The sequence below is a fragment of the Urocitellus parryii genome, chromosome 4, assembly GCF_045843805.1.
Source record: "Urocitellus parryii isolate mUroPar1 chromosome 4, mUroPar1.hap1, whole genome shotgun sequence".
Lineage (NCBI taxonomy): Eukaryota > Metazoa > Chordata > Mammalia > Rodentia > Sciuridae > Urocitellus > Urocitellus parryii.
Window position 1 is genome coordinate 7198846 of NC_135534.1, and position 67616 is coordinate 7266461.

The 67616-nt window shown below is 49.4% G+C and overlaps 6 protein-coding genes and 1 long non-coding RNA gene across 11 annotated transcripts in view; 3 read left to right on the forward strand and 4 right to left on the reverse strand.

Annotated features, from left to right (window-relative positions):
- The first annotated feature begins 933 nt into the window (after window positions 1-933).
- Catsper1 (cation channel sperm associated 1) lies at window positions 934-9164 on the forward strand. Its single transcript, XM_077796885.1, has 13 exons — window positions 934-1407; window positions 1455-1698; window positions 2683-2895; window positions 3537-3650; window positions 3782-3935; window positions 4343-4434; window positions 4551-4694; window positions 4841-4904; window positions 5035-5107; window positions 5210-5270; window positions 6988-7063; window positions 8913-9027; window positions 9138-9164. Exons 1-13 carry the CDS (start codon window positions 934-936, stop codon window positions 9162-9164), a joined length of 1851 nt encoding a protein of 616 aa, XP_077653011.1.
- Window positions 9165-12237: 3073 nt separating this feature from the next.
- Window positions 12238-14381, reverse strand: Cst6 (cystatin E/M). The gene is made up of 3 exons (XM_026396587.2): window positions 13803-14381; window positions 12766-12891; window positions 12238-12414 (listed from the first exon to the last, which is right to left on the reverse strand). The coding sequence occupies exons 1-3, from the start codon at window positions 14040-14042 to the stop codon at window positions 12331-12333; spliced, it is 450 nt and encodes a 149-aa protein (XP_026252372.1). The 5' UTR covers window positions 14043-14381; the 3' UTR covers window positions 12238-12330.
- Window positions 14382-15619: 1238 nt separating this feature from the next.
- Window positions 15620-18990, forward strand: LOC144254390 (uncharacterized). Its single transcript, XR_013343484.1, has 3 exons — window positions 15620-15723; window positions 16968-17136; window positions 18827-18990. It is a non-coding gene; the product is annotated as an uncharacterized LOC144254390 (long non-coding RNA).
- Window positions 18991-24091: 5101 nt separating this feature from the next.
- Window positions 24092-25873, reverse strand: LOC113188257 (barrier-to-autointegration factor). Of its 5 annotated transcripts, none has more exons than XM_077797959.1 (3): window positions 25774-25873; window positions 24966-25104; window positions 24092-24602 (listed from the first exon to the last, which is right to left on the reverse strand). In XM_077797959.1, the coding sequence occupies exons 2-3, from the start codon at window positions 25086-25088 to the stop codon at window positions 24456-24458; spliced, it is 270 nt and encodes an 89-aa protein (XP_077654085.1). In that variant the 5' UTR covers window positions 25089-25104; window positions 25774-25873; the 3' UTR covers window positions 24092-24455. The 5 variants fall into 5 exon arrangements, with proteins under 5 accessions (XP_077654085.1, XP_077654088.1, XP_077654084.1 ...); XM_077797962.1 differs by having other exon boundaries at window positions 25768-25851; XM_077797958.1 differs by lacking the exon at window positions 25774-25873 and adding an exon at window positions 25425-25575.
- Window positions 25874-25966: 93 nt separating this feature from the next.
- Window positions 25967-29161, forward strand: Eif1ad (eukaryotic translation initiation factor 1A domain containing). Its single transcript, XM_026396493.2, has 6 exons — window positions 25967-26434; window positions 27345-27518; window positions 27656-27764; window positions 27859-27967; window positions 28136-28180; window positions 28844-29161. Exons 2-6 carry the CDS (start codon window positions 27432-27434, stop codon window positions 28986-28988), a joined length of 495 nt encoding a protein of 164 aa, XP_026252278.1. The 5' UTR covers window positions 25967-26434; window positions 27345-27431; the 3' UTR covers window positions 28989-29161.
- Window positions 29162-50002: 20841 nt separating this feature from the next.
- On the reverse strand, window positions 50003-59702 carry Sart1 (spliceosome associated factor 1, recruiter of U4/U6.U5 tri-snRNP). The gene is made up of 20 exons (XM_026396540.2): window positions 58888-59702; window positions 57461-57518; window positions 56918-56973; window positions 56277-56403; window positions 56056-56161; window positions 55735-55812; window positions 55524-55623; window positions 55295-55437; window positions 54979-55185; window positions 53676-53800; window positions 53462-53598; window positions 53245-53378; window positions 52195-52368; window positions 51973-52083; window positions 51692-51779; window positions 51202-51292; window positions 50977-51112; window positions 50367-50456; window positions 50167-50288; window positions 50003-50086 (listed from the first exon to the last, which is right to left on the reverse strand). The coding sequence occupies exons 1-20, from the start codon at window positions 59198-59200 to the stop codon at window positions 50068-50070; spliced, it is 2415 nt and encodes an 804-aa protein (XP_026252325.2). The 5' UTR covers window positions 59201-59702; the 3' UTR covers window positions 50003-50067.
- Window positions 59703-60472: 770 nt separating this feature from the next.
- Window positions 60473-67616, reverse strand: part of Tsga10ip (testis specific 10 interacting protein) — a 10595-nt gene continuing 3451 nt past the window's right edge. Inside the window, exons 5-8 of the mRNA XM_026396589.2 lie at window positions 64675-64845; window positions 61413-61512; window positions 61077-61201; window positions 60473-60599 (exon numbers count right to left, since the gene is read on the reverse strand). Of these exons, the coding sequence (XP_026252374.2) occupies window positions 60473-60599; window positions 61077-61201; window positions 61413-61512; window positions 64675-64845 (523 nt within the window). The remainder of the gene's footprint in view (window positions 60600-61076; window positions 61202-61412; window positions 61513-64674; window positions 64846-67616) is intronic.

Genomic DNA, 67616 nt, shown 5'->3' on the forward strand with positions numbered 1-67616 from the left:
TTAATTAATTAATTAATTTGGTTTAATTTGTTATACTAGTATAAGGTTTACATAACTTTTTTTGATCCTGTAAGTAGGTGCTATTATTCCCATTTTACAGAGGAAGAAGTTGAGACATAAGAAAATTAAGCAATAGGCCCAATGTTCCACACCTATTTATAGGGGAGTCAGTCCTAACCCCAGAGCCAACTGATCTATAAGTGGGATGAGAACTACACCACCTGGCCTCATGAAGTTCTTCATGGCAACAGTTGGTCTAAAATGAGTGATAGAACAATGGTGTTACCTGGACTTTTTTGGTGCTACTGGCCAGCTAGATCACCTTGGATCTGTTTCCTTATTTTACATTGAAGATGCTAGACATAATAATTCTTGATTCTGAACAATAGTTCAGGGAGAGGCTTTTGCAAATGAGGTCCAAACCTGCTAATGACATCACAGAGAGGAGAGTTCCAAGAGAAGAGTCAGGCCTTCCTGGAAGCCCAGTGCCACAGTTGACATTAAGCTCAGCTTAGGAGAGAAGAGAAATCCGGGGAGGGAACTGTTGGTTCCAACTCTTTAGCTCTCTTCATTCTCCCATTCCCAGCACAGTTATGGATCAATCCTCAGTGACTGAAAGGATTCAAAATGACTTGGATACCGTATCTCGCCCCCACTCATCATCCCCATACCACCGGCCAGGCCCTAGTGGAGCCCACCATCATGAGACCCATCACCACAGGGGGCCCCACCATCACAGTGGGCTCCGTCATCATGGTGGACCTCACTACCAAGACTCTGAAAATCCCTACTCCTATCCTTTCCACCACCGTGACGAGGCCCACTACCGTGGCAGGGCTCACCACTATTCATCCCCTGGTAAGGGTCTCCCCCATGGCACTGTCCATCCTCAACATTCTTCTGGTGAGGACCACTTAAATGATGAGCATCACTATGGTAGTAGGATGCCTCGTGGTGGTGGCTCCCACATTTCTGGAACCCACCACCGAGGTGGAACCCACTCCCACGGGGAGTCCCACCAGCATACTGATTCCTTCCACCGTGGCGGGCCCCACCACCGTAGCAAGCATCACCATTCTGGTGGGCACCATGGTGAGACCCATCACCTTGGAGAAAATTTATCCCAGTATTCCTCTGCTGCGTTTTACCACCAAGGCGAGCCTCCCCATCATCCCCAAGGTGAGCCTCCCCACCATCCCCAAGGCAAGCCTCCCCACCATCCCCATGGTGGGCCCTACCAACATGGTGAAGACTACCACCATGATGAGGCCCGTCTACATGAACCCCACCACTACAGCAGGCCCTACCATCCTGATTCCCACCACCACCGAAGACATCCTCCTCATGGAGAGAGCTCCTCTTACCGTTCCTCTGAGGGGTCCGGCTTCCGTGGTGTGCATCATCATGGTAGTCACCACCACAGGGAGCACCCTGGTGAGCACCACCCCGGGGAGAACAAGTTGAGCGGACCAGCAACCACAGAGTCCCGCAAGTCCCGCAGCTTGCTGGGCAGCTCCCCGTCTTATACGGCATCCCACTCACCTGGCATAACTCACACCAGAAGCTGGGGGCACAGCGTGACTCAGTCCCATGTCACATTTTACTCATCCCCCTCTCGGAGGTCCAGCAAGGTTCACCCCCGCAGCTCCAAAGACACACAGAGCTGGAGTGAAGATGAGCACTTCCAGAAGCGCAAACGTGAGTCTCTTCTGGTCCTCCCCACCCCAGACCCCACCACACAGCCCAGATTCAGCTGGGTCTGACCTTGCACACATCAGGAAGCTTGCCATTCACCTGCACCCATTTGTGCCCGCTAGTTCCCCTTCTCACTGTTCACCATCCGCTCTTTCATTCCCTGCGTTGTGCACCTCTGCAGGCCACGAGGTGTTTCTTCACTTGGTCACTGCTTTGCTCACAGATTTACTTCTCAGATGTTGAACCTCTATTGACTTGCTTAGGTCCTGGGAGAATAAAAAAGAAGGATCCAGCATGGCTCCTGCTCTCAAGGGGAATCTCAGACTGAGGGGGTCACTGAGGCCATCAGAGGCTATCCAGTACTAGGAGCCTGTTGTCTTCCATATCAGAACCTGTACCTCGGTGGCTTCTGTGTGTCTACTTTCCCCCTACTAACTATGAGCCGCTGAGGGTGGAGACTGGGAACTAGTGCCTGCATGAGGGCCCTGTTGGAGGGTAGGGAGGGACCTTATCTGGTAACTCACAAACTCCCAGATTTGGTTCCTAGTCGTTCAGTAAATATGGCGATAGTCTTACAACAAACAAGCGAAGAGGGATGAGTAACTTACTGGATGGGGGCAAGATAGGCATCCAGGAGGAAGGGAAATTTAAGGATCTCAAAGGGAGAGGGAGGCTCAGCAAGAGGATGAGGTGAGGAGAGTGAGGGTTTCCATGCATAAGCTGCCATGTGGGCAAAGAAAGACGTGAAGATTTAGTGGCAGGAACCCTCAGAATCCACTCAAGCCACTCCAAATCCCAAACGGGCTGGCCCCTGGTGTGACAGGAGTCAGGACTTTGGTCAAGACCAGCACAGGACTAGCCTAGAGTGCTGTCGGTGAATGGCAGCAGGCCAACAGGCAGGGTTGATAATGACCCCCAACCAGTCTGGGAGGGGGCATGAGATCCCCACACCCCCTACAGAGATGTAACTTTCTGGCTTCCTTACAGTGGGCCGATCCCCGCGGGCCCACAAGAAGATGCACACTACGGACCTCTTCCAGTGGTTGTGGGATAAATTAAGCTACCTCATTTGGGGCTTCCGGACACTGATCTGGAGGCTGACCCAGTCCCTGGCCTTTGAAACCTTCATCTTCCTCGTCGTCTGCCTCAACACCGTCATGCTTGTAGCCCAGACCTTTGCTGAGGTCGAGATCCGGGGTGGTAAGAACCCAGGGGCCCTGTACCTGTGGAGGAGGTCACCAGGTAGCCACAAGGTGGCGCATCTGCTCTAAATGGGCCTCATCCAGGTCCAGGAAATTTATATAATTTAGTTCACTTGATCCTCTATCCTTTGAATTCAGTGACATTGGGGTGTTAGAGACAGGCTAAGACAGATACTGCAGAGGTCAGCTGCAAACCCACTGAACAGGAGGCTGTGCTGTTCACAGATGTAGCCACCAGGTGGCACATCTGCTCTAAATATGCTGCTGTGGGTGGACAGGGTGTGGGGAGCCCTGGGAGCAGGAAGTTAAAAGCAGCCTGTGGGAAGCCTGGGGAGGCTGGCCCCGAAAATTACCTGGAGCAGTGAGAAGGAAAGGACCCGCCACATGGTCATTGTCCATCTCTATTCTAAGCACTCGTGAAATGCATTTAATGCCCACGACAATTCTGTCCAGCAGACTGTTATTATCCCCATTTTGCCCACAAAATGAAGGTACAGTGTGGTTAAGTCGCACAGCCATTTAGGGCAGACCCAGGGAGAGCATGGGTATTTGGGCTTGCAGGAGGCCGCTGTGGACAGAGGGAGAGGGAGGAGGCCGGAGGCTGGGGACCGTGCTGATGAGCCCCTGGTGTCCCCACAGAGTGGTACTTCCTAGTCTTGGACTGCATTTTCCTCTGCATCTACGTCATGGAAGCCCTGCTCAAGATCATTGCTCTGGGCCTGGCATACTTTTTTGACTTCTGGAACAATCTGGGTGGGTGGAGAAGGGGCTTCGGCCGGTGGCAAGGCAGCACTGAACTGCCTGGGGGAGGCTAAGGAGGAAGGAGGAGCAGTGAGGCGTTGGCCCAGGGAGGCCACTGCCACTCAGACACCGTCTACCCTCAGACTTCTTCATCATGCTCATGGCCGTGCTGGACTTCGTGCTCATGCAGGTCAACTCCCTCTCCTTCTCCTTCTACAACCACAGCCTCTTCCGGATCCTCAAGGTCTTCAAGAGCATGCGGGCCCTGAGGGCCATTCGAGTACTGCGGAGGCTCAGGTCTGATTGTAGGGACTCTAAAGGAAGAGGGGACACAGGCCTGGGTTCCCAAGGAATCCACTGTGGGGCTGAGAATGTGGCTCAGAGGCAGAGTGTTGCCTGGCAGGCACCAAACCCAGGGTTGAATTTCCAGTCCTACAAAAACAACATCAGAAAACAAACCAAGGAATCCACTGTGACCTGCTCAAATGATGGGGCAAGGGCGGCTGCAGACCCCAGCCTGCTTCCAATAAGCCTCCTCCGGGAGCCATCCCTGGGAGCCACCTCTTCATTTCCAGGGAAGCAACAGGATTCCCCCAAGTCACCAGCAAATCAGGGACCCTGTGCTTTCAGTACCAGCTCTGGCTACTGCCACTGACCTCCTCCCACCCCCACTGATTCACCTCCCTCTCCATCTCTGCCCACAGCGTCCTGAACAGCCTCCAGGAAGTGACAGGAACCCTGGGCCACTCCTTGCCATCTATCGCGGCCATCCTTACACTCATGTTTACCTGCCTCTGTATCCTGTGCCTGCGGCTGGGACAGTGCGTGGAGGGGACAGGGCGGCAGGGGTGAAAGCAGGAGGAAGGGCACAGGGGCAGGAAATAGGAGCCTGGTTTGGTCCTAAACAACCAGTCCTCTTCTCTGTGGTCCTGCGGGCACTATTCCACAAATCGGACCCCATGCGCTTCCAGAACATCTTCACCACCATCTTCACCCTCTTCACTCTGCTCACCCTGGATGACTGGTCCCTCATCTACATGGACAGCAGGGCCCGGGGTAGGCAGAGGGCAGGAGATGGGCACACAGACCTTGAGGGCTCAGCTACCCCACCTGTGATTCGGGGCTTCTGAAGCCTGTGGTAGGGGTGCAGCAAGGGTGGGAGGAGACTGCTTGATTGACACTCCTGTCTCCCCCTCCCGCAGGCGCCTGGTATATCATCCCCATTCTCATGATTTACATCATCATCCAATACTTCATCTTCCTCAAGTGAGGACCCTGCTCTGCTGCCCAGCCTCACTCCCAAGCTCTCCCAGGAGTCCCCACCCCAGCCCCTCACCCTGGTCATGCCTCTCTTCTGGTGTTCCCCTTGAAAGCACCTCGCTGTCCCCCTCCTCAGCCTGGTGATCGCTGTCCTGGTGGATAACTTCCAGATGGCACTGCTCAGAGGCCTGGAGAAAGTAAAACAGGAGGTGCCACATGGGGCAGATGTCCTGGGAAACATGACGGGGGGCCAGGGTGCTCCAGGGATGGGGGAAGGGGACTCCAGCAGGACTGAGACCTCCTCTCTTCAGAAGGCCGCCCAAATCCATGAGAATCTGCTGGAAGACTCACTGACAGAGCTCAGGCAAACAGGTACTACCTAGCTGCCCAGACCCTGTGCCACCCCGGGGGCATAGGCAGTCTCTATCCACCCTACCTCCTTCCACAGCCGGATCAGAATCACCCTCAATTTTACAGTTTTAGAACCTAATGACATGGAAGGACTTTTGGAGTTTGGTACATTGATTCAAAGACCTCTAGGACAATCTTCTAAAGCAAATTGCATCTATTGTCCATTCTAGGAAGACCCACTTGGAAAACAAATAATAAGCCAAAGTATGATTCACCAAACTCCCATTCCTATTAATAACTTAGGAAGTTCATGAAAGTCACTCTTCCATGGACGGTTTCAACTGCCTTTGTGGGTTTCATTAAGGTTGTATATACTTGTCTGGAGTCTCTTGACCCAGACTGAGCCTACGAAAATAAGTTTCCCTATGTGTTCATTTTTCACACCTCACTTCCTGGATGTATTGATTTTGAGCCCGATGGTTTTCTTCCTGCTGAAAGATCCTCAGAAGTTGATGATGATGATGATGATGATGATTTCTCTTTTTATATCGGAGATCGAACCCGGGGTGCTTTACCAACTGAGCCACATCCCCAGCCATTTTTTGTATTTTATTTTGAGACACGGTCTCCCTAAGTTCCTTAGGGCTTTGCTAAGTTGCTGAGACTGGCCTCAAACTTGTGATCCTCCTCAGAACTTTGAAATCCAAGCTCTAGAATCCCACTCTTAGGATCATTCACAGGGCCACCTCGAGTGGTTTAATTAAAAAGAAGGAAAGAGAGAGAGAGAAGAGAAGAATAGAAGAGAAATTTATTGGCTCCAATGACTTAGCAAGTTGAGGGTTCATGGGCTTTCGAGAATGGTTTGATCTAGCCAGGTGCAGTGGTGCATGCCTGTAATCCCAGCTACTTCAGAGATTGAAGCAGGAGGGTCACAAGTTCAAGGCCAACTTCAGCAATCTAGTGAGGCCCTAAGCAATTTAATGAGATCCTGTGTCAAAATAAAAAAGGGCTGTGGATGTGGCTGCATGGCAAAGTCCTGGGTCAAATTCCTAGTACCAAAAAAAAAAGAAAGAAAGAAAGAAAAAAAAGAATGTCTTAATCCAGGGTACAAATGATGATCAGAATCTGGTCTTCTATATTTGCTCTGTGGGCATCTGTGTGGGTTTGTTTTTAGAGTGAGTTTTCCCTTGTGATAGCAAAAGGGTCACCAACAAGTATAGTGCCAAGTCCTTACAGTTTAGCCAACCATACCTCTACCAGCAGAAAAGTGATGGTCTTCTGCAAATTCCAACAAAATCCCAGAAATGAGCATGCTTAGTCCCAGTAGAATCATTGCCTAGTTTTGAACCAATCACGTAGCCTGTAACTGGCCGGGCTGCCCTCACGTGTCCTTGGAGCTAACCTCCAGCAAGACAACACGGGCCACACAGGGGTGGGGTGGCTCCACAAGGAAAGTGGAACACTTACCAGAGCTGGGGGTGTAGCTCAGTGGTAGAGCACTTGCTCAGCACGTGAGAGGCCCTGAGTTCTAACCCCAGCACCACAAACACACATAAGAGGGAATGGAGCGGGATGGGGACGTGCTTTGTGCCTGGAGAAGCAAACTCTTTGGGCATCAGGGATGGAAACACCTTGGGCCCTCTCTGTGAACCTCATGACACTGGCGTTCCTCCTCCCTGCAGATCCAGGCATCTTCCTACTCACCCACCCCACCCTGCCCCACTTTCTCTTCTTCCAGAGCCTGAGGAGACAGTGAGCAAGACCACCCTGTGGAATCAGTTCATCGACCGAAAGTTTGGGGCCATGACTGACAAGTGAGAAGATGAGAAGGGAGGGTGGCCTCAGGTCAAGTGAGGCAGTCTTGGGGCTGGCAGTAGGACTGGAGGGAAAGGGACATTGCCACCTCTGTGCAAGGGAGTGGAACGGGGTTGGGATGTGGAGACCAGGAGTGGCCCCTGGCTGCCTGCACCATGGGACCTTCCTGTAGCAGGGATTCTGCTCCTCTCTTCACTTAAGCACCATTTGGACCCTTGTCAGGGCCAGGCCCACTGAGGGCTCCAGGGACCCAACTCCATTCCTGTCCCTGAAGGCCTCGCCTCTAAGGACTTGTGCTGGGCCCTGGAGGCTGAGCAGACTTCAGCTGGGAGAAGGGATTGTGGGCAGAACAGCTTGGGTAAAGGTCTGCAGCCAGATGATTGATCCTCATCCTGTCCATCTGAGTGACTAGCTGGGCCAGGCCAGCTGAGGACTTGTGACTGGGGACTCTTGCTTGGAAATGGGGTCCTTGGCATAGACTCCTGCTTCCTGGCTCTCAGACCTGGATGTCCTGAGACCCCTCTGTCTGAAAGCCAGGTGCTGCCCTCCCCTGTCCAGCCTCTGGGCTCCTCTCATCCAAGAGAAAATCCAAGCTTCATGGCCTGCATCCAGGGCCCTGTCTGACCAGTCCTCTGCTAACCTCATATCATTGCAGCCACCAACCCCCAACTGGCAAAACCTTGTTTGCCCACACTCTTTCCCAAGCATGGCACATACTTCTCTACCCATAGGCCTTTGCCTGCCCTGTTCTCTGCCTGGAATGTTCTCTGGATGCTGGTGTCAGGCTCAGTTGATCAGGAGTTGGGAGAGTTCAGTTCCAATCCTGGCTCCAGTTGTCTCTTGGGGCGCTCTCCTGTTCATCCTTCATGTTCTAGCACCTGACCACTCTGGTCTGGGCTCTTAGCACCCGGAGACACTTTCCTTGGGGATCTCATCCCCACAGGGCCCCTCCCCCAAGAGTGGTTCTTGGTGTAACCTTGGCTTTTCCCCCCTCCTCTGTTCCCCCTTTGATGTTGCTTTGACACTTCTCAAATGCACCTCAACTAACCCACCCCACCCCCTGCAGCAGCTTCCCCTGAAGCCTGCCCTGAGCCCCACAGTTATTGAGATTCAGAGCTCTCTCTGAATGTTCTTGAGATTCAGAGCTCCAGGAGCCCTGCTCCAACCTGGCATACTCCCAACTGTCTTCCAAACTCAGTTCAGTGACAGTCCCTCACCTCTAAGGACAGTCCCTCCTGAAGCCTTTCTAGACCCCCAGCATGGGGGGAGGTTCCCCTCCCTGTGCCCTCAGCACCCCATGTTTACACTTAACCAGAGCAGGTCAGTGTTCTGGCTCTGGGGGCAGAGTCTGTTTCTTATTCATCTATGTCCTTGGAGCATCTTACAGTGTTGGCTGTATTTGATGGATAGATTGGTAAGATCCAGTGGGGTGATGAATGGGGTAGAAGGGCTGGTGGGTGAATGGGGGAAGGGGTGGGTGTTTAGGTGGATGGCTTCCCGCACAGTATGGTCATGGTGTAGGTGGATGGGTGATCTAGGGAGGACCAAGTGAGGGAAGGGTGGGGTAGATGAATGTGGGTGGGTTGTTAAGTGGGTCTATGGAGAGGCTTGGGTTAGATAAGGGAGCATCAGATGGGTAGGTGAGCAATTTAATTCTGGAATTCTCCATGGTGCAGGCAGACATGGGGGCTTTTCTAGGTACTGAAAAAGAAACAAAATAGAAAGGAGGTCTTGGGTGATATAAGTTTTGGGGGAAACTGGCAAGAAGAGCCATGTGGGAGCTCTGGGGGCCCAGAAAGAATAGAGGCAGGCCAGCGGAGCCCAGCCCCCCACACCTTGTCCCTTCAGGCAGCGGGAGCTCCAGTTCCAATTCCTGCAGCTGGTGGCTGGGGTGGAATATCAGCAGCAGAAGTTCCGTTCCCAGGCGTCTGTCATTGATGAGATTGTTGACACAGCATTTGAGGTGAGCCAAACAGGACAGGAAATGGGGGACCTAGGGATCTTGCCAGAAGTGGCCCCAGAGTAGTTAGCAGTCACACAAGGCACTGGCTCCTTCATGCTCCCATCCCACAGGCTGGAGAGGAGGACTTCAAGAAGTGACCCTGGAGAGTGCCACCAGATACAGACCTAAGCCTCTGGCAAGCTGCCCACCTGGAGTTGGGTTTTGGGACAAGTCCCCAACTTTGCTACCTTGGTTGTCTGGTCCCTGCAGGAATTGGGCCCCAACAGAATTTTTAAATCCCAGATGATTTTGTGTCTTCTATGGCTGTGCAAAACACAGGGCAAGGGAACTTGTGTGGTGCCCCTGGGGGTGGGATGAAGGGTGTTGTTGGCTATCCTCTCAGCCCAGCAGCGCATTGGCAACAGCCAGAAGAGTGATGCAGAAAGTGGCTTAGGCCCAGGGACTGGTGGTGCTGGTAAGGGACAGAGGGAGCAGTAGCCCACTTAGGGGAGGAAGGCCCATCTGGCCCATAGGTCAGCATTATCGAGGCCTGGGGGGACCAGTGGGCTCCAGGAATGGGGCTAAGACCCCAGAAATTCATGAGCATCCAGTATAAGGACATCAACCTTGGGGATATTGGGTCTGAGGTCATTGTCATCCACCCTGCCCCCTGCCTGGGTTTAGACTACAGAGCCTCAGTAAGGAGGGTGGAGGAGGCTGCTCAAGTCCTTCTGGCCTCAGGGGAGGTACAGGCAGTAGGTAAGTGGGATGGTCCAGCTGCATTGGGAGATTCCCCTATTTATAGCCTGAGTCTGGACAGGGGCTGTGGCCATGGCTGGGCTAGCCTGTGCTAGATACTGCAGACCTAGCACTAAATCAAGTTCAAGCCAAGTCTGAACCTTGGGGGTCCCCACCCAGTATTGGGGTCTTCCACTATCTACAACCATCTCAGCCTTAGTGGAGGCCAGTCCAGGGTGCAGCAGTTTTGATAACCACCTCTGCCTCTGGGCTGGACCAGACAGTGGTGGAGCCCCCGTGCCTTAGGACAGAAGCAGCTTCTCCTTCCTAGCCTAGCTGAGACACAGGCTGGCCCAACGTCCAGGAATGGACTGTGCAGAGGAAATGCCATCTAGGTTTGGGCACAAATTCCAGGGATGGAGAAGCCACTAGGCAGTCATCCCTGGGATTTGCCTCACCCCAAGGTCTCACGCATTCATTCATCAAGCATTTTCTGCCACCTACCCTGCATTGGTCCTGTGTTGGAGCCTCCTGCTTGGTGTCACATGGAGCACTTCCAAGCCAGCCACACACACACTAGCTGTCTGGGCTGTCATAGCCAGCAGGGTCCAGCAGGAGCAGGGCTGGAAGTCATTCCTCATGTCCCTGTTAAACCCTCAGCTACTCATGTTAGGTGGAACTCAGCATCTATTTTGTAACTCTCCATCTTCATCCTTGTGTAGTCCCCTGTGACTGAGCAGCAGGCAAGGAGCTGGCACTGAAGCTCATAACATCCCACCACTAGGTGGGGCCCAGGCAGGAATAGGTGGGGTATAGGGACTTATTTGGAAAGAAGGGCGTGTGGGCAGCAGAGAAGGAATGCCAGAGTCCTCTCCATGCCATCTCTGGGCTTGATCACTGCTGACAACCAGAACCCCCAAGGCACCAGCTTACTGCCCCTTGTCCTGGGTGTGGGTGCAAATTGGTGCATCAAAGAGAGACTCCCAGGTGGGAATGCAGGACTCTGGCTAGTGTCTGGGGTCTGTGCGCCCATCTCTAGGCTATCTTGGGGTGCTGCTTCTGTGTTTGCTTTGCTTCTGGGTTGCTAGGTTGTGTTGCTGGGTAGTTGGTTGCTAGGTGGGCGTGGTGTTTTTTTTCAGGGCATGTATATGGTGTCTGGGAACATCTGAGTGTGTCCTGTGGGTTTATGGGTGTGAATATCTGTAGAGTTGAGGGTTGTAGGTGTGAGTGTGTGTGTCTGAGTATGCACTTCAGCCACAAATTCAACTATGCAAGAAATGTTGCAACCCTATTTTCTTTAAGTGACATTCAGTCAGAACTATTCCTCATGTGGGCAGCAGGTATGCACTTGCTCCCTCTGGGGCTCCATGTCCAGTGCCATGTCGTGTTCCTGGTGACAAAAACACTCAGGATCACTCCAGGGGAACTGGGCTGCGCGAAATAACCACACAAGAGCAGAGATACCTTTTTCTTTGGGAGTCCTGTGACGGCTCCTCTGACCTTAAGGGTCCACAGAAAGACAGCCAGCATGTTCTGACCCCTTTTATTGAGGAGAAGCCATTCAAATGAGGCCAGGGGTCAGGTTTCAAGGGGCTGAGTCTAACTTCATGATGTCTGCTGTCAGCAGGTTGACTGACATCTAGGAGGGCCACACCCAAAGGCAGAGCAAGAGAAGGGGACACACAAAGGGCATTTCCATGGAACATTCTATTCCAAACAGGGCAAGAGAGTAATATCACAAAGGAACAGGTGAGCGTAGCTCGATCCCTGGGGTTGCAGGAAGGCACACCTATGCATGAAGACACATTCTGCTACTTCAAGGATCAGGGCAGCTGTCTAGGGCCATTGTGAATGTGGCCAGATCACTACGAAAGTGACCAACAGAGCCTCTACCAATCACGGGAAGGAAAATGCTGGTCACTCAGCATGATGCCCCAAGTGCCTTCCAGGGGTCTTGCCAAGGGAACCTGGGGGGTCCTGCTAGTGAGAATGTAAGAGGCAATGTCCTGGCCTCATGGCTCTTGGCCAGCAGTGGCTGTGTAAGACAACTTTGGGCCAACACACATGAACATTAGTGGGCCGGAAGCTCAGTGTCCAGGACCCAATGGGCTGGGCACCCCACATGCATGCCTGAGCTTCTCCCAAGTGCTAAGAGGAGCAGGGCATGGGCTCCCCTTCTAAATGCTCACAGATACTGTCCCTGGCTAGTCTTGGGATACAATCCCTCTTCTGTGACTTTGTCTCCTGTCTGTTACCTGAGGCTACTGGGAGTCTGTGATTGGGGTCCTCAGAATTTGTTTCCTCATGTCTGTGATGCTGGAACGTTGGAGATCCCCAGATTCAAGGGCTGAGCCCTGAACTGTCAGTGCTGTCTGGGCTGGGATAGCACCCCCTGGAATACCATGGGTGGCCCGTCAGCTGGGGAATGGTTGGAGACATCAGTAGCTGGGTGGGAAGTGGGGAGTGGAGCACACAGAAGAAACCAATGCAAGAAACAGTGCCAGTGATTTATTGCAGAAGATGTGGCGATGGCTCTGAGGTGCCCTCCACCATGTGTCCCTTCATCCGCTCCCGCCTGGGGGCTGATTACACTTGCACACAGTTGTGTTTGAGAAGCTGAGAAGAGTTCTTCCAAGGGACTTCGAGGATCTCAAAGTCACAGCGCAGTTTCTGTTGAGAGCCAAGGCACAGGGAGGGGTGAGCCCAGCCCAGGGGTCAGCCTCCTCCCAGGAGCCAGCTCTCTGCCTGCCTTGTCACTCTGGGGCCACAGAGGGGCAATCACTGGCCCCAGCGACACACAGTCTGATGATGGGACTAGATCCTAGGTCTTTCCAGCAAATCCCCCACACCCAGGAAAGCTTCAGCCTCTCCTCTTGCACCTCATACTGGCCTGAAGCTGAGTCACCCAAAAACAGGGCAAGTTCAGCTAGGTCTCTGCCCAGCCAGCCAGACCAGCTCAGGTGGGACAAGCCCAGGGCCTCAGGTTCTGTGCAGGATGCGGGCTTGGGGCAGTGCTGTTACCTCCTGCTGCACCCCTGTGGCCAGGGGGCAGGTGGTGAGGTCCACATGGTCTCCAGAGACCCTGGTTTTCCGGCACGCTGTACTCTCCATCTCCACTGTCAGGTAGTACTTGATGCCAGCCACCAGCTGGGGAGGAGCCAGGTAGGTGAAGGGTGCCAGGGAAACAGGCCTGGATATACCCCTCCCTCCCTCCATTGTGCCCCACTGTCCCAAGCACATAAAGGGCTCTGAGCTGGGGACCCAGACCTGGAGTGGGTAAGGGGCTCTGGTGGGTCCTGGGGCAGGGGGAAGGGGGAAGAGGCCGGGTCCCTTCAGGAGGCTGAGACCCACCTGGGCACACCTTCCCAAAGCTGGGGCCATCACCAGGGAGAGGCTATTGTCCTGTCCCCTCTGCCTCCCCTTTGCCCCCATCTAGGAGGGACCAGGGGGATTCTAGTGAAGGGAACTCTGCATTTACAGGATTGGATCCTGAAACTTGGTTCATGGTGGACTTTTCATTTTGAGAAGCCAGGTATGGCGGCGCACGCCTATAATCCTAGTGGCTTGGGAGGCTGAGGCAGGAGAACCGTGGGTTCAAAATCAGCCTCAGCAAAAGCGAGGCACTAAGCAATTCAGTGGGACCCTGTCTCTAATTAAAATCCAAAACAGGACTGGGGATGTGGCTCAGTGGTTGAGTGTCCCTGAGTTCAACCCCCATTACCAAAAGAAAAGAAAGCACTGTATAGTGGGCAGAGGTGCAGCTCAGTGCTTAAGCACTTAACATGCCCAAAGCCCTGGGTTAGATCCCCAGTGTCACAAAAAATAAATGAACATTTAAGAAAGTATTGTGGGCTAGGGCTGTAGCTCAGTGATAGAGTACTTGCCTTGCATGTACTATGTGGGTTTGATCCTCAGCACCACATAAAAATAAAGATATTGCACAAACTACAACTAAAAAAATTTTTTTAAGTATCGTATGCAATATTGCTTTCTGCCTTGGCATCCCCTTCACTGCTAGGCAGTGACTAGCCCTGGCGGGGTTCACTTGCCCAGCTCACCTGGCTCTGCGCCTTGATGACGTTCGTGTCGCGGAAGTAGTAGAGGCTATTGCTGCCCATGTTGTAGCTGGCCACAGCTGCCTGCGCCGCCCTCTGCACCTGCGGGTCGTTGGGAGCCAGGTCCTGGCGTTCTCCAGTCCTGCGGCCCCGCAGATCAGCGCGGGCGTCAGGGGACAGCGCCAGGAGGCAGAGCGCGATCAGAGCCAGGCCCATCGCCAGCGGGAGGTGAGAACGTGCCATGGCTGCAGTGTCAGTGCCAAGCCGAGGCCTGTGCTGCTTTTACGGGCTCCCTGGCCCCGCCCGGCCCCGCCTGCCGCCAGTCGCCCCCGGATCCCGGCATGGTGCCTTCCCCACCCCCAGGTCCTGCAGGCTGGGCCGAGGGGTCAGAGAACCCCTGTGTGCCACAATGCTGCGTTGCCCAGCCCTCCAGCAAGGGAGAGCACAGCCACAAACCCCAGCACTAAGTGCCACTGTAGGAAGAGTTCACAGAAAGTCTGTCCAGTCTGATCTACCAACAGCTATGTTTGAGCTCTTACTGTCCCACCATTTCTGGGCTGTGTGACCTTGGAGAGGTTACTTAACCTCTCACTGTTTCTGTTTCCTCTTCTGGAAAGTGAGTATTGTGAGGATTCAATGAACTGATACAAGTAAATTGGAAGAGGCCAGATGTTCAACAAACAGCAGGTAAGTAGGTGACATTACTGCCCTGAGCCAGTGTCATTTAACTCACAATCAGCACCAAGAGGGAATTATAGTGTTTCCACTTTGCAGAGGAGGAAATAACATGGAAGGGAGAACTGATTTGACTATAGACAGCAGTTGATCACCAGTAAATGGAGATGCTGGCTTTTGAGCCCTGGAGCTCTAAGAACTTAGCAGTCCTAAACCAGACTGAGTCCCAAGGGTGAGAACTGTCAGAAAAAGGGGCTGTCATACCTGTTGCTGTTTAACTGACTGGGTGACTCTGGACAAATCACTCAACTTCTCAGAGCCTCAGCTGAAAAAAAGGGTAACAATATTTTTCTCCTGGGCTGGGGATGTGGCTCAAGCGGTAGCGGGCTCGCCTGGCATGCGTGCGGCCCGGGTTCGATCCTCAGCACCACATACAAACAAAGATGTTGTGTCTGCCGAAAACTAAAAAATAAATATTAAAAATATTCTAAGAAAAAAAAATATTTTTCTCCTAAGTTTGTTCTAACGCCAATGCCTCCAGACCGAGTCACCCCCTAGGCACACTGGACAAGTAAGTGCTAGAAGTACCAGCAACATAGGGACCCCACAACTTTTTGAAAGACTCCAATAATAAATATATAAAAAATAGCATTGAAGTAATCAACACAGGAAAAGCCTGGACTTTGTTAGAATTCTTTGTGCTTTAGAGTCTGCATAATTTGGACTTTAAAATATGTTGGAGAGCCAGGACATTTGTCCTTGGGACATTGAAATCTTTTTGGAGTCTTACATGGGGCTCAGAGGAGGTGGCCACTTACAGGACCTGGCAAAAAAATTGGTGCTTTGTTAGTGATAGCTATTATTGGTTTGGTTTGTGGTGCTGGGGATGGAACCCAGGGGTACTCTACCATTGATCTACCTCCCAAGCCTTTTTTACTTTTTATTTTGAGACCACATTTTGCTAAATTGCGGAAGCTGGCTTTGAACTAAGATCACCCTGCCTTGGCCTCCTCCTGAATTGCTGGGATTACAGGTGTGTGCCATCACCCCGACACTATTATTTTTTTTTTAATATTTTTTTTATTTTTTTTTTGAGAGAGAGAATTTTTTAATATTTATTTTTTAGTTTTTGGCAGACACAACATCTTTGTTTGTATGTGGTGCTGAGGATCGAACCCGGGCCGCACGCATGCCAGGCGAGCGTGTTACCGCTTGAGCCACATCCCCAGCCCCCGGCACTATTATTGTGGTGAGTATCATAAGCAGACATCCAGCATTCCCCCTTCCCCAATTCTAGAATCCCAGGGCCATGAGGAAGTGATTTCTCAGACCAGAGCATGGTCACTGTCAGTCCAGCTGCCAGTCTGCTTCCCCACCCAGTCAGTCCAGCTATGAAAAACAAACTGCTACCTCCCTGGGATTCCAAGGAAAAGGTCACAAGTTTGTCACAGGCTCAGGTGTCTGTCTTAAAGAGACAGACTTCTGTTTGTTGGAGAGCTGGCCTAAGCTTGGATGATGAGGAGGCTTGGCCAGGTAGGGACCATGAGTTGAGAGGCATAGGATAGCTCACAGGGAAAGGTGGGAGGCTGCCCAAAGGGACCAAGCTACCTCCCTGGGGCCCCCAGCTCTGCTCTTCCACCGTGGAGCTCAGACATGGCCACACTTACTTCTCATAGCTCCCTTGAAAAGTAAAGCACCATCTCTGATTCACCAAGAACCAGTGAGTCACCAGTCACTGTCACCTACCTTGTCCATCACTGCTTTGTGCTAATGTCAATGAGTCTTTGGTGCTACAATCTAGCAATTTCCAAGGACTTCTCATCCATTGATTACTCCTCTCAAACCTTGAGGTAGTGGTATCCTCATCTGCAGAAGAGTTAATCAGAGCTAATCTGAAGTCACTTGGCTAGAAGTACTATCTGGAGAGAAAAAGAGGGAGAGGAGAGGGAAACTAACCATCACTGGACTCTTGCCACATGCTACGCCTTGAGTCACATTTTCTTGTTCTCATAGTGGCTCTGCAGAGTAGTGATTATTACCTCTTTCTACACGGAGGAAATGAGGGGTCAAAGAAGAAATGGTAGGACCTGGAGTAGCACCCACATGCCCGCAATGTCCTGTGCTGACCAGGCTGTTATGCAGCGGGGTGCTTCCTGAAGGTGGTCTGTCTCATCCAGAAAGGAGCCTGTAGTCTGGGCTCCATCCTGTCTGGATCACTCTGGCTTCCAGAAAACGCCCTGGGCCAAGCATGAACTTGAGATTGGCCATCCCACTGGCCATGGGGCACAGGCTCCAGATTTGCTGTGGCCCAGGCCTTCCAACCCAGGTTGCCCACAGCACCCTTCTCTTTCTCATGGCCTGATGGGTCTTGATGACCAGGGAGGCCTCTCACAACCTCCTCACCTTGGGCCCACCCTGGCAGGCTCCTTGCTGTAGCCCACCCCATCCCTCTTCCTTGAGACTTCAGCTGGGTGAAGGACATTCTCTCCCTAGGACTCTGCTCCCCTTGTCCTGTCACACATATCCTGGAAAGAAAACTTCCTGGCAAGGACACGTGTGACTCCATGGAGGAGTTCCCCTCAGTGCCGGGGTGTCCTGTTCATCAGCTGATTGAATCTTCAGAGCCCTGCACTGGGTGGAACAACTGGCTCCAGATCACCAGGTGACCCAGGGAAGAACTTGTGCCTCTGGCTGGTTCTTCAAGGTTACCATTAGTTGAAGCCAGAGTGATGACCGCAGAGAGAGTCCTGGTGCCTGCAGGGAGGGGACACCCTGAAAGGGAGGCCACAGCCATGAGCACCAACTGGGCGTCTTCTATTCCATCTGGGTTGCCACTGGGCTAGGTAGGGAAGGTGTCTTGGGCTGTTTGTCCCTTCCTTTCTAGGGACAGCAGGAAGAAGCCCTTAGGACACCAGGGTTCACCCTAAGCTGCGGGCTAGATCTGAGTACTAGGGACTAGAGCAACTGAGGGGTCAAGCTCTGGCTGCATACAGGGGTCAGGGTGGCAAGGGGTATAATGTGTGAATATTTGCTGACTTCTGGGCCCACCAACAACCCCAGGCCAGTAGGTGCTCAGCTCAACCTGCTGAGCCCTGAGCCCTGGCTGAGAAGCTCTGCCTCCTCCGTCAGGCCTGCCCTCTCTCCAGCACGCCAGGCCTTGCTCCCTTTGACCTACAAGCTGAGTCAGGGCTGGACCTCTGAGAGGCCACTCTGTCACAGGTACATTCTAGATGCCCTTTGTCCCCTGCTTCCCCAGGACTGATCCAGGGATTTGTGTGAGATATAAAGAGCCCAGATGAAGGGCTCCTGACCTATCAATCTGTCCTGGGCTCCAGTTGAGCCCCAGGGAGAGGTAACAAAACCCATGGGTGAGCCAGGGAAAGGTGAACATTGAAGAAACAAGGAAGACAGTATGTCACGCAGGGTCCCACCAGGGTCCCAGTGCCAGAGCCAGGGAGGCAAAGCCAGGCAACCAGTATGGGCTGGAGCCACAGGAAGGGCTTCATAGGGCTGGGGATGTGGCTCAAGCAGTAGTGCACTCGCCTGCCATGCGTGCAGCCCGGGTTCGATCCTCAGCACCACATACCAACAAAGATGTTGTGTCCGCCGAGAACTAAAAAATAAGTATTAAAAAATTCTCTCTCTCCTCTCTCACTCTTTAAAAAAAATAAATTCTTTAAAAAAAATCAATCTTTCTCTCTTTCTTTCTTTCTTAAAAAAAAAAAAAAAAGGAAGGGCTTCATAGAGCGGGAGAGCATCTCCATCACCTTGTCATTCAACAGCAACAATGTGATTGTGTCAGGGCTGAGTGTGGGGAAGCTGTAGCCCTACTGAGCCCCTGCCTAAGCACACTACGCAAATGACAGTGTCACAAGCACAAGGGTTGAGGCTGAGTGTGTCTGGACCCATCAGGGAAACATTAGGCACATAGTATGTCTCAGACTCCAGAGAAGGCCACTCTACTACCTCAATGGGCTCCTCCCAGGAAGCAGCTGAACCACAGTGGCCCCTGCTCTGGCGGAACCTGCCAGCTGAGCCACACGCTGCCCTGACCCAGCTTGAGAGAACCCTCATTCCTACTAGTGACAATTCTGTCACTTTGTCCCATACTCAATCACCAGTTTTTTATTTTTTGTTTCCTTCTTATCCTTCTATTATTCTGAAATGTAGCTAATACACAGAAAACAAGCCAGAAGATGCATGTTCCTTTTAACAAATAATTGCAGGGTCAGTGCATGTATTTCCACCATCCAGGTCAAAAATGAAATGCCACTCTCACCTCTACACCCTTCCATAATCACACAAAGATAATCACTATTGATATTTTCTTTTTTTACTTTTTGCCATACTAGGTATTGAATCCAGGGCCCTGCACGTGAAGCAAGCACTGTACCACTGATCTACACCCCCAATCCTTTTATTCTGAAACAGAGCCTCACTAAGTTTCTGAGGCTGGCCTTGAACTTGTGATTCTCCAGCCTCAGCTTCCCAAGTAGTTGGTATTACAAGTGGGTACCACCATGCCAGGCTTACTATTGTCTTGCAATAAACATTTCCTTGCTTTTCTTTCTAGTTTTATTATCTATGTAGAGGTCACTAAGCAAGAATTTACTTCCTAACTTTACATGAACAGAATCACACCATTGTATATTTTGCTTTATTTGTTCAATACTGTTTGAGGGTCACCCATCATCTGGGTTGCTCCCTACTCCCCCGCAGTGCTGCCAATCTGGGCCTCACACTGCAAACACCCAGTGCCTCAAGGTACCAGGTTACTTCCTCCTGTCCTGGGTGTGGGTGCGAGTTGGTGCATCCAAGGAACACCCTCAGGTGGATATGTGGGACTCTGGCTAGTGTGGGGAGTCTGCGTGCCCATCTCTAGGCTATCTTGGGGGTGCTGCTTCTGTGTTTGCTTTGCTTCTGGGTTGCTAAGTTGTGTTGCTGGATAGTTGGTTGCTAGGTGGGCGCTGGTGTTTTTTTAGGGCATGTCTATGGTGTCTGGGAACATCTGAGTGTGTCCTGTGGGTTTATGGGTGTGAATGTCTGTAGAGTTGAGGGTTGTAGGTGTGAGTGTATGTGTCTGAGTATGTACTATAGCCACAATTCAATTGTACTAGAAATGTTATAGACCAAGAGGCCATGGGACCAGGACATCGCCTGCACAGCAGTGGCTGTGCAGGACAGGCAACCCACTTTGGACCACACACAGGCACAGGAACGTTAGTGGACAGAAAACTCAGTGTCCAAGACCCAGTGGGCTGAACCTCCCACATGCATGCCTGAACTTCTCCCAGGTGCTGAGAGGAGCAGGGCATGCACTCCCCTTCTGAGTAGACACTGTTCTTGGGGCTAGTCTTGGGACATTATCTCTCTTCTCTTTGTCTCCATCCCTTTTCTAAGACTTGGGAGTTTCTGGCTGTGTTTGGGGGCCCACCACTCCTACCTGCCAACCTACTACAGCTACACACAGTCTTGTTGAGAAGCTGAGTTCTTCCAAGGGACTTCGAGGATCTCAAAGTCACAGCGCAGTTTCTGTTGAGAGCCAAGGCACAGGGAGGGGTGAGCCCAGCCCAGGGGTCAGCCTCCTCCCAGGAGCCAGCTCTCTGCCTGCCTTGTCACTCTGGGGCCACAGAGGGGCAATCACTGGCCCCAGCGACACACAGTCTGATGATGGGACTAGATCCTAGGTCTTTCCAGCAAATCCCCCACACCCAGGAAAGCTTCAGCCTCTCCTCTTGCACCTCATACTGGCCTGAAGCTGAGTCACCCAAAAACAGGGCAGGTTCAGCTAGGTCTCTGCCCAGCCAGCCAGACCAGCTCAGGTGGGACAAGCCCAGGGCCTCAGGTTCTGTGCAGGGTGCGGGCTTGGGGCAGTGCTGTTACCTCCTGCTGCACCCCTGTGGCCAGGGGGCAGGTGGTGAGGTCCACATGGTCTCCAGAGACCCTGGTCTTCCGGCACGCTGTGCTCTCCATCTCCACTGTCAGGTAGTACTTGATGCCAGCCACCAGCTGGGGAGGAGCCAGGTAGGTGAAGGGTGCCAGGGAAACAGGCCTGGATATACCCCTCCCTCCCTCCATTGTGCCCCACTGTCCCAAGCACATAAAGGGCTCTGAGCTGGGGACCCAGACCTGGAGTGGGTAAGGGGCTCTGGTAGGTCCTGGGGAAGAGACCTGGTCCCTGTAGAAGGCTGAGACCCACCTAGTCACAACTTCCTGAAGCTGGAACAGACATGAGGGAGAAGCTGCTATCCCTTCTGCCCCCATCTAGAAAGGACCAGGGAGAAGTGGCAGAAGCAAATTTGTATACAGGGTTGGATCCTCTCTTTGATATTTTGTTTTTTGTGGATTTTGGCCTTCATCTGAATTTTAAAAATATTGCATAACAATGTCATCTTGGACAGGTGTGGTGGCACATGCCTGTAATCCCAGCTTCTTGGGAAGCTGAGGCTGAAGGGTCAGGAATTCAAAGCCTGCTTCAGCAACTTAGTGAAAACATAAACTACTGTGTCTCTAAATAAAATATAAAAATAGGCTGGGAGGGCTGGGGTTGTGGCTCAGTGGTAGAGCACTTGCCCAGCACATGTGAGGTTCTGGGTTCGATCCTTAATACCACATAAAAATAAATAGAATAAAAGACATTGTGTCTAAAAAAATAAATATTTTTTTAAAAAAGATATGTATCCAACTACAAAAAATAAATATTAAAAAAAATGGGCTGGGGATGTGGCTCAGTTGTGAAGTGCCCCTGGGTTTAATCCCCAGTGCACGCGCACGCGCGCACACACAACTCATCATGTGTGCTTTTGCCACCTCTCTGGCCTGGCCTGCTGCACTTTACTCTGTGCCTTGAGGATGTGCTTTCTAAGCATTCAGTGATGCTTCTGCCTGTATGGTGGCTGACTGTAGCCAACTGGATTGGCCATCTGATATCTCTATCACAGTGGGCCATTTATCCTACCCAGATACAGCCTCAACTGGACCCTTGTCCTTACAGACCATAGACCATAGTGCCCAGCTTACCAGATCATTGTTCCATCCTCTGGTCTTTAGTTTTGTGTTTCTTTCTATTATTCTGAAATGTAGCATTTCAGAATGATCCACATTAAGGGCATCGAAGAACAGACGTGTTCAGATAAATTAAAAAAAAAAAACAACTTTTTTTTAATACTGGGATCAAGCCCAGGTCCCACACATGCTATGCAAACACTATCACTGAGCTACACCCTGCCCTCTGACCAATTTAATAAGTAGCTAATGTCTACATTACCACCCCAAAGGTCAAAAAAATGGAAATGCCAATCCCACTGCCAAGCCCTTCCACTATCACACCCTCCACCACAGATTTTTTTCTTTGTATTGACTTTTTTCCCCTGGTGCTAGGGATGGAACCCAGAATCTTGCCCATGCTCAGCAGGTGCTCCACCACTGACCTACACTATGGACCTACTACTAACTTTTGCAATAAGCATTCCCTTGTGTTTTTTATTTTTGCACAGCAATGGGCACTGAACCTAAGGTCTCCAGTGTTTTTGACAGGGCCTAAAAGTTGCCCAGGTTGGCACTGAACTTGCAATCCTCCTTAGCCGTCTTAGTAACTGAGACTCTAGGTGTGTAGCACTATGCCTAGCTTCTTGGTTTCCTTTCTAGACTTACCATCTATATAGGGATCCTTAAGCAAGAATTCACTTAACTTTACATGAGCGGATTCCATCTTTTTGTTGGTTTTTCACCACTGTGCAGCTTTATTTATTTATCTACCCTCATACTGAGAACCACCAGTTGTGCCCCATTGGGGGCTATTATAATCAACAGAACTATGCACACTCACAAATGTCCTAGTGCAGGTGTTCAGGAACTTCTTCAAGGCATAGTCCTGAGAGTGGAATTGCCAGCTCACAGGGTGTGTCAGCTTTGTAAAATAATGCCCAAGTGTTTTCCCAGAGTGCTCACAGTAACTCACACTCCCACCAACAGAGGAGTTCCTGTTGCTCCATATGCTCAATGCTTGTTATTGTCGGACTTTTTAAGATTCTTGCCAATTGGGTGGGTGTTGATGGGATTTGCTTTTCTGATTAGTAATGAAACCAAGCCTTTTCACATGCTGTTAGGGTATATTTTCTTGGGATTGCCTTTTATGTCTTTTGCCAGTTTTTCTATTCTTTCCAACTTTTTCTTGACCACCACATGCTCTGGGTTAGATACTTTATATTTTTTTCAAATCTTTTCCACTCCAGGTTTATCTCTTCACTCTATGATTATATTTATATAGAATTTCTAATATTAATGTAGTTTTGTCAACTTAGTCTCTTAATTTTTCTCTATCTTGAGGTCCCTGAAAACTCATATTATCCATTTGTGTTTTAATACCCATCATTTGTGCCTCTTCAGCCAGTAGAGATTGTGTGAACAATTTGTTTATACAGCAAGTAAGTCACTGTTCAATGATGGTCTGTTGAAGGGATGAATGCCAAGCATGAATGGGTGGTATACAGCTAGCATTTCATTTGATCCCTAAAACAATCTCATTTCCTAAGTGGGAAAACTGAGACTCGAGAGGGACTAAGTGACATGACCAAGTTACAGTCTGAATTAGATGGCTATTTCTCAGCAACAAGTCTATGGGCAAATTAACTTCTCTGAGTCCCAAGTCTCTTCACTTCTAAAAAAGAAAACAATGGTTTATTATTATGAAAGGAAAAAAATTGTTTGCAGAAGTTTCAGTTTCAGGAAGGTTCATAAATGTCCCAAGAAAAAACAGAATCAAGCTGGGCATGGCGTTGTCACACACAGCAACTCAGGAGGCTGAGGCAGGAGGACGGCAAGTTTGATGTCAGCCAGGACAATTTAGCAAGACCCTGTCTCAAAATAAAAAGGGCCAGGCATGGTGGTGCATGCCTGTAATCCCAGCGGCTCAGGAGACTCAGGCAAGAGTGTCACAAGTTCAAAGCCAGCCTCAGCAATTTAGCAAGATCCTGTCTCAAAAATTTAAAAAGGAATGGGGATGTGCCTCAGTAGTTAAGTGTCCCTGGATTCAATCCCTGGTACCAAAAACTAAAATAAAATGGGTTGGGGACATAGCCTAGTGGTAGAATACTTGCCTAGCCTACAAAAAGCTTTGCATTAATCCCTAGTACAGAAAGAAAAGAGCAAGAGAGAAAAGGACCTAAATATACTGAATTCAAGGGTAACTCCCTTACTGCTTTCCCCCAAGACATCTGGGCAGATAGCAAGAGCCCTGCCCACGCCTTTGAAGGCATGAGAGATGATGGGGTGATCAGTAGGTGAACTCTTACCTATATCCAGTCCACCCTCTTCCTGGTACCTGACTCCTACTGACTTTTCCACCAGGTGCTGCCTAGCTGTTGACTTGAGTGACATCTGGAACACCTACCTGGCTCCCAGGAAGTCAACCCACACTCTCTCCCACATCATCCTGGGATTGGGACACTCCAAGCCACCTGCCCAAGGCCCATGTGGCTAGGGTGGCTACCCTCTAGGAGTGGGAAGGGAAGGTGTCAGTTTCGGTCTGCACTGATAAGGAGTGCAGCAGACACCATCAGCTCTGGGGAAGAGGCAACTCTCAGCCCACTTACTTTTCAACACACAACACTCAGTCATGAAGGCCACTGTCTTTATTGACCTAAAAAACTTTACAAGGACAGTGACTGTTATGCCAAAACAGGTGCCAAATGGCATCAAACAGACCAGAGGTGAAGGTGGGGGTGAGGGAAGGGGCCAGGAATCCAATCAGAAAAGCTGGTTAATGATTTCCATGGAACTGGCAGGGGAAAGAGAAAGGGAGTTGCATGCAAGAGCAAAAATTCCAAAAAAGATTGAAATGGTGAGGGGAGAGAACTCCCAAAGACCCTGGAGTACAACAACAGCAATCTTTTCCTTTGTAGAGGACCAGGAGCCCCCACGCAGCTGCAAACTCTGGAGACTTGATAATGGGGCTAGGGATTGAGGGCTCCCCAGAGAACATCACAAGAAGGCGTCACACCATTCTCGAAGACACCCAAAGCAGTCCCGGGACTGCTTGGCATTGGCACCACATGTGTCCTTCAGCCATTCTCGGAAGAGGTCTTCATCTTTCTTTAGCACCAGAAACTGACCGAGGACGACATATGCCTGCAAAACAGGCAAAATAAAAGGCATGCTGCTGAGTTCTGTGGGGAATAAAAGCAAGACAGCTGTCTACCACCTCACCACCCTGAATGTGCCAGATCCCCTCTGGCCTCTGAAGCTAAGCAGAGTCAATCTTGCTTGATATTTGAATAGGAGAACAATGCCACTTTTGTGACATTTAGAGCATACAAGCCCATGAAGTAGGGCAGGTTCTGCCCCTACTTCATCTCTCCCAGGTAGCCAGTCACTTCGGATTATCCACCACTGTCTACTCCTCCCCCCTAGCTTCTTCCCACTCCCAGTCTGCCCTAAGAAATTGCCATCTCTCCCCTCAGGTCTCCCCTGGTACACGTAGCCAACCCACACCTTGTCAAAGCCCCTTTCCTCAAGCTTCTTGCCCAGGACTTCACCAATCCCAGCCAGGCTCCCCACTGGCTTTTCCCCCATAGGCTCTGCCACGAAGTCTCGATGCTTTTGGGAGGTTGTCATCTTGATCGAGCTTAATCTAGGAATCCCAAGAAAAAGCAAGTTAGGGCTGAGGACCTGAGCTCCCAAAAGTTCAAGAGCAATCTCATATTAAAACGTAGGTAGGCCATTATGGTGAAATCCCTCATTTCACAGAGAAAACTGAGAACCAGGGACAATCTCCCTACTATTCAGAAAAGAAATGTCTTCCACTTCCTGGGGGAACCAGGTTTCCGTGCAGTCCCAATAGAAACAATCTAGCTCTAACAGGTGGCGCACGCAGGGCAATAGAAAGACGCCCAGGACACGCCCTAGAGCTGACACTCTCGGTGACCTTGGCTGCGCAAAGATGACACTGACACTGCTCCAGCAGCCGTGCGGTGTGAAAAACCAGAACAGGGTCTCTGCCTCACCCGCCCTTCACACGGCATTCAGAGCGAAGGCGCAGGCCCGCGGCGCCGACCCCCGCTCGCGCGGCCCCGCAGGGTTCACACCGCCCCAGCCGGCCTCGCCCCGCCTCCGGCGCGCGCCGCCCCGCCCCCTCCACGCTCCGCCGCTCCCACGCGCCAAGCGCGGCTCCTCCCCGCGGCCGAACCCTCTCCTAGGGTGCACTCCCTGGCTCGCCACAGCAATGGGGTCCCTTTCCTCCCCTCCTCCCCGCCCTTCCTCCAGCCTCCAGCTAGGGCACCGCTGGGAGGCTCACGCTCACAGGCAGCTCCGGCTCCAGTAACGGTTGCGCTTGCTACTCGGCCGCTCCCGCTGATACCTCAAGCCACTAGAACTTTCTTCGACTTCCGCTTCCGGGTCGTCTCAAGACCCGCCTTAAAAAAGTAATTGGGCACTTCTAGCCGCTGAGGGCCATAGAGTTGGATTGCCCTACATCTTAGTCTTGTAGACACTAGCCGCTCTTTTTTGGCCCCTGGCGGAAAGCCAGGCTGCCCTCTGTGGTCTCGCTTCTGGGGCTGCTCCTCCAGTCTGAGAGAGAGAAGCTTCCGAACAGGATACTTCCTTTGTTCACTACCCGGTACTTAGAACCCAAGGACTTGGGTCTGACGGACCCCGCGGTAGGACAAGTTAGAGGAACGGACAAAGTAGGGGAAGTGCGGCCGGAAGGTTTCTGAGAGAGCGCCGGAAGTACACTGCAGGGTCCGACTCAAACTGGTGTCCTCCTTGTAGTTGGACTAGCGGAAATTGGGAACGCCACGATCCGGAGTCCAGAACTGCTGTTCCGTGGTGATCACCGGCAAGTCCCATTTTTGTGCCTTCGTTGGCTCGGCTTTGAAATTTCGAGTCGTGAACTATCCGCTCTCAGCGTCCAGCTGGAAAACAGGGTTGCTTGTGCAGCGCCTGTGGAACCCAAGGGCCAACGAGTAAGTGTGGGTCTTTCCTCCGGGTGAGGGGAGCAGAGGACTGGAGACGGCAATTAGATACACGTCGGAGTTTCCTTTGGAAACTATCAGTTTCGGTGATACCAGCTCTGGTCTTCCGAGATACGGCAGCTGCCGCAGACCAAGCTTGCTTCACCTCGACCCTTCACGCATTTCTGGCTTGGACAGTCGTGGTGGTCTCTGCCTGTAGTGTGTTAAGAGATTGAGCATTTGTGTTACGTGGCTGTGCTAGAGATGGGATGATATTCATGTCGAGAAAGGTACAATTTATCTCAAGTTCTCTGAAATATGTATAGTTCCTGACCACAACAGGACTTCTGATAACAGGAGTCATCTCGTGTGATATGCATGCTGAGGGCATTTTCGTTATCTTATTTTATAGCAGTGTTGAGTTAGCTATTGTTTTCGGGGGGGGCATAGAAAAGTTGAGCAGTTTTGTCCTATTATTATTATTATTTTTAGACGTTGATCAAACCCAGTGTCTCAGACACACTAGGCGAGCATTCTACCATTGAGCCACAAATTGAGTCATTTGTTTTTTTACTGAGAAGTTGACACTCCTTGCTGCAGCAAGCCTGTAATCCCAGCAACTCCAAAGCCTGAGACAAAAGGATCACAAATTGGAGGCCAGGCTCGACAACATAGCAAGGCCCTGAGCAACTTAGCCAGACCCATCTCAAAAAAAAAAAAAAAAAGCTGGGCATGTAACTCACTGGTAAAGCACTTTTAAGTTCAATACCCAGTATCAAAAGCAAATAAGCAAATTAAAAAAAAAAAAAAGATAAACAGGGAATAGCCAAGGCAGAATTTGAATCTAGGCAGTGAGACCTTGAATCCTTAACCAGGATGCTCTCCAGTAAATGGCCCCTCCCATCTTCATATCTTCATACAGCCTGGCTTCTGAAACTGTCATCAAAATAACTTCAGAGGAGGAGCTTACGGTATTCTTGTTCCTAACCACCCTGGGACAGGACCCAGCATGTCACAGGCCACCAAGAGGAAGCATGTGGTGAAGGAGGTGCTGGGGGAGCACATGGTGCCCTCTGACCAGCAACAGATCGTGAGGGTGAGCGGCACTGGGCACAGGCTGTTCTGCTCCCAACCCCTCCACTCCATAGGACCCCTGGGGTGGGAGTAGGGTGCATTGCAGATCAGAGGGTGTTTGTGACTGATAAAGCTGTCTCTTGGTCTTTCTTGGACCAGGTACTCAGGACACCAGGGAATAATCTGCATGAGGTGGAGACAGCCCAAGGGCAGCGCTTCCTGGTGAGCATGCCGTCCAAATACCGCAAGAACATCTGGATTAAGAGAGGTGAGAAAGGCAGCCTTCTAGGAGACAGAATCATTTCCTGTGGTCCTGGCTCCCCGTTGCAAGCATGGCTGACTTTGCCTTTTCTTGCCTACAGGGGACTTTCTCATCGTTGACCCCATTGAAGAGGGAGAAAAGGTGAAGGCTGAGATCTCCTTTGTTCTCTGCAAGGACCATGTGCGCTCTCTGCAGAAGGAGGGCCTCTGGTAGGATGCCCCTGATCCTTAGCTTTGTGGTTTCTGGGGGACACTGACTTCCTAGCTAGGGAATTGGGAGAGGGAAGAATGTGGCATCCCTGGCAGGGACAGCTGGAAACAACTCTTTTGCTGAGAGGTTTCTCTGTCCTCTCTGACCTGGCTCTTCTCTTGGCACAGGCCTGAGGCCTTCTCTGAAGTGGCTGAGAAACACAACAGGAACAGGTGAGGAGCACACCCTAGTGTAGGGAAGAGAAAATAGGGTTTTTACCTTTGTCTGGAGAAAGTAGAGCCTACATTTCTCTCTTTGTAGGATACCTGGTGAGAGTTCCTAAACATGTGGCAGAACATGTGGTTGTGAATATGGCTTGAAAGTTAGATGCCCTGGGTTAAATTCCTACCTTTGCCATTTATAGTTAAGTTACTTTAGACGTGTTACTTAGTCTTTTAAGATTGTTTTCTCATGTATAAGGTAGGAGCTTTGTAAGAAGGAGCTAATGCTTATAAAGTTGCTTAGTACGGTACCTGGCGTGGAATATGGGCCTAGTAAGTGTTAGTAGAATTGTTTTGATTCCTAACTGAAACCAATGGCTGTAGTAAACTTTTTGGGTGGGGGACAGTGTTTGTTTTCCCACTATTGGCTCTGACTCTCTGTCTCTCCTTGTGTTTTTTAAGGAACTGCTTCTCTCTCTCTCTCTCTCTCTCTCTCTCTCTCTTTCTCTCTCTCTCTCTCTCTCTCTCTCTCTTTCTCTCTGGAACTGCTGCATTTTTAAACACCTGTGTGTCTGACTGCTTGGCCAAATGATCCTCCTTTGTGGGGACTCCTTGGTTGCAGATATGATTTTCCTAGCAGGTATTGAGCTGACTCTTTCTGCTTCCTCCATGCAGACAGACTCAGCCAGAACTCCCAGCTGAGCCACAGTCATCAGGAGAAGAGTCTGCCTCTGAAGATGATTCTGACCTCTTTGTTAACACCAATCGCAGACAGTATCATGAGAGTGAGGAGGAGAGTGAAGAGGAAGAGGTGGCCTGAGACTCTGGGATCCACTTTTCCACTTGCTCAGGGACTACTCCCAGGCTCCTCTGGGCTTGGACATTCCCAGGGTGCCCTGCAGATCTTTACCCCTGGATGGGGACAAGGCAGGACCCTCTTGAACTGACCTTTTGTCCTAGGAGAATTAAACCCCTGGTGGGTGGTGACTTGTACTGGTGTCTGAGTGGCTCTCTGTGGTGAGGGAGACTTATAGTAAATTAAAAACCTGCTCCTTGGTAGAGGCCTTGGGGCTTGTGGCCAGATCGGGGAGAAAATGGGAACTGGCTGAGTCTTTCCCAAGTGATTCACTCACACACACTTATTGGGCATTTAGAAAGTGCCAGGCCCTATGCTGTACCTCCTTGCGTGTGTTTCACAATTAGGAACAGTCCTACTTCCTAGCCTCTTGGAGTTAACACCGATATAAGCATTCAAGGTTGTAGCAAAGGACCTATGTCCACCCACCTGCCTCTATAGATGCTCTGGATGAATCCTGTGGTGCCTTGTGAGCTGCTTCCCCAGCCTTTCTAGTCATTCCTACCACTAGACTGCTCGTCTCCTGCTGCTGTGCATTCCCTCATTAAACCATATCTTTCTTGTACTTTTAACTTTTCATCACCTCCAGAACATCTGCTTTGTGGTCAGTGAACCACTGTGTCTTAACCATCTCCTGATTCCATTTTAAAACTGGGTTATTCCCTGAGGATATGACTGTCATATAACCTTTCCACCCACACATCTGCCTCAGTATCAGGGATGGAACCCAGGGCCATATGCATGCTAGGCAAGTGCTTTGCTATTGAGGTACATCTCAGCCCTATATAATTCTTTAAAAAGGTGTGGTGTTGCTAAGTTGCTGGGGCTGGCCTCAAATTTTCAATCCCTCTGCCTCAGCCTCCGTGAGTAGCTAGAATTACAGGAACGTGCCACTACACCAGGCTGTGGTATAACTTTTTTGTGTGTGTGTGTGTGTTGTTGTATAACTTTTTAAATGGAGGCTGTGTTCTCACCCTCGCCCTTTTCCTTTGTGCATCAGCACCAGAAGTAGGGTTGGTGACCTCCTTATGACTTTCTTATAATCCTCTTGCCACAGCCTCCCTAGTAGACATTGACCCTCTTGGAAATCCTGTGATCCCTCTTCTTAGAAGCTTTTGCCTCTAACTGTCCTCTCCCCCTTATGATTGGCATTGTCCTAGGCATCAAAGAGTTCACATCCTTCCGGATGTGGTGGCTCATGCTGTAATCCTTCCCAGTGGCTCAGGAGGCTAAGGCAGGAGGATCGCGAGTTTAAAGCCAGCCTCAGCAAAAGTGATGTGCAAGCAACTCAGTGAGACCCTGTCTCTAAATAAAATATAGAATATGGCTGGGGATGTGGTCGAGTGCCCCTGAGTTCAATCCTGGTACCAAAAAATAAATAAATGAAGAGTTCACATCCTGGCTTAATCTTTCTCCCTGCTGGGTCAGAGCATCCCCGCCATGACGGAGCTTTTCAGCACTTTATCCCTGGTTCCTTGAGATCTTCAGCCTGAATGTCCTTGTCTTCTATTCCATTTTGTTTTCTATACCCCTACTTGCTCCCCGAACCTTTGATAACACTAAATATTGCAGTATTTTCAGAATTTAGATACCTGTACATTTACCACTTCCTAGCTTTCTTAGCTACCTCCTCTACAAAAGTTTTCTATCCTTGTCTTACATTCCTAATATTCCTACCATTAACCTCCTGCCTTCACTTTCCTCCTTTTGTAATGTGGGGTCTGTTGTCCACACCTTCACTCCTCTGTCTCTGCCATTCCTTTCATCTAGTAAAATTCTAACCCTGAGTGAACCTGGTCATTCACCTCTTTGCTTGAACTCCAGGCACTTGGGCCAGAAAGCAGTCAGCCTGGCCCATTCATTGTACCTTAAATGAATCCCTCCAAGCCTAAATGGACACTAAGCACTGCCCAGCCGGTCTACTCTGGGGTGTCTCAAAACTTAAATCCTCCTTCCCTGGTAGTTCCAGGCTCATGCTTCATCAAGAAGTAGTAACCTTTGGGGGAAAACTCACCCATTCACCAACTCCACAAGTATGCTCCTGTTTACCTCCTGTTGGAAGCCACTGGGCCTTCCTTGAGCTCTGCAGCTGTCCTTAAGGACTCTTATTTTGTTTCTTCGGGATGTTTTTTGGTCATTACTGGAGGTGTTAGCAACACATACACTGTAGGATATCCCATTTCTGAAACAACCAAAAGGACTTTACCAGTCCCCACATTCTCTGTAGCTTCTACCTCATTTTTCTGCTTCTCACGCACATTCTGTTTTGGCCTTGAATACATATGTATATATGCATGTGCAAAATGATGTACATGTGTATACAGAAATCAGATGAATTCAAGATATATCTTCACACAGATACAGAAATTCATCTGAAGTTTTTTTTTTTTCTTTTGAAGTTTGTTTTGGATTTTTTTTTTTTTTTTTTTTGGGAGGGGAGGTGGTAACCAGGGATTGAATTCTGAGGCACTTGATCACTGAGCCACATCCCCACTCCTGTTTTGTATTTTCTATTTAGAGAGAGTCTCACTGAGTTTCTTAGGACGTCGCTAAATTGCTGAGGCTTTGAACTCTTGATCCTCCTGTCTCAGCCTCCCAAGCCACTGTGATTACAGGCATGTGCCACCATGCCCACCTTGAAGTTTGTTTTTTTAGGATGTAGAGAGCTAACTTTTTTCCTAGAAGAGTCATTCAGATATAAAATTTATTGAATCGTTGATTCCTCATTGGAAGCACCTTTTTAAAAATTTCCTACAAGCTGGGTGCAGTGTGGCACATTTTTATAATCCCATCCACTTGGGAAGCTGAGGCAAAAGGATTGTGAGTTTGAGGCTCTCCTGGGCAATATAGCAAGTCCCTGTCTCAAACTCCTACATATATTTGGGTTTCTCTGAGATGTCTTATCAGAGGGTCCATGTGCTAGTGTCATGTATTGATTGCTGTGTGCTTGGGACCTGGGATGCAATTCCCCTGCCCCCACCCTTTCTTGACCATTTTGCATTTTCTCTTACCTAGAACTTTAGAATGAGCTTGCCAATTTTTCATGTAAGAGTCTGGTTGGGATTTTCATTGGCATGGTTTCATGTAGTCTGATTTAGGAAGAAATGGTTATCTTAGCGGTTTTGAATATTCCTCTCCAGGACTGCGGGTAGATATATGTGTTCTTTTGTAAGTGTGGGTATTCTCATATGGGCCTTTTACATTTCTAATTTGATTTAGTCTTAGGAATTTTGTAAAATTATTTGTTACTTGTTATGAATTCCTTATTACTTAATGGGATCTTCTTTTTGAGGGGGGTACTGGGGATTGAACTCAGGGGCACTTGACCACTGAGCCACAGCCTCAGCCTTATTTTGTATTTTATTTAGAGACAGGGTCTCACTGAATTGCTTAGTGTGTAGTTTTTTGCTGAGGCTGGCTTTGAACTCGTGATCCTCGTGCCTCAGCCTCCCAAGCCGATGGGATTATAGGCATGCACCACCACACCCCGTATAAATGGGATCTTTTGAAATGACGTTTCTGACTGTCACTAGCATATAGGAAAGCTTTGTTGCTTACTTCATGGATCTAATTGAACTCTGATTTGTTCTAATAATTTTTCAGTTGATTCTCTTGGCTTTCTAGTCAAAGTCATGTACTGCTAGTAGCATCTTTTATCTTACCCTTTACCTCGGTTTCTTCTCCTTGTGAGTCACAGAGACCAGGGCCTCCAGGGTGTCAATTGGCAATTGTTTCTTAGTGGGAATGGTGCTCTGTTTCAACATGAGATAGGGCCCTTGCTTTAGGCATCTGGTGGATTTCTTTCATTAGCTGAAGGGTTCCTTCTGTTCCTAGATTATTGACATGTATTTTCCCCATTTTATTCAACAATGATGAATTTTGACATCTGTTGAGATAATCAAATTATTGTATTAATGTACTAACTTGCTTAATAGGTTTCCTAAAACTTGCTTAATAGGTTTCCTAATGTTGATACTAGGGAGGGAACCCAAGGATCTTTAATCACTGAGCCACATCCCTAGCACTTTTTTGTATTTTATTTAGAGACAGAGTCTCCCCCCAGATGGACCTCACTAAGTTGTAGAAGCAGGCTTTGAACTCATGATCCTCCTGCCTCAGTCTTCTGAGCCACTTGGGTCACAGGCATGCGCCCACAGCCAGCAATCCTGCTTATTTTTATTTTTTTGTTTTACTGGATTTTCTGGTGCTGGGAATTGAACTCAGGTGCACACCACCACTGAGTATATCCAGAGAGCCCTTTTTATTTTGAGACAAGGCCTTATTGAGTTGCTGAGGTTGACCTCAAACTTCTGACCTTTCTGCCTCAGCTTTCTGAATAGTTGGGGCTGAGATCAAATGCATGCAGTTGCTTAGTTTTGCATAATTCAGTATATTATTTATTTACTTATTTAGGACTTTTGTGTCTATGGGCCAGTTTCACTTTTATTGGGCGGTGGGGTGTGCTGAGAATTGAATAGGGAGCTTTACCATTGAGCTAAATCCCTAGGCCTTTTTTTTTCTAATATACATATTTTTTAGTTGTCAATGGACCTTTATTTATTTATACGTGGTGTTGAGAATGCAACCCAGGGCCTCATACATGCTATGCAAGCACTCTACCGCTGAGTCAAAACACCAGCCCAATGCCCAGGCCCTTTAATTTTTTCTTTTGAGATAGGGTCTCACTGAGTTGCTTAGGGCCTTGAATAAGTTTGGAGACATTAAATCATCTTTAGACTTGAATAAATGATAGAATAGTAATTATTTTCTTCAGAATTTGGTAGGACTTACTAGGTGTGTCCAGAGTGTCAAATTCCTTAATTTTAGGGGCAGACCTCTGCCTTTCAAGATAGTACATTTCATTAATATTTAACTTTTGGGGCAAAATATCATACATAATATTTGTATTATTTAGGATCTCTTACCTGTAAATGATAAAAAATCACATTCATTAGCAGAAGCCAGTGAGAGTTGTTCATGTGATGTTGAGGAATGGTGCCTGGAGCAAAGCTGTCAGAGGCCAGCATTTCTCAGAGCTGTCTCTGGCTTCAGCTTGATGGATCCTTTTGCCTCCTACAGATGTTTTCTGCAGGAAGCTCCAGTTTATACACAGCCTGCATAGACAGAGGCCCTTCCTTGAGGATCTCTGTGATTCAGGGAAGGCTGATTGGTATTGCTAGGGTCACTTGCTGTGGCCAGGCCTGAGGGAGAAGAATGAACCACACCTTATCTGTATGATGTATGTTTCCCACAGACTAGAGAAGTACTCTTACCAAAAAAGGCTGGGAGAGGGGTACAGGCAGATGGAACCAACAACTGTGTCTCATACTCTGTGTATTCGCTTTTCTTTGGCTAGCTTTGCAAGAGGTGCATTTTTTGTTGACCTTTTCCTTCTGTTTCTTTGAGTGTGCCTGCTTATTTGTAGATTCTCAGATTATACAGGTAGCTGATTTAATTTCAGTTTTCTAACATTTGAGGCTGTCTTTTCCCCTTAATTACTCTACTGGGCTGTGTCAGTGTGAGATTTTTGGTGTTGTAAGTTTGATTTTACTTTTTCTCCAGCTTTCTCGGTGATTCCATAATCTACCTGATAGCCTCTTGTGTATGCTAGGCAAGTACTTGACCACTGAGCTATATCCCTAGTACCCCCTAAAATCTTTTAATCTCTACTTCTCCATTTTTTATCAGCTATTTAGTACCTGTAGACTGTAGCTATGCATGGTGGAAAGATCCTTGAATTCTGTGTGCTACTTTCTCTGTCATTCTCTGTTATCTGTTTCCCTAACTTTGTGGTGGGATCCAACCATGTTTGATGAGATCTCCCAGAATGCACTGAGTGTGTCCCAAGAGCCCCTTTCCACTGAAGCTGTGGCCAATCCATGCATTGTGGCCCCTCCTGGCATGGTACTTGACACTCTGGGGCCCTCCTGTCTCTGCACTTCCCATCACTTCAGGACCAGCTTTTATAGCCATGTCACTTCTGATGGGTGTTCCTTACACTGCCATCTCACACTTTGTCACCCAGCTACCCGGGCAGAAGCACCAAGAAGCACAAATGGCAACCAGAACACATCATGTGGAGCTTTTCTTTAATCTGTAAATGTGGTGAAGTATCTTGACATTTTGACACATTAGAGCATTCTTATAAGCCAGGTGCAGTGGCACACAACTATAATCCCAGCTATTGGAGAGGATGCTTGAGTCATCAGTTCAAGTCCAACCTGAACAACATAGTGAGACCCCAAACAAAACAAAAAAACTTGCATTCTTGGCAAAAAACTGTCACAATGTTTTTTTGTCTTATGCCAAAAGCCAAGTGCCAATGTCTCGGCTTGGCACAGAATCACGAGCCACCACAGAGCTTTGTAGGTTCAAACAGCAATTCTTTATTCCTGATCTCACACCAGCCTCCACACACGTTCAGGGGCAATTCCAATATGTCCGATCCCAAATCCTACTCCACGAGGCTTTTTCCAAATCCCATTTTAATCTCAGGAGAATTCAACGGGAACAAGCAGCAGGAACATCCTAATCCCAGCAGCAATAATCTTCAACCTCAACTTCCCTAAAACTCCTATTGGCACGCCCTAAACCCAAGGACGGAGATACTTCCTGCAGGAATACACCCTAATCCTGGATCCACCCTGGTGATTGAGCAGGGTCACCTTTCTCAAACACACAAGCAAGGTCGCAGCAAATTTCCAAGGCAAGTCCATTTAACATGGGGTACACTAGCAAGGATTACGATGTGTCATACCTACTTGGTAATGGCCCTCAGCAGTCTTACATTGCTGGATTCAGGTTCCTGATATTCGGGGAAATTGTAAGCTCATAAGTGATATGGTTTAAGCTTTTCAGATTTCTATGGTCCTTGTTTGTTGTTGTTGTTGTTGTTGTTGTTAGTTGTTGATAGACCTTTATTTTTTTTTTTAAGAGAGAGAGAGAATTTTTTTAATATTTTTTAGTTCTCCACGGACACAACATCTTTGTTTGTATGTGGTGCTGAGGATCGAAACCGGGCCACACACATGCCAGGTGATTGTGCTAGCGCTTGAGCCACATCCCCAGCCCCACTTTATTTATTTATACGTGGTGCTGAGAATCAAACCCAGTGCTTCACACACGCCTGGCAAGTGCACTGCTGCTGAGCCACAGCCACAGCCCCAGCCCTGTTTTTTTTTGTTGTTGTTGTTGTTTTTTGCTTTTTTATGTCAAGTTCGTATCAACACAAAATGAGTTGGAGAGCAGGGTGTGGTGGTGCACGCCTGTAATCCTACCAGTTTGGGAGGACTGCAAATTAGAAGCCAGCCTCAGCAACTCAGCAAGTCAGTCTCAAAAAATAAAAAGGGCAGGGATTGTGGCTTAGTGGTAAAATACCCTGGGTTCAATCCCCAGTACCAAGACAAATAAATTAGATTAAATTATATTACAGATTGGGGATGTAGGTCACGTATAGTGCATTTGCCTAGCATGTACAAGGCTTTGGGTTCAATCCTTATTACCACCAAACAAAGATTGGAATTCTGGATTTCTAAAATGTTTAGTAAAATTTTCTGTAAAACTAACTTGGCATTTCTTAAGGAGGTGACTAGATTTTGACTTTGATTTTTGTTTTGTTTTTGTGATGCTGGGAATGGAATCCAGAGCCTTGTACATGCCAGACAGGTGCTTTTCCACTGAGTTACACCTAGCTCTGAACTTTTAGTGGTGAAAGGTTAGTAAGGTTTCCTGTTCTTGAGTCAGTTATACTCTCAAGGAAAAATACTTCCATATTTTCTCATTTTAACTATGGCTTTAAATCTACTGGCACAAAGTTCTCTGTAGACTTACCTTATGTTTATAAGGCAAATCTGTATCCAAAGTTATTTCCTTTTCATATCAAATATCATTTATGCTTTCTCCTTGTGTCCCTGTCACTCTTGGCAGAAGTTCATTATTAGTCTCTTTTTTTTTTTTAAAGAGAGAGAGAGGGGAGAGAGAGAGAGAGAAAGAATTTTTAATATTTATTTTTTAGTTCTCGGCGGACACAACATCTTTGTTGGTATGGAGTGCTGAGGATCGAACCCGGGCCGCAAGCATGCCAGGTGAGTGCGCTACCGCTTGAGCCACATCCCCAGCCCCATTATTAGTCTCTTCAAAGCACCAGCTTTTTGCCTTCATTCCCATTCATTAGTAGCTGTTTCTATTTCATGAATTTCTGCTCTTGTCATATTTTCCACTTACACCCCTTTGGGCTTATTCTGTAGCTCTTCTCCCCACATTTGTAGTTGTATGCTTAGCTCCTAGTTGTTCAGCTTTTCCTCCTCCAAACCAAACATGAGAATTTTCAAACTTAAATAAAGGTTGAATTGTAAAATAATGCCCATATCCCTTCAACAGAGTCAGCTAAGAGCATTTTGCCATATTCTATTTATACACACAGCATTGTTACTTTTAGTTAATATCTCTTTAGTTACTTTTAATTTAGAACAAACCCCTTAACTTTTTTCTTTATAGAATTGGCTATTTTGACAAGCTCAATCACCCGACAAAAATATCCGGTGTTGGATTTGTATGATTGCTTTTGTGTGCTTAGATTTGAGACAAACAGCTTTTTGTACCAACAGCACAGGACCAAGGTCTTACTGCACCTCTTGATATAAAAGTATGGTGTCCTGTTGTTTCTGAGTGACTACTCTAGGTAGTGCAGGTAAGGGACATCACATGCTTCAGGAGGAGAGGTCTGGTTACAGCAGATACTGATTTTAATCACCTGGGAAAAGGGGGTGGCTTCTAAACTTTTTCCATGTTGTTATGATGGATATGAGGTGTCCCCCAAAAGCTCCTGCTAATGCAGGATTAATCAGAGGTGAAAGGTCAGATTACAAGAGCTGTAATCTAATCGGTCCATCTTACTTGGACAGACTAGGTGGTCATTGTAGGCAGGTAGGGTGTGACTGGAGGAGCTGGGTCACTGGGGGCATGCCCTGGAAGGGTGCCTCTTCCCTATGGACCTTCCCCCTTTTCTCTCTGTTTCTTGGCTGCCATGAGGGGAGCAGCTTCCCTTCCCCACACCCTGCCCCCATGATAATCTGCCTCACTGTAGGCCCAGAGCTATGGAGTCAGCCACCTGTGGACCAAGACCTCTGATCATGAACCAAAATAAACTTTACCCCGTTTAAGTTGTTCTTTTAATGTTTTGATCACAGTGACACAAAAGCTGACTAAGATACCTGTGAGGTACTATTATTTTCCCTTTGTAATTACCAGGTACCTGGGGGCTAGGGCAGTCAACCCTTGTAGGATAAAAAGGCTAAAGTTTCCCTTGATGCAACTTTTTTTTTTTAAAGAGAGAGAGAGAGAATTTTTTTTTAATATTTATTTTTTAGTTATCGGCGGACACAACATCTTTTTATGTGGTGCTGAGGATCGAACCCGGGCCGCTTGCATGCCAGGCGAGCGCGCTACCACTTGAGCCACATCCCCAGCCCCAATGCAACTTATTTTTTAAGTGTTGGTTTCTAGTGTTTTTCCTAGGTGTGGTAAAATACCCAATAATATGTACCATCTTAGCCATTTTTTCAGCATACAGTTCATTAGCATTAAGTACATTTGCATTGTGGTACAGCCGACCACTGACGATAGGGTACAAACTGAAAGAAGTTCCAGCAAGACAGTTCCCTACCCTCCAAGTGCTCCCAGCCACACACTCCAGCTTCAAAGTGCTGAAGAGGAGGATGTGTCCCCAGACATTCTGATAATGCCTTAGTAAATGAATACCACTAAGTATGTGGAACTTGATGCCAGTTGTAGAGTCCACCAGACACCCCAACTTTCTTTCTGCATACTGACCACAGATCACAGAGTGCCTGTCACCTGGTCAGCAGCAGGCTTTCCCAGCAGGCTGAGCCCAAGCCAGAGCCTTGAACATTCCCAGATGTTTTTGCCCAAAACACTGAAGGAAACCCCCCCGCCCCCCCCCCCAAAAAAAAAAAAACATGTGAAATAATAGCTGGGCATGGTGGCATATGCCTATAATCCCAGCAACCCCAGGAAACTGAGGCAGGAAAGTCACAAGTTTGAAGCTATCCTGGGCAACTTAGTGAGGCCCTCAGCAATTTAGCAAGACCCTGTCTCCAATAAAAGGGTGGGCATGTGGCTTAGTGGTTAAACACCTCTGTGTTCAATCCTTGGTGCAAAATAAATAAGGACTGGGATGTAGCTCAGTGGCAAAGCATCTGCCTTGCATTCACAAAGCCCTATGTTCAACCCCCAGTTCCCACCCCCACATACACAAAAGAACCCAAATAAAATAAAAATTAAAATATAGTAAGTCATTGTATTTAATTGTTTGGTTATGTTTAATGTTGTAATCACCTTCATGAGAATGGGATTTTAACAATAACCCAAAAATGTGTCCTATACCCCCCACTTATCTACCCATTCCATTCTGTTCCCATTCCCAAGGCTCAAGGTAACCATCTTCTTAAATTCCATCAGGAGCCTGCTGGGAAAGCCTGCTGCTGACCAGGCTTTCTTTTTTTTTTTTTTTTTTTTTGTGTGTGTGTGGTGCTGGGGATTGAACCACGGGCCTTGTGCATGCAAAGCAAGCACTCTACCAACTGAGCTATATCCCCAGCCCCCTCACTTTCTTTTTTCATATGGTTTTCTTGTATCTTTAGGTATGTATGTATGTGTGTGTATGTGTGTGTGTGTGTGTGTGTGTGTGTGTGTGTGTATGTGTATGCAGTGCTGGGGATGGAACCCAGGGCCTTAAAAATACTAGGCAAGCGCTCTACCACTGAGCCACACACTAGCCCAATTAAAATATATATATATATATATATATATATATATATATATATATATATATATATATATATATTTTTATGTGGTGCTTAAGATCAAACCCAGTGCCTCATGTGCAAGGCAGGTGATCTACCACTGAGCCACAACCCCAGCCCCACCAACCCATTTTTGAAAATCTTTCAAGAAGAATACACATATACAAGGCTGGAGTGTATAAACACAACGTGTCAGAATTGCTGTCATCTTCAGGGACTGGAAACCTCTATGATTGTGGGACTCCTCCACGTGCGTTTGGTCATTTCGTCTGGTGTTAATACACCTACCCTAGTTTTCTTCTAGCTAGTATTTTTTGCCTAACAAGCCTTTTTCCATCCTTTGCATTTTCATCTTGGCACACCCATGCTTGAGATGTTTCTAGTTGTATCTAGATTTTAAGAACTGAATCATTTTTTTTATCTTCCTAGCTGATGAATTTAATCCATTTAACTTTCTGTTATAATTGGCATATTGGAAGTAATTCATCATATTTAAATGACAGTTTGGATGTATATAAAATTCTGGGTTCTAAATTCTTTAATGGTTTAGAAACAACTTTGTCTTCCTGCATCTGGCATTGCTGTTGAAAAATCTAATGACGACTGATTTCTCCTTCATTTGTATGTGGCACACTCTCTCTAAGCTTTCTGATATTTGTAAGATTTTGTTGGGCTGGGGATGTGGCTCAAGCGGTAGCACGCTCGCCTGGCATGCGTGCGGCCCGGGTTCGATCCTCAGCACCACATACCAACAAAGATGTTGTGTCCGCCGAGAACTAAAAAATAAATATTAAAAAATTCTCTCTCTCTCTCTCTCTCTCTCTCTCTCTCTCTCTCTCTCTCTCTCCCCTCTCTCACTCTCTTTAAAAAAAAAAAAGATTTTGTGATATGGAGGTGTGGGCAATTCCTTTTATCTCCTTTTTTCGGCACTCTTTCTGCCTTTTTGATCCAAGGGGCTTACTTTTTCCCTTCATGTTTATTTTTCCTTTTAAAATTCCTATTATCTGAATATTAGCACCTTTACCTTCTATCCTTAATTCTTTTGGTCTTGCTCTTAGTTTCTTTAGTCCTTCCTTTTGCAAGATTTTCTCAGTGTGGCCCTCTGATTCACTGTTTCCTTCCTCAGCAGTAGCCCACCTGTGGTGGCTCCCCGTCTGTTGTGTTCTTTATCTCACTTCAAGTTCAGTTCTCAGCATGTTAAAGCTACAGGTGCCCTACCAGAAATTTCCTTGTATTTGTTTATTTTATTTTTTTTTTTTTGCTTTTGGAAATTTCCTTGGTAGAGAACTCTGGAAGCCATTGCCAGTGCCCTTCTGTGATAGCCCTTTGAGAGGCAAGGCACCAGGGTGTCTCCCATCCCTCCCATCAGGCTTTGTTTCAGGGTTGCTCTGCCTGCCCATGTGCCAACAGGTCTAGTTTCAAACCGAGAAAAGAACTGCAGGTGCTGTCTGTTGGAATCTATGTGCTTGGATTCTCTTACAAGAGGAATAGGGAGTACATGTGGGTTCCTTCTACAGAGTATGTGCTTCTCAGTAGCATGGGAATTGCCAGGGCTAGTGAACACTGGTGGCATATAATTTCCAGACTCCAATCAGCTTTGGGAACGTAATTCCATGGGGCTAAGGGAGATGAGGCTCAGTGGCAGGCCTGCCTTACAGCTTCCTGATCTCCTGAAGTCTTCCTGTTGCAGGGGCCCACTTAAACATGACTTCTTATCTGGTGGCCCAGTACAGGGCTTTAGAAAAAAATCTTAAATGTGGACTATGCTGGCTTCACTATCCAAAGAAGCCAAATTGGTGTAGGTCCTTCCTTTACAGTTGAAGGCAGAAGGCCAGCACTTGATCCTTAGTAGTTGCTGAGGCAACCCCTCAAAAGTTACTTGGGTTAAGGACCCTGGATTTTCTCCTCATTCAAGGTCCAGCCATCTCTACTTACCTATTTGAGGAGTTTACAAAAAAAGGTGTGGGCAGTATTCCTCAGGGGGAACCACTGTCAGGATATCATGAGTGTGAAAAATATAGTACCCCACTAGTGGCTCATATTATGTCAAGTTTGATCCTTTGGCATATTGCAAGAGAATCCAGGTGCCTATGGAAGGAACAAGGCATGTTGTTTGTTTGTTGCTTTGGTTTTTGTTATTTTTGCAGTGCTGGAGATGGAACCTAGGACCTTGCACACGTTAGGCAAGCACTCTACCACTTAGCTAAATCCTAGCCCAGTTTTAATCTCCTTTAAAATTAATTTCCATCACTGTTAAATACCTGAGATAAACAATTTAAAAGGAGGACAGTTTTATTTTGGCTCGTGTTTTCAGTCCATGGTTACTTGAGACTGTTGCTTCAGGCCTGTGGCAGCATAGTACATCACGAAGGGAACACATGGCAGAGGATGACCAGCATCCCCTTTGAGAGCAACTCCCAATGACCTTACAACTTAATCTGTTATTCTATTAGGCTCCACCTCTTAAAGCTTCCACACTTCCCAATAGTGCCATAGGCCGGGGACCAAGCATATGACCTCTGTGGAATATTAAGATCCAAACCATAACTGAGCATGGTGGTACATGCCTGAAATCCTAGCAACTTGGGAAGCTAAGGCCAGAGGATCTCAAGTTTAAGGCCAGCCTCAACAACTTAGAAAAAAAAGAGTTGGGGACCTAGTGAAGTGGTTCAGTATCCTGGGTTCAGTCCTCAGTACTGCAACAGACAGAAGATCCAAGCCATAACACCCTGTTCAACATTTGTTTTTTAATGCCATTTAAATGATTTTGAATCTGATTCTAGTTCTTTTTCATTTATATCTTAGTTAATATACTGGCTACAAGTTCTAATCTGAAAAAAAAAATCTTAGAAATCTCTCCATTAATTCTTTCAGTGATTCTGACAGATTCTGATGATGCTAAAATGTCTACTTTGTTATTTAACCCTTGCTAGGTCCTCAGTGAGTTGCCAAGCACCTGATACGCTTGTTACTAACCAGTCCAGGTCATTAACACTTGGACAGTATGGGCTGTCCGTTGCTTTAGTGCCTCTTGCTTGGACAGAGTGCTGACTTTCCTCCTGCTTCTGCCTGCAGGACCCTGGTCCAGGTGAGGAGATGCAAGCAGTTACTGGCAATGTATTCAACCAGTATTAATAGAAGCCACCAGCAGAGGCCACAATAAACACATCCACCCAGCACATCTGCAACTTGCCCTGGGTTGCAGAACCCTAAAACATGACACCCAATTATGCAAAAAGGAAACAGTAACTTCAGGCCGGTCTGAGGGTCCAGATGCCCCAAACAGCAACTGCTGAACTCTAATGTGGCATCATCCTAAAAGCTGTGGCAGGGGAATTTCCACAAAGGATTGCCTCAAATCTTCCTGAGATGGGGCTAGTTGGGATTCCAAAAAAAGAAGCACCACACGCCAGAGTGAGCAGTCCAAAGCTTTTGTTAGGAAAACTTGCTCACAGAGCACTGCAGCATATCCCTGGGATAGACCAGGGTGTCTACTGTTGGGGGAAACAGACAGGTCAGAAGCAGCAAGCAACACTCAGACAGAAGGAGAGCTCCAAAGCCAGGTGTGATGGGGCAGGACTGTGAGTCCAACAACTTGGGAGGCTGAGTTGGGAGAATCATGAGTTCAAAGCCAGCCTCAGCAAAAGAGAGGTGCTAAGCAACTCAGTGAGACCCTATCTCTGAATAAAATACAAAATAGGGCTGGGGATGTGGTTCAGAGGGTGAGTGCCCCTGAATTCAATCCCGGTACCAAAAAAAAAAAAAAAAAAAAAAGGAGAACTCCAAACTTTATTTTACACCACCGGGCCCAGAAAACAAACACCAAATTCTGAGCACTGATCAACAGTTTCTCACAATGTTTATAGGCTATGTGGTGCCATAAAATTTCTAGTCTAGGGCTGGGATTGTGACTCAGTAGTAGATTGCTTGCATAGCATCTATGAGGCACTGAGTTCGATCCCCAGCACCATATTAAAAAAAATAAATAAAATAAACGTATTGTGTCCATCTAAAACTAAAAATATCTTAAAAAATTCTAGTGTACATGACAGAAGGCCTTGTTGGGGAGGGGGGTGTTGAGGGTTGGGGAAGTTTCCCTATTTACAGAAGTTTCCCTATTTACAGGAAGCCTATTTACAGAAGCAAAAAGTGATAAACCAGCTCTTTTCACAGCCATCTCTAGCCTTGTCTCTGAAACCTCAGGGGAGATTACAGTTCTAAAGGGAGTGGTCAGATTCCTAGAGACAGTTATTTACAATCCAAAAGTAGGCACCTGTGGTTAATTAGGTTTCCTGAAGAAAGGCTGAACTGACCCTTTCCCCAGGTTTTTCAAGATAGTGTTCTTATAATTTCATTTTGTCAGATCTGGTTTTGCCACCTCACTACCGGGTCTGTCCTCAGTGAGTGAGTGGACAAAGGAGTGTATGGAAGGGTTTAAAGAATCCGGCTTTCAGTGTTTTGGGCAAAAACAGCTGGGAATGTTCAAGGCTCTGGCTTGGGCTCAGCCTGCTGGGAAAGCCTGCTGCTGACCAGGTGACAGGCACTCTGTGATCTGTGGTCAGTATGCAGAAAGAAAGTTGGGGTGTCTGGTGGACTCTACAACTGGCATCAAGTTCCACATACTTAGTGGTATTCATTTACTAAGGCATTGTCAGAATGTCTGGGGACACATCCTCCTCTTCAGCACTTTGAAGCTGGAGTGTGTGGCTGGGAGCACTTGGAGGGTAGGGAACTGTCCTGCTGGAACTTCTTTCAGTTTGTACCCAAATTGGGGTGCAGGGGACTCATGGCAGCCCTGTTGCTACATGTGTCCCCTATAGGAACCCAGCTGCAGACAACGATATGCATCCTTTCCATTGTCCTCTGGGAATTCAAGGGGCTGTGGATCCTTGGTGGGAGGGCATGTGTGTGGGGGGGGAAGACCCACCAACTGCCATCTCTGAAGTGGTCCTCCCTGTCCCCAGGCCTTCTCACCACACTGTTTCAGCAGTTCCTTCTGACAGCCCCTGAAGCTCTTGGACTTCTGTTTTCCCTGCCTCTCCTCACTGGTCTCCTCTCTGAAGTCCCCAAATGCCATCCTTTTCCACATGGGTCCCCCAGCCTGCTTTATGTCTGCCATAGGCTGGCATTGGCCATCAAGGTCTATTTGCCGTCTCTACCCACACCTGCCTTGCTGAGAGGGCTTCGGCAGGAAGTGCTGACCATCTGCCCTCAGCTTTCTTGTTCCCCCTCTTATTGTGGCCAGAGCTGACAAATCAATGATTTGGGGAACCCATCCTTAAAACCTCCCCAAGGCAGAGCACATATTGGCACAGAAGGGCTATTTTGTTTTTCTCTGTGCCCCCCACCCAACCCGGAGGAAAAGTTCCAGGGTCTGAAAAAAAGCAGGCATTGTGTCAGGGAGGAAGGAAACTAGAAAGGTAGGGCTAGAGGCCTCCAGGCCTGGAATGGCAGTCTGAGGGACTCTGAGAAACTGCAGGAGTGGACAGCATGAGGTGTGCCCAGTGTTCAGGGAAGAGAACATGGGGGCTGCAGGAAGGACTGAGCCCAGCTGGCTGGAGTGGAGGCCTTGATTGAGGCCAACTCTGTCTTGGGAATATTTGGACCTCAGAGAAGTGCGGGTGGTGAAGCAGCTTTGAAACTCATCACAGCCCCATGATTGGGATGGCCACCCAGCACAAGAAAGGACACTCAGATTGAGCAACAGTGGGACTTTGATAAAAGATGAACTCAGAGAATGAAAGTGGCCCCAGGGAAGTGGCTAGAGAGACTGCTACTGCTGTTTTTGTTTATTTTGTACTAGGGATTGAACCAGGGGCACTTCACCAGTGTGTTACATCCCCAGCCCTTTTAAGACAGGGTTTCTCCAAGTTGCCCAGGCTGGCCTCCAATTTATGATCATTCTGCCTCAGCCTCATGAGTTGCTAGGATGACAGGTGTGTGCCTCAGTTAGGGGAAGAGAGGCTTCTTAATAAAAACATGAATTGATGATGATGGCAGTGATGTCTGACTTGGGGGTAGTTCTTAGTGCAGTGGCACAAGCCTGTAATCCCAGCAGTTTGGGAGCTTAGGCAGGAGGATCATAAGTTCAAAACCAGCCTCAACTTAGTGAGGCCTTAAGAACTTAGTGAGACCCTGATTCAAATACATAAATAAATAAAAAGGGCCAGGAATATGGCTCAGTGGTTAAACATTCCTGGTAACAAATAGATAACTAAATAAATATACTTTTTAAAAGCTAACAAAAAATACTGGATAATAAAATTATCTAAAACCAGAAGGGGCAACTATAATTAAAGGGATCCAAAGCCTTCCCTATGGCTTAAAGGGAAACAGAATTAAGTTTATGCTTTGTTTATGCACATGTTAAAATGTTAAGGGAAAGCTTCAAAGAATAGACACAGGTGTAGAACTTCCAAGAAAGTAAAAAGAAACATCAAAAACTCAGGCCAGGGTTGTGGCTCAGTGGTAGAGCACTCGCCGAGCATGTATGAGGCTCTGGGCTCAATCCTCAGCACCACATAAAAAATAAATAAATAAAAATAAAGATATTATGTCCATCTGCAACTAAAATATATATTTTTTATAATATTATACATATATATTTATTTAAAAAAAAAACTCGATCATTTAAAAAAAAAAAACAGAGCTGGGATGTAGTTCAGGAGCAGAGTGCTTGCCTAGCATGCGAACAAGGCTCTGGGTTCCAGCTCCAGCACTAGAGGGGAAAACAATAATTATTCAAAAAGGAGAAAAACAATAGAAAGCAGGACAAATAGAAATATTAGTTCTATATGAAAGTTGTTGTTTAACTAGAAAAGAAATTTTCTAGATCATTTTAGATAACTCATGGGATCTTAGGAAGGTCAGAGAATCAAGTCTCAGGTGGCTGCCTTTTTCCTCTTTATGTCCCAAGCCATTATTCTGTTCTGATTTCTAATAGTAGAAATGATTTTGCCTGTTCTTATACTGAACGGAAGCAGATGGTGTGTAGTTTCATGTCTGGCTTCTTTACTGCCATACTGTGTCTGTGAGATTCATCCATGAATTTGTTCTGCTACATGTGAACATCCACCATTTCTTTATCCTTCCATTGACGGAGATGGCAGCTGTTATAAACATGCTCTTGTGAACATTCTTGTTCACACCTTTCACTGAACATCTGTACGCTCTTCTGTTGCTAAGCCAACACAGTTTTCTTCTATTTAAAGCAAAGTTTCATAATGGAAAAATTTCAGAATAACTCAGAAATAGATGGAATGTAATAATGAATCCCTCGTGCCTATCACCCAGTGTAAGTCTATCAACATCTTCCTAGTCTTGCCTAATTTCCCTGCCCCTCCATATTTTTCTTATTTATTTATGCTGGAGTGATTATATAGTAAGTCCCAGCTAGCATTACATTCATCTGTTTATATATTTTAAGTATCTGTTATGGTTTTAGCTATGAGGTGTCCCTCCAAAAGCTCATGTGTAAGACAATGCAAGAAAGATTAGAGGTGAACTGATTGGGTTGTGAGAGCCTTAAACTAATCAGTCTGATAAGGATTAACTGGGTACTAATTGTAGCAGGTAGGGTGTGACTAGAGGAGGTGGATCACTGGGGGTGTGCCTTTGGGATATACATTTTGTCTGTGGTGAGGGGAGCTCTCATTCTCTGCTTCATGGTGACCACATCCTGGCCACTTTCCTCTACCACACTTTTCTGCCACTTTATGGACTGAGATCTCAATAAGTTTTCCTCCTAAAATTGTCAGGTCTTTTGGTCACAGCAGTAAAAAAGCTGACTAAAAAAATCTCTCTTAACCAGAATACAGAATGGGACACAGCTGACCAATGGAGCTGGAATACAGCTTTGGGACTTTAAGGAGATCTGGGGCACCTGGGCAGGATGTAGGTTCAGCCTGGCAGGAGCAGGATCTCAGCAAAGTGGACAAGGCCTGCTCTCACTCAGAACAAAGGCCACACCAGTGTTGGACAGCCAGCCTGTACCGGGGTTCCCCTCACCATGCCCAGATGGCTCATGAGAACAGAGGGGTGTTATGTGGTGTGGCTGAGCCTCCCCCAAATTCCTGCCTTCTGTGAGGTACCATGGGGGAGGCAGGAGCTGTTTCCTCCCACCCCATCTGGTCATGCCCTGTTCAAGGGTTACCCATCCCTTGGGCCTTAGCCCCACGCGCCCTGGAAGCCTTAGTTTGGCTCCTCTGGTTATGCAGGCCGGCAGCCAATGTTTGTTTAAGAGATGGATTTCTCAACCATGCCTTTCACCAGCCCTAGAAATCTGGGCTCATGGACTCCATTTTACAGAGACTGAGTAACTTGCCCAAGGACAAACTGTAGTAAATGGAAAAGACATCAGTGCCTGCTGGGCTCACCTGGCATCCCTGCCCGAGGGACCATCGTCCCTGAGGCTGGCACTACAGTATCACTGGGCCCAGGAGCCTGAGGGTCAGGGGAAGTATTGCTGGCCTTGCCCAACTGCTGAGCAGCAAAGCTGGGTCCTACCTGTCCTGGGTGTGCAGGCCTCTAGGGCACTTGGTAGCCCCTCCTATCGGGGCACCTGGGCTGGGCACAGCCTAGGGAGTAGGCTAGAATACATAACAAAAGAGTAAGTCCTCAGCCTGAGAACCCGGAGAACTGAGAGCCACAGGATGCAGAGAGGAAGCAAGCAGACTGCACCAGCTTGGAGCCCCTCAGGTGTCTTGGGGAGCCCTTCTGTTCCCTGACTTGCCATTTAATCTGCCCAGTGGCCACGGATAGAGCCAGAAAGTTCTACTCTGGAGCCATCTTGGCTCTAGACCAGGCCTGGGATAAAGCAGCCTATTGGTCCATTTCCTGCAAATAAGGCACGAGCTTCAACAGCCAGCCAGACGCACCAAGACTGTCAGTCCCAACACTGGAAGCACCGCATGCAGTTTTGAGAGAAAGGACTGATTCCCCAGTCCTAGACCCACCAAGTGCACCCTGCAGGCACCTACCTTGAGGGCACAGCCAAAGGGGAAAGTAAATCAGAATAAGTTCAACAGAGTGAAAAAAGTGGCCTGCCTGCTTTGTGGTCTTTACAACACAGAAATCACATTGTCCAACACTAATAGTTTATTTTAAGGCAACTGGGTTTTGTCCCTTACATTCTCCCACTCCAAGATTATATTTTAAAGTTCACCATTTCCTTCAATTTATTTTTTGGTTTCATTCTTTTATTTTAAAATCTGTGACCCATCTGGAATGTATCTGGGGGATAGGGAGCAGGTCACCCACTTTCTCTGATGCCTGAGGTAGCAGCTGGGTCACTGTCCACATATGCTGGGCTCTCAAGTATCTTGTTGATGGCTCATGCTGCCCCAAGAGCTCACTCCCAGCAGGAGCCCTACCTCTCCTGGTGCAGCTGTGCCGGACAAGTCTTCAAGTGCCTTGGCTCAGCCGACCTGGCCCTGGACAAGGTGCAGCTGGGATGGCCCTCACCTTCACAGACTGAGGCAGCCAAGGAGGGCGGACACAGGTGGTGGCCCCTCCACCCTGTACAGAACTCAATCCCTATCCCACTGGGCTGGGCAGGCCTGGGCCACCCTGCAAACTGTCTAACTGGGGAGATTACAGGGCAATGGCTCAAGCAGCCCTGGAGATGCCAGGGGAACCAAGACTCTAAAACACCTTCCACATCATATCAGGAAGTGTCCACCAAGAAGGCATGAGGGCATCTCCACAGCAGGACCTGTGCCACCAACAGGTGGAGAGGGCAGGGTACACACTAGTTTCCCTAGCTGGCTGGGGCCAAGGCAGGTAAAGGATCATCTTCAAGGATCCAGACTAGTTGTTCTCTGTTATCTCTGTTCAGTTAGTTGTGCCATCTGATGACTGGGTGTCAACTGGCAGAGAGGGCAGACTCTGAGTCTCACGTGTTCAGGGATCTGTCCTATCTTGCTCATGCCCAAATTCCAAGGGAATGAGTGAATGAATGAGCTCACTGAATCTGCACATGAAATCCTATGAAGCAGAGCTGTTTTGACTTACAAAAGGCAGAACTGAGGCTCAGAGAGGTTCAGCCACTTGCCTGAGTTACACAGCTGATGGGGAACAAGAGGCCCAGGCTGCCTGAGAGTACCACCTACCCCTCCTCCTGGGCATAACCCTGGACTCTGCACCACGACCAGGGAGGAAAAAATAAGGAGGGAACTTTATTTAACATTAAAGTTGGGGAGGGGCTTCGGGGGAGGCCAGCTTCACTTGGTGATGGTGTTCCTGCAGGGAGAAGAGGGGTGTCAGGCTCCAGGGAAGTGGGCGTAGTCCCCCCACCCCCTCCCCATGCACCTCCCACTCACGCGTTCATGCTCTTGCCGCTGCCACTGAGCACAATGTATGGGGTCTTCTGGGCCTTCTGCTTCTCCTGGAGCAAAGCCACGGTGCCCAGGGGCGTGTCACTGGAGCTCATCTTCTTCAGGAGCTGTGGGAAGGGGCCAGTTAGCACAGGGGCAGAAAGAGGCCCAGCACCCACAAATGCAGCACGTCCCTGGGCACCCACCGCCTCCTCATCCAGCTTCTTCATCCGTCGTTCTGTCTTCATCTTGCCTGAGCCTTTCCCATGGAAGCGGTGGGACAGCTGCCGGAAAGCCTGGGGACACAGGGCATGGGCCAGGAGCTGCAGGGACTACAGGTGAGGCCAGGGCCACCTATACCTGGGAGGAGCTTCCCAACAGGGTGAGGGCATGCCGATTCACGCACTCCAGGGCTAGGCCTGGCAGCAGGGAGGGGGAGAGGGCAGAGACTCCGGCATGACAGGGGACCTGGCGTGAGACCTGCCATTTGGGGCTAGGGCTGGATGCAGTGAGTGTGGGGTGGAGAGCCATGGTAGAAGCCTGGACACGCCCTCAAGGATGGTGGCCCTCAGGCTGGGGGCTTTGGCTGCAGTAGGCAGGCAAGAGGTACAGAGGTGCCTGTCTGACCCCCGTGCCAGGTGGGAGGGGATTGCTGACTCTTGCCCACAAGAGCCAGAAACCTGTCTCACCAGGTCACTCTACCACCTCACCAGGACCCCAGTCAGAGGCAGCAAGACAGGCCCCTCAGTGGGCTCTGGCCTTTCCCTGACCCAGTCACCACTGGCCTGGCCTATCTGCAAAGGGGCCTGCACGTACCTCCTTGGGTGTGAGTTTCCGGCCCGTCTCATCCACATACTCGATCTTAACATCAGGCTTGTAGCCGTCCTTCTCCTTGAAGTCCTGGGTGAAGCCTCGGTACTCCTCCCGCCGGCTGTACTTGTCATCGATGGCCCTGAAGCAAGATAAAGGGGCTCAGTATGAACCACTGGCCACCCACTCCCTGTGTTCCGGGAAGGCCTGCACCCCTGCGTGCCCACTTACATCTTGTCCTCGATGCAATACACAGCTGAGGGAAGGGACTTGTTGGGGGCCTTCACCCTGGCTACCTTCTGCACTGTGGTCTCCAGCAGCCCTGGGGATAGAGAGGCTATGAGACTCCAGACTGCCCACACCCTTGACAGGCCCAGCTCCGAGGCAGCCTGAAGCAGCCCCAGCATGTGGGTGCTAGAGAGCCTCCGCCCTGCTGAGTATGCCCACTGCACACACAGGCAAAGACCTTTACCCAGGAAATGGCAGAGCTGGGACCTAACCCAAGTCTCGCCTCACTCCTTCCTGAGGAGACACAGAGTCCTGACAGCACAGCAGAGGGACAGGTGCTGCCACCGAATGCCCAGAACTAAAGTGATTCAAGGCCCCATGTTCATGGCACTGGGGCTGAGGAAAAGGCAGCAGAGGGGGACAGAGGCATGCACTGCACCTGCCTCACCCACAGGCAGCACCCTGCCTCCCCACCACGGCACCCAGCCCGCACCTTTGTTCTGGCAGAGCAGCAGGGCAGCAGCCAGCCCTCTGTTCACGATGGGCTCCTCATCCAGGATGGTGGTGGAGGAGGCAGAGAACTAGGGAGGACACGTGGGGCATAAGCGAGCCACACAGGCTCCTCCCACCCCCTTGGCCCTGTCACTCCCCACCAGGCAAGGACCCTGTGGACAGCCTCCCAACCCCAGCCAGCCCTTGGGCCTCAGAGCCACTCTAGGGACGAGGTGGGGGTTCTGGGGCACAAGGGACACCCCCGCCCACACCCATCCTCACGTCCTGCTGCTGCTTCTCCTCATCCAGGTTGACGGTGCTCCAGCCGATGTTCTCCTCCCCATCCGATTCCGAGCCTCCATTGGCAGAGCGCTCCTCGTCCCGTTCAAAGTCCTGGGGTGTGAAATTAGGGTCAGCCTGGGCTGCCTACTCCCTCCCCTGAGCACTAGGCCTGTGGCTGAGAGCAGAGCTGGCCAGCCAAGAAGAGGGGGCCATGGGACCCACCATGAGTTCCTCCTGCTCCTCCCGATTGCCAGCCAGACCATAGGTGGGGATTTCCCCTAGGGTGCGGCAGAACTCGGAGGTGGCGTTGAACACGATGGCCCCCTTTCGCTCAGGATCCTCCTCCTCCTCCCAGCCTCGCTGGCGAGACTCCAACTTCTTCACAATCTCCACCACCTGGGGGAGGGAGCAGCTGTGGGCAGACCCAGAAGTTTCTGGGGTGATGCCACTGAGACCCGGGACCCTCCAATTCTCCCTGGGTACAATAAGCAAGCCATTCCCACAGCTCACACTGGACCTTCCAACTGGTCTCCACTCCAGGGTCCCTCCTGCCACCCACACCTCACCTAATCAATTCCCCTTTCAAGGACTCACTTCTCCCTTGACCCTGCAGCCCCCTGCAAGAAAGTAAGCTGCTGAGAGATTCTGTCACCATGTCTACTTCTGCCTGGCCGGCCTCATGTAACTGCCCTGGAAGGCTAGGAAGGCTATGGCCTCCAGGCCTCATATAAACTGACCCGCTGACCTCTCACCTCGGCTCTCCATCTATCTGCTTGCTCGCTCCCTACCCCAGCCTACCCAGGCCTCAGGCACTCCAGGGTCACTTCTGAAGACATCTGCTGTCCCACAGCCTCCACCCCTCGTTCTCCTTGTGTTACCTAGGCCTCAGCTCAGATGCCTCTGATAGGCCCTCTCTGAGCACTGACCTCACACTACCTTGTTTTACTCTGCACAGCTCTCCTCACTATCAGAAACTACTGCCTGCCTCTCCGCTCACAAGGTCACCGCTGTCCCCAGCACACTAACAGGGCCCTGGGACTGTCCTGCTTGCCAAGGATGCCCAGGCTTGAGAACAGAGCCCCACCCATAGCAAGTGCCCAAGAGTGGGCACAGGAAAGCAGATGCAGGGAGCCCCCACCAAGGCCAGAAACTCGCTCAGGACCCGGCTCTGCACCAAGGAGACTCCTGGTGGGATGCAGTGCCGCCTGTGCTGACTCAAATGCGGGTGCTCACGGGCACAGGCTGTCGCAGTCATACTGGCACTGGCCTCACCTTCTCCCCGCTGTCCCGCAGCTGCTGTAGCTGCCGTAGCCGACGCCCCTTCTCCAGCTGCTTCTGCAGCTCCAGCTCCGCCTCGTCCTCCTCCAGCACCTCTGGAGACCCTGACGGCAGAGCTCCTCCGTCCTCTGGTGAGGAGATGGAGGACACCTGTTCATATCACTTCCTTGGTCCCCAACCCATCCCCACCTGCTCCTGACCAGCCCCTCACCGTCGTCACTGATGTCCATGTTCTCCACACGGGTGTCATCTGACGGCGGGGGCTGGGGCACAGGCTCCTTCTCCTCATCCTCTGGGGCTGCCGCCTCCTCCACTTCAGGCACTCGGCGCCGACCCCGGCCCCGCAGTCTGGGAGGAGGAGGGCCCTCTAGTGAGCCCCAGCCCAGGCCAACCCAGCCTCACACCCCCTTTGCAGTCACACCCACCTGGAACCAAAATCCCCGTCTTGAGTCTGGTCTCCAAGAGGCAGCAAGTCGTCCGCCCGCACTATCACTTCCTTCTCCTTCTTGCGGATTTTCTTCACCCTCCGCTTGGTCTTTTTAAAGGTCACCTGAGGAGAGATGAGAGATGTGGAAGGCAGGCCTCCATGACCTTGATAACGGCTACCATTTTCTGTTTTTCAGTGGTACCTGGGACTACACAGGGTGCTCTGCCTATGAGCCACACCCCCAGTTCTTTTTATGTTTTTTTTTTTTTGAGAGAGAGAGATGAGAGAGAGAATTTTTTTAATATTTACTTTTTAGTTTTCAGTGGACACAACATCTTTGTATGTGGTGCTGAGGATCGAACCCGGGCTGCAAGCATGCCAGGCGAGCGCGCTACCGCTTGAGCCACATCCCCAGCCCCACGTTTTGTGTTTTTTCTTTAATATTTTTTAAATTGTTGATGGACTTTTATTTTCACTTATTTGTATGTGGTGCTGAGAATCAAACCTAGTGCCTAACGCATGCTAGGCAAGCGTACTACCACTGAGCCACAACCCCAACCCCTCTTTTTACGTTTTAATAGGATCTCACTAAGTGGCTAAGGCTGGCCTTGAACTTGACAATGCTCCTGTCTCAGCCTTATGAGTTGCTGGATTACAGGTATGTGCCACCACGCCCAGTTCAGTGACCACTTCTTTGGTGTTATTCTGTGCCAAGCACTGTCCCCAGCACTTCCCATATACACATGTGAAGTGGGTGCTATTAGCACTCTACTGTGAGATGAGAGAAATGAGGTCAGAGAGGGTACATACCCTGCCCAAAGTTGCCCAGCTCCTAAGTGGGAGAGCCAGGCCTGGAAGCCTTCGTAGTGTGGCTCCAAGACTCTTTCCCCTTTAGCCAAGATACCAACCACACCTGTTGTTTGCCTCTGTTCACAGTCCCTCTGAGCCCAAAATCCATGTGAGCCTCTAAAATTATCATCTGCACACATTATCACTATTCATAGTAGCCTCATGAGGTGGCTGCTGTCATTGCCACTCCAGATGGGCACCTCAGGCTCAGTTAAATGACTCACCCAAGACACAAGCTGGCTGCATTGCAGAGCTGGAACACAAGCTTGGATCCATCTGGCTCAACAGTCTCTGTTCATCAACACCCAGCTCCTCCCTCGGGCAGCCATTTACAAACCACCTAGGAACCCAGCCCTGTGCCAATGCTCAACCTCCCCGAGTGCAAACTGGCAGCCCGCAGCCCAAGGGGCACAAAGAATCTGCACTCCAGTATGATGCACAGAGGCGCTCACCATCTCCTCAGGTGTCAGGTACTCTGAAGCCACGCGGGGCCCCACAGAGCTCAGGGACTGAGCCTGCAGCCGCAGCTTGGCCCTGATCTCTTCCAGCTCCCGCTCCCGCAGACCATCGGCAGTGCCGCCTTGCTCCAGACGAAAGGAGTGTGGCCGCTCGCCTTCCAGCTCCTCGTCATACTTGGCCAGGATAGAGCGAGGTTTTTGCTGTAGGGCAAGAGGTACAGATTGGGACCCAGGGTGGCTCCTTACAAGCCATGAAGCCCATCTCCTCAGCAGCCCAGGCCCTGCCCCGTTCACCACCCTGCTGGCATGCCTGTGCCAGGTCATCCACACTCTCGTCCTCGGCGTAGGGCAGGTAGTCAGGCTTCTTCTTACGCAGCTCTACGTTCTTCTCTGCCCGCTCCTTATCGACCAGGTTCACGTTCACCAGCACATCCTCCTCTTCCTGCAGCACACCTGACAGGGCAGAGGCAGTGACCACCCACCCTTGCCCTTGGCTCAGCAGTGTCTGGGACCTCCTCCAGAACACCCAGCTCGCTCACCTTTGTCCTTGAGGGTAAGGATCACAGTCTCCCCTTCTCGGAAGGAATCAATGGCATGTTCCACAGTGAGGCCCTGCAGGTCCCGGGCACTGTACAGGTCCTAAGGAGGAAGATCCAGCTGAGTCAGGAGCTATAACTCACCCAACCCTGAGATCCCAGCACCAAGGTGGCAGCACCCCCATCCCGCCCTCCCCAGCTGCTGCAGCCTTACCTGTCGCCTCTGCCCAAACTCCTCCTCCACCAGAGTGCTGACACCAAACTCTTGGTCCATCTCCTCCAGCAGTTTCGCCTATGGGACAGAGAGGGGTGGCCTGTGACCTCGGGCCATTCAGCATCACCAGCAAACACCCAGGTCTCTAACAAGAGGAAGCACAAAAAGGGAAGGCCTCGCAGGCAAGCTGCAGATAATTCATGGCCCGACCATGAGTCCCCCTCCTCTCTGAGCCATCTCACCTCTAAAGGGCCAGGCTCCAGCCTCACCTGGCAGCCCCCAGAGGCCCCTAGCAACCACCCCAGCTGCCCTGCTGCTCACCCTCTTCTCTGCCAAATCCTTCTCCTTCTGCAGCTGTCGACTCCTCTCGATCCAGGCTGCAGTATCATCCAGCCAGGGGTCATCTTCCCCCAGTGTCTTTATCTTCCTGAGGAGGGAAGGGAGTGAGGATTGGGGGAGCTCACCACCTGCTCCCCAACCCCAACCCATGAGGCAGCAAGAATAGCAGCCTCCTCTGCCTGTCCCTGGCTAGGACCCCTCACCCCAACTTTTGATTCAGTAGGCGCTTTTCCTTGGCAGCTGCTAGCTTCTCCCGGAGCTCTTCTCGCTGTCGTATGGCCATGGGGTTGATGACATCGGCCGCCACGGGCTCCTCCTTGGTGCCCGCCTCTGGAAGGGGGGCCCAGACGTGAGGCTATGCCTGCCCATGGCTGGTGGGGAGAGGAGGGAGCCACTCACCCTGCCCCCTTCCAGCTCAGAGGGCCAGAAGGAGCCAGGGAAAGGGGAAGAACCCTTCACCTCCCTGCCCCCGCTCCATCCCCATATTCCTGTGTCCCCCACACAGAACGACAGGACCCTCTACGCTTTCCAAACCTCCTCAAATAAATGTTGTTCTATTTTAATTAAAAAACCAATCTCACGCAGTCCAGTCAGTTTGCAGCAACTGTGCAAGTCTCAGCCCGACTAAGAGCACCTTCCAGCCAGAGTGAGGATGCCATGGTGAACCAGAGCAAGCCACACACCAGATCCCCACTACAGTAAGGAGAGGCCTTATGCTCTCTGGCAGATACACCCACACAACCACTGAGTGCTGCTGCCTCTGCACTCTAACACCATTTTCTTCACAGACCCTTACAGATGGTCACTGTACCTCCCCTGACCCCATCCTCAGCCCTAAACTTACCTTTCTTGACGGCATTGACCTCCAAGGGTTTCAGCCCCAACTTCGCCCGGAGTTTACTAAGGACAAGAGACATAAGTGTTAGGGGCTGCCAAATAAATGAGGTGTCAGGTTGGAGATGTAGATCAGTGGAAGAACACTTGACTGGTACACATGATACTCTGGGTTCCACCCCAACCACAAAAACAAACAACACCCACAAGAAATGGGGCACCACATGCATTTTTGGACAAATAGGAGGTAAAAATTAGGGTGGGAATGAGTAACCCTATCCTAAACATAGACCCTAACCTGGGCAGCCCTCGATAGTGGAAATGGCACTGGTCTCCCTACCAGGGAATATGGGTGCTGGTCTTGGCTTGTCCCCAACCAGTGAATACCATCCTTTTTCCTGCGTCTTAATTCCTCCCTCTATAACTCAAACGCTTAGCTAAGACAATTCATACAACCCTTCCAACTCCATCTGGCCCACTTTAGTGTGAGAATGTCATCCAATATGGCTGCCCCAGAAGAAGAAAGCAGAAGCTCAAGGGAAATAGTACTCACTTGGTCTCCTCAATGCTAAGCGATGAGGCATCTCCTGAGCTAGTTTTGGAGCTGGCAGCTGAAACAACAAGAGGCATGGCAGGGGCTGAACACAGGACCAAGAAGCTAGCATTATCAGCTCCAGCTGCAGGGTCAAATATGAGGGCCCCTCCCCAGCACCTGGGCCTGCTGAACACCAGACAACAGCAACTTCTTCCTCTTTGGGCTCCCTAACAGCTCCTCTACACAAGTTTCCATTGACAGATCTCTCTCTCTTCTATGCATCCTCCTTTCCTGACCCAAGAGGTCCAAATTTCTGTACCCCTCACTTTGCCCTCTCCACTTCTGAATATTCTGAATCTTCAATCTAAACTGTCTAATCTAACAATCTAATCTGGACTTGCCCTCATTGACAAAAAATCCTATCCAAATGCAAAGATCAAAACACCACCTCCTTCATGAAGCCCCATTCAATTGTTAATCAGAATTAACCATTCTGCCATGAACTCTGGCACAGTCCATCATTGCTGGGTCTGTTTCTCCCCACACAGCAGGGGCTGTCTGCAGCATGACCGTGTTCTCTATGCAATTCATGCAGTTGAGAAACACTGGTGACTCTTCTATGTGACATGTTCAGGACACTGATAACTTAGCATGTTGGACCTCCCTCGTCCACCTCACAACAGCAAAGAACTTCACTGAACACTATGTAGAGAAGCTGGACACCACTGGATAGAGCATCCTGCCATTAGGAGCAAATCCTTTCCTGAATCCCTATTCCCATAGCCTACCTCCTCTTAAGTACCCAAGTTCTCTTTCTCTCTACATGGCCCTGGATTCCAGCCTCTCCAAGGTCACTAGCCTCCTTCTTCAGTTCTGGTTTTGCTTGATCCCTGTGGAGTCTAACATTACTAATCACTCCCTCCTAGCAAAATTCTTGGTTTAGACCACAATCAGCCCTCACTGGTGGGTTTATAGCACTCCTGAATCCTGGGCCTCCAGACCTGTCTTTGAACAAGTTCTCAATGCGGTGGGCTTCACAAACATGAATCTGACCCATTCCCTAACTCAAATCTTAGGCTCCCTACCGTGAGCAGAGCAGAGCAGAGCAGAGCATAATGCACAGGGTCCTTCCGTATTTAGACCCCGCCCACCTTACTGCCTCAGATCTCTACGCGATTTTCCCAACACCAGGTTTTCTCTGGCTTCGGGACACACTGATACCACTTCATCCAGTCGTTTATTTATTCCCCCAACACATTTATTTGAAGGCCTGTCATGCAAGACAACTGAGGAAAACAGAAGACGTTCGTCTTCACGGGGCTCAGTGCAGGGGATCAACCTTTAATCCCAACACCCTTTATCAAGTGCAGGTGAAAAGCGCCACCGGCGAGCTTCAAGCAGGCGCCCGGGCCCCGCCCCGCCCCCCGCGCAAGCCCCGCCCTCACCGGCCTCGTAGCCATCATCTCGCTTCTCCCGCTTCACGCGCCGCTCGGAGGGCTCGGCCTGGCTGCGCTCCCGCCCGTGCGCGCTGCTGCGGGCTTCGGCTTCGGCCCCGCGCCGCCCGCTCCCGCGCTCGCCCCCACGTTCCCGGCTCCGCTTCCGTCGTTCACCGCCGCTGCTGCCGCCACCGCCACTCCGGTGCTTGTGTTTCTTGTGCTCCCGATGCCGCGGCGGCTGCTCGGTGGTTCCCCCAGTGCCGGCCGCCGCCGTGCTCCCGGCAGCCTCTTTCTCTCCGCGGTGCTTCTTTGAAGACCCCATAGTGGTACGTACGCCTGGAGCCGGGTAGCCGCCGAGCCCCGACGACGCAAAATGGGAACACTTCCGGGTCGCAAGGCCGCCGCTGTCCTATTGCCGGAAACCAAGAATGGCTGCTTCCGGCGTTCGCACGAGAGTCGGCCCCAAAGGCTCACGGGAAGGCCCGAATCAGTCCGATTACGCATTCGCGGCCGCCTCGGTGCGGTGGCGGTCTGTGCGCATGCACTACTCGGCTCGGGGTTAGCCTCTCCTCCAGAAGGCCGAATCGCAGAGCTGTAAGGAACTGGATGCTTTTGAAATCAGCATCCCCCGAACTGGAAGCCTTTTTCTGAGCTCCGCTCTCATTCCCCCAGCTGCAGGCTGCTCCCTCCTCACTAGTGGGCGCCCTTCTAGTGGGCTTCTTGGGGTGTTAGATGGTGCAGAATGTTTTCCTCTTCTCTGAGGCCCCAACTGGGAACTCTCATAACCAGTATTGTGAGCATCCTGCCCTCGCGTTCTCTGGATTTTTTTTTTAACCTGCTCTAAATTGCTCAGGTGTTCTAGGAGCTTCTGTGCACCTATAAACCCCGTGAAATCGAATACAAAAGTGGACACATTTGTGTGCACTTATATCATATTTCTTTCTTTTTTAAAACTTGAGAAGGATTTTAATTTAAAATTACCGGGACTTAAAAGCCCGGTTCACACAACCCCCCCACACACACAAGTGGACTCCCTTTGTGGACTCCCTGTGTGACCCATCTCAGATGTTAGGATATGTCATGAGTTCCCCTTTAAAGCCCCACCCCCACCCCATGGGAGTACTCAAATACAGGAACCTTTTCAACACCCCCCTTTTTTTGGGGGGGGGGCTGGTACCAGGGATCCAGGGGCCCTTAACCACTGAGCCACATCCCCAGCCCTTTTTTTAAAAATATTATATTTTGAGACAGGGTCTCACTGAGTTGCCAAGGCTGCTTTGAACTCTGCAATCCTCCTGCCTCAGCCTCCCTGGCTGCTAGGATTACAGGCATGAGCCACCATGCCCATGTTCTTTTCCCTTTTGAATTTGACTGCTTGGAGAAGTCTCAGCTGTTACTTTTTGAGATGTACCACTCAGAAGGAGAGGCAGGGCTGTGTGTGCAGGGTGGAGACTGGCAAGAACAGTCAGAGCTCCTGGGGGATGTGGAGAAAGTGAGGCCTGCTGCCCCACCCATTCATCACTTATTCCCCGCCCAAAGTCTCACCCCCCCCCCCAGAAATCCCACACTGTATTTGCCATAAAGCCTTTAATTTTCATCTTGGGGACAGCCCTCTGTCCAGGCTGGCGGAAAAGTGCCTGTCAGGCTGGCTGCCAGTGGATTCTGTCTTTGGGGGGCTCCGAGAAGAGGGCTCCATTCTCACCCCCATTGACCTGTGGCTCCTTAAAGACACAGATGAAGGCCATTGGGCTCCACAGCCTCCACTCCATGCCCAGGAAACCACTGACCCAGTGGCTTCAAATCCTGCACCTATGCTAGCATGCTGAATGACCCTGGGCAAGTGACTCCCCCTTCTTGAGTCTAATTTTCTTTACTGCAAAGTGGGCCTCATGATCCCTGCTCTATACCGGGTTATTCTAAGGTGTAAGGGACAGTATGTATGGGATGACCAGCGTGGCACTAGCCCCTACTAGGGTTTGGTGTGCAGCTGCTCAGAAAGCTGCAGAGTCCCAGACTGGTTTGGCTGCTTATTCACTCCTATGTCCTTAAGCAAGGCCCTGCCCCTCTGTCTTCATTGAAAGCAGGAACAATAACCCTGGTTCTGCCTTCCCAAGTGACATGAGGGAAACCCTGTAGGGCTCAAAGTCTGTTCTTGGTTCCTTGTCCTACAGTAGTTCTGTAGATCCAGATTACCTCACCTGGGTTTCCTGGAGGTTCCCACTGTGTCCCTTTTATGTGTTTCAGCCACCAGCTCCTCCTCGTTCACTCCTAGTGCTGACAGCACCTGGGAGAAGCGCCGGGCCACGGTGAGCCTGGCGTTGGTCTGAGGAAAGAAGGGGTTTCCTTCTCTGCATCAGGGCTGCAGAGGCCACCGTGGAGCATTGATGACTGGGGGTGGGGGTGTCTTGGGTTTCCCTGGAGGCAGCAACACAGGGACCCCACCTGAGTGCCTCGCTTCCACCTGGCTACCCTGCCCACTCAGCTGGCTCCACGCTCCCTGGTGGTTATTGGCTTTGACAGGTGCTGGCCCTCACCTGCATGGCCTGCTGGAATAGGAAGGGCCGGGCCTGCACCCTGTGTTGGATGCCCTGCAACTCCGCCTGGTACTCAGCAAAGCGCTGTCGCTCTTGGCGCCTGTGGGGGAGATAGGGCTGTCCATCCCTGTCCACAACCTGCTTGTCCTCACTAAGGGTTTTATAAAGGTCCCTGCTCTGACCTTTATAAAGCCATTTCATACATAATCCTGGCTCTGGACCCCTCCCAGGTCTGCCAGGGTGGGAATTACTTGCCCTACCTTACTGATGGCTCAGGAAGGTCAAGGGACTTCTCTAAGGTTGTGCAGCTGGGAAGTGAGGGACTGAGCCCTGAGCCCTAGGCCAAGCTCTAGCCAGGGCTGGCTCCTTGTCCTTGCTACCCCCAAGGGAAAGGAGCCAGCATTGGCTTCCCAGCTCCCCCTCCCTGTAGTCCACCCGTCATTCCCCCTCACACAGGAGCATGCTGTGATTGCTGGCTGTGTGACTGAGGAGTCCCCTTTCTGGGCTCTGGTTACCTTCCAGGCTTGCCAGTGGTGGCTATGCTCCTTCTAAGCAGACGGCTTAGGAAAAGGTCCAGAGAAACCAAAGAAATGTGTTGAAATGAAACATTCCTGAAAGGTCAGGGCTCCACTGGGGTAGCCAATGCCATTTACAAAAGCCCAGTTTGTACACTTGTCAGAAATTTGCTCAACCAGTTGAATGCCATTGCTTGTTGAGAGCATCCTGGTGGAAGGGGACCTTCTGGCCACACCCCACATGGGACCATATGTCCTTCAGGAAAGCACCCAAGACAACCCATGGGATGTGGGGGCAGCACCTGGATAAGACAGGAGGGAGAAGTAGAAGAAACCTGAGACGAGCTGGGCTGTCTGGCAAGTGTTCTGGCTCTCTGGCAGAAAACTCTTGCCTCGCTGGGCCAGGTGCCCAGGAAGGAACCTTCCCTCATGGAGAAAAGGATGTGGACTTAGAAATACATGGCCAGGAAGAAAAGTGCCTGCAAAATGGGGCTTCACCATTCAAGAGGGAATTTACAGCAGTTTCAAGTTTGGGTGGGGGTGGGGAAGCGTCACAAGCTGGCATTAAGTATCTGTCGTTTCCATGGTTGTGTGTGCGCTTTTCTGTTTTTCTTTTTTTTTAATTTATTAATTTATTTATTTAAGTTGTTGATGGACCTTTATTTATATGCGGTGCTGAGAATTGAACCCAGTGCCTCACACATTCAAGGCAAGTGCACTACCACTGAGCCACAACCCCAGCCCATGTGCGTTTTTCTTGCTGTCTACTTTTGGGTTTGTTTTGTTTTTGCTTTTGGTACTGAGGATTGAACTCCGGGCCACTCAACCACTGAACCACATCCCCAGCCCTATTTTTGTATTTAGAGACAGGGTCTCACTGAGTTGCTTAGTGCCCTGCCATTGCTGAGCCTGGCTTTGAACTCACAATTCTCCTGTCTCAGCCTCCCAAGTAGCTGGGATTACAGGCATGCACCACTGCACCTGACATTGCTTTATACTTTTTAAAATGCAAATTTTGCTGTTATTGTATTGGATCAGGATCTCGTTGTATTGCCCAGGCTGCTCTCAAACTCCTGGGCCCAAGCAATCTGGGAACAACTGGCTTGCACCGCTGCTCTCAGCTTCTTCCTGGATACTTTATCCTATTTTTGGTAGAAATGACAGGAAGCTCATGTCTTGAGCCCCAAGAGAAAAAGGACTCAGTGCCAGTGGATGTCAGTTCTGTGTGTTATATTGTTTTTTTGTCATTATTTTTGTGCTGCTGGGGATTAAGCCCAGGGCCTTATAAATGCTAGGCGAATGCTCTGCTACTAAGCTACAGCCCAGCCCTCTGTCTGTTATCTTGGAATGATGGGAAGACATATCTCCCTGCCATCAGGCTACCTCTTCTGTGCCTGCCCCTGCTGGGCAGGGTAGAGTCTCAGATTTAGCTCAGACAGCAAATTTCCCAGGCTGTAAGACTGGAAGATAGCCAGGAAAAGATCTGTGTATGCCTTCATCTCCCAGGTGAGAAAGAAAGGCACGTACTGCTTGGAGCTGAATCTCACACTTCCCATTGCTCAAAAAACAAATGATTAACTGGAGGCTTGGCAATCTTTGGCCAAGGATCCCCTAAAACACTTGACCTCTCACAGCCCATTTCCTCATCTGTAAAGCTGCGGGGACAAGTCCAAAACTCAGAGAATAGCTGATCAGAGCTCCACCAAGTCCTCAGTGGCCCTCATCCCTCTCCCTGCTACTCACCAAGGTCAAGAGAAGAGGAGGGGTGGAAAGGGCGTCTCTGGAACCAGCTGCAGTCTGCAGGGTCAGATTATTAACGCTCTCTGTTTCATAAGATTGGGCTCTTGGACAACCATCTGGTGCCCTTCCCTAAAGGTTGGGCACTGGGCAGTATAGCAAGGACTGTTTTGAACGACTGCTGGAGCCAAAGCTCCAGCTCTGCTGCTCACTCAAGAGTGGGTGGATCATTTAAGCTTTCTGTGTTTCAGTTTTCCTCATCTGTAGGACTATGTGGGTAGTGATGCTCCTTATTTCATGGGCCTGACTCATAAATTGGCTTTTTAGAAAAATGGAAGAGAATAAAAATGCATCTGACCATGCATAGCAGTTGTCTCTAGAGTAAGGACCAAGTTCTACATTAATTATTTTTGTGATTTCAAATCTTTATAATAAGCATATCTGGGCTGGGGATGTGGCTCAAGCGGTAGCGCGCTCGCCTGGCATGCGTGCAGCCCGGGTTCGATCCTCAGCACCACATACAAAGATGTTGTGTCCACCGAAAACTAAAAAAAAGTAAATATTAAAAATTCTCTCTATCTCTCTAAAAAGAAAAATGTATTAAATTTGGTCATACTTAAAAATAATAATAATAAGCATATCTGTCATTGGAAATTGGAAGAACAAAATTGGGAAATGTGATAAATGCATGCAGAACTTTTGATCTTGAGCATTGGACAGCTGAAGGGTTATTATTATTCACTAGCTCACCTTGGACCAAGACCTTCCACCGTCCTCACACTACCTCATTATCTTCATCTGTAAAACTCAAGGATAGGGATGGAGCTCAGTGGTGGAGTCAGCATGAGGTGCTGGGTTAGTCCCCAGCACCACAGCCCCCCCCTTAAAAAAAAGCCATCTGTAAAATGCTGCCAAGTGGTCTGGCCAGCTGCCTTGGGGTCCTGCAGCCTGACATCCAGCACAACTTCTCTGCCTTACCCCAATAGACTTTTGGCATGCCAGGCTCCTACCTCAGTTCCTCCACCTTGCGCTGGGTGGCACTGGGTCCCCGGCCCCCTGGGGGTGCATAGGATGCTAGGCAGCGGGCCACCTGCTGCTGAACCCGATGTTCCCTAGTCCTGCGCAGCTCAGCCTGATGCTGCTGTTCCCGCTGCTGCCGCTCCCAACTCTGCAGTAGGCTTCTGTGTGGGGAGAGGGAAGAGGGAGGCAGGAAGAAGTCAAGGGGACCAGGAACCTCAGGGAAAGCTAGGGGTGGTAGGTGAGTATGGAAGCATAGCACATACCAGCCTTGAGGACCTGGGCTGAAGGACTTTGGGCCCAGAGAGCCAAGGGCCTGAGAAACAGGTTTGTCATGAATGTCAGACCCGAGGGAGGTTGCATCTGGCCATTTGGCCATGGGCCCCCCTTAGGCCTTTCCTTGCTCTCCAGCAGTGAGCCCAACTCTGATCTGTGCGCAGACCTCCCCAGCCACTCATGCAAAGCCTGAGGCCCTCCATCATTGCTCACCTCCCCTTGCAGGCAGGGGACAACTGCCCACCCCCTCCCTTCCTGGCTGCCGTGAACTGAGGGCTTTCCTCCACCACACCCTTCCACCTTGATGTTCCTGCCTAACAGCTGGCCAACCGTGGACTGAAGCCTCTGAAATCGTGAGCCAGAATAAATCTTCCTTCCTTTACATTGTTGGTGTCAGGTATTTTGGTCACAGCAGTGAAAAACCAACACAATTTACATCTGGTAAGAGGTTAATATCCAAAATATACAAGGAAATCAATAGCAAGAAAACAACCCAATTAAATAACGTGCAAAGGACCTGAATGGACATTTCCCAAAAGAATACAAAAAAAAAAAAAGGCCAACAGGTATATGAAAAACTGTTCAGCCAGGAATAGCAGTGTTACTCAGGAGGCTGAAGCAGGAGTATGGAAAGTTCAAGGTCAGCCTCAGAAACTTAGTGAAATCTTGTCTCAAAATAAAAAATTGAAAAGGACTGAGGATGTTGCTCCGTGGTGGAGCACCCCTGGGTTCAATTCCCAGTACCCTCCCTACCCAAAAAGAAAGAAAGAAAAAAATGTTCAATATCACTATTAGATAAATGTGGATTAAAAATCACAATGAATCTGGGCCTGGTGGAACAAGCCTGTGAAATCAGCGGTGCAGGAGGTTAAGGCAAAGCCAGCCTCAGCAACTTAGTGAGACCCTAAGCAAATCAATGAGACCCTGTCTCTAAATAATACAACAAAGGGCTGTGAATGTGGCTCAGTGTTTAAGTGCCCCTAGGTTCAGTCCCTGGTGGGGGGGGAACTAGCTGGGCCCAGTGGTGCTTGCCTGTAATCCAAGCATATCAATATGCTGAGGCAGGAGGATTGCAAGTTCAAAGTCAGTCTCAGTAATTTAGGGGGGCCCTAAGCAACTTAGTGAAAACCTGTCTCAAAATAAAAAAAAAAGGATTGGGAATGTGACTCAATGGTTAAGCACACCCCTCCAAAAAAAGGAAACAAAATCAGTATTTTTTAAATATTTTTTCCTAGCTGTCAGTGAACTTTTATTTATTTAAGGGTGGTGCTGAAAATCCAATCCAATGCCTCACACAAGGCAAGCACGCTACTACTGAGCCATATCCCCAGCCCTATTTTGTTTTTTATTTAGAGACAGAGACTCATGGAGTTGCTTAGTGCCTCTCCATTGCTGAAGCTGGCTTTGAACTCATGATCCTCCTGCCTCAGCCTCTCAAGCCTCTGGAATTACAGGCATGCACCACCGTGCCTGGCTCCAAAATTGGTATTTTGACAAGACATTTGCATTCCCAAGTTTACTGAAACATTAAGCACTAAAGCCAAGATATAGAATCAACCTAAGTGTCCATCAATGGATGAATGATAAAGAAAAGGTGGTATATACACATAATGGAATTCTATTCAGCTTATAAAAAGGGTGGAAACTTTATTTGGAATAACATGGTGGAACCTGGAAGACATTACTTTAAATGAAAGAAGCCAGGTTTAGAAAAACAAATACTGCATGATCTCATGCAGGTGGAATCTGAAACAAAACCAAAAACTGTTCTCCTAGAGTAAGATAGTGATTACCAGCATCTCAGAGCAGGGGAGGACTGGGGAGGTGTTGGCAAAGGGTATAAAATTTTAGTTAGGGGAAATAAGTCCAAGAGATCTACAGTGTGATTGTATGCTTGAAAATCACTAAAAGAGTAAATTTTAAGTGTTTAAAAAAATAGGGGCTGAGGATGTGGCTCAAGCAGTAGCGCGCTCGCCTGGCATGCGTGCGGCCCGGGTTCGATCCTCAGCACCACATACAAAAATGTTGTGTCTGCCAAAAACTAAAAAATAAATATTAAAAAATTCTCTCTCTGTCTCTCCCACTGTCTCTTAAAAAAAAAAAGTGAGATAATGCATAGGGGATCAGCTTGATTTAGCCATGCCACAGTTTATACCTAATTAAAAAACATATATACAATGTTAAATTGTCAACTGAGTACCTTAAAAAAAAAAAAAAGGATTGAGAGTGTTATAATAAAAAATGCTGAATGAGGGCTGGGGTTGTGGCTCAGTGGTAGAGCGTTTGCCTAGCATGTGGGAGGCACTGGGTTTGATTCTCAGCACCACATAGAAAAATAAATAAATAAAAGTCATTATGAAAAAAAAATGCTGAATGAATTTTCCCTGACTTCTCATGCCACTTCTAACCAGTCACCAAGCCCATTGAGGTAGTCTTTAAATATCTCTTAAGCGCATCCCCTTTTCTCCATCCACCTAGCTGCCTGGTTCAGGTAAGCATCTCTTACCTAGTCACTGCCACAGCCCTCTCATAACCTCCAGTTTCTCCCCTCTGTTCCTATGGCCTCTTGTTCAAGCCCAAGTGTAGAACCATCTGCCTGAACTGTTGTACTTGCCCATCTCTCTCCTTTCCCAGACCTTGAGCTTCTCAGGACTGAGCC

Bases quoted from the DNA above. Each gene is read 5' to 3' on its own strand.
- Eif1ad (XM_026396493.2), top strand. From the start codon at position 27,432: ATGTCACAGGCCACCAAGAGGAAGCATGTGGTGAAGGAGGTGCTGGGG. The intron at 27,765-27,858 runs GTGAGAAAGGCA...TCTTGCCTACAG, and splicing joins GAACATCTGGATTAAGAGAG to GGGACTTTCTCATCGTTGAC. The intron at 27,968-28,135 runs GTAGGATGCCCC...CTCTTGGCACAG, and splicing joins CTGCAGAAGGAGGGCCTCTG to GCCTGAGGCCTTCTCTGAAG.
- Catsper1 (XM_077796885.1), top strand. From the start codon at position 934: ATGGTAGTAGGATGCCTCGTGGTGGTGGCTCCCACATTTCTGGAACCC. The intron at 3,651-3,781 runs GTGGGTGGAGAA...GTCTACCCTCAG, and splicing joins TGACTTCTGGAACAATCTGG to ACTTCTTCATCATGCTCATG. The intron at 5,271-6,987 runs GTACTACCTAGC...CTCTTCTTCCAG, and splicing joins GACAGAGCTCAGGCAAACAG to AGCCTGAGGAGACAGTGAGC.
- Sart1 (XM_026396540.2), bottom strand. From the start codon at position 59,200: ATGGGGTCTTCAAAGAAGCACCGCGGAGAGAAAGAGGCTGCCGGGAGC. The intron at 52,084-52,194 runs GTGGGTCCCATG...TTCACACCCCAG, and splicing joins AGGAGCAGGAGGAACTCATG to GACTTTGAACGGGACGAGGA. The intron at 51,780-51,972 runs GTGAGGATGGGT...TGTCCTCCCTAG, and splicing joins AGGAGAAGCAGCAGCAGGAC to TTCTCTGCCTCCTCCACCAC.
- LOC113188257 (XM_077797958.1), bottom strand. From the start codon at position 25,495: ATGCCGTGTGAAGGGCGGGTGAGGCAGAGACCCTGTTCTGGTTTTTCA. The intron at 25,105-25,424 runs GTCAGTGTCATC...TGGGATTCCTAG, and splicing joins CGCACGGCTGCTGGAGCAGT to ATTAAGCTCGATCAAGATGA. The intron at 24,603-24,965 runs GTGTGGGTTGGC...CCTGTTTTGCAG, and splicing joins AGGAAAGGGGCTTTGACAAG to GCATATGTCGTCCTCGGTCA.
- Cst6 (XM_026396587.2), bottom strand. From the start codon at position 14,042: ATGGCACGTTCTCACCTCCCGCTGGCGATGGGCCTGGCTCTGATCGCG. The intron at 12,892-13,802 runs GTGAGCTGGGCA...GCTCCTCCCCAG, and splicing joins TCATCAAGGCGCAGAGCCAG to CTGGTGGCTGGCATCAAGTA. The intron at 12,415-12,765 runs GTAACAGCACTG...GGCTCTCAACAG, and splicing joins CCACAGGGGTGCAGCAGGAG to AAACTGCGCTGTGACTTTGA.